The 72,089-nt window shown below is 34.5% G+C and overlaps 1 protein-coding gene and 1 pseudogene across 1 annotated transcript; both read right to left on the bottom strand.

Moving 5' to 3' along the window:
• Positions 1–52,551: 52,551 nt before the first annotated feature.
• Positions 52,552–56,066, bottom strand: LOC149230954 (DNA polymerase delta catalytic subunit-like). The gene is made up of 8 exons (XM_089376172.1): positions 56,028–56,066; positions 54,179–54,250; positions 53,899–53,973; positions 53,663–53,752; positions 53,368–53,528; positions 53,026–53,099; positions 52,822–52,909; positions 52,552–52,639 (listed from the first exon to the last, which is right to left on the bottom strand). Exons 1-8 carry the CDS (start codon positions 56,064–56,066, stop codon positions 52,552–52,554), a joined length of 687 nt encoding a protein of 228 aa, XP_089232298.1.
• A 1,523-nt stretch (positions 56,067–57,589) lies between these two features.
• On the bottom strand, positions 57,590–62,743 carry LOC149230953 (DEAD-box ATP-dependent RNA helicase 20-like; annotated as a pseudogene).
• Between the last annotated feature and the right edge of the window lie 9,346 nt (positions 62,744–72,089).

Genomic DNA, 72,089 nt, shown 5'->3' with positions numbered 1-72,089 from the left:
TCTTGAATATGATAGAATCTGCAAGCCAAGATATTTGCACTCTTTAAAACAACATAAACAGTTCCATAATCCAGAAGATGCCAAACTTTGCAATGTCCTCCAGATCTTTGAGGCCTGGGTATTTGTAGGCCAAGAATTGTTGCAGAGAGTATATGAAAGAATAGACTCTGGGGATTTCGTAGGAGCATCCACAGACTGTTGGATGGTTGAAAGGATGTGGAACATGCTCACAGAAATCGTGAATTTGCTTCTAGTGATGGACCCAGATGATTTCCTTTGCCTTAAACACCAGTTGGCAATTAGCAGCACTAGTACGCTTGCAGGCGCATATTGCCTTCGGTCTGCCCCCCTTAGAGACCTTACAAATGCATGCAAGGAACTAAGGCATCTGGTGCCCAAAGTCATGGGTGTTGAGGCTGATCTAAAGGGTAGACCAAGGCTTGAGGAGGCACTTATGCATTTGTTTCATTCACATGGACTTCGCTCACATAACACTTCAGGTGCTTACCATGTTGCAACAATACATGTTCTGTTGGCCTTCTAGGCAATAGAAGCCGCGGTGAAAAGGTTTTTCTTCTCATATCAGCAGCTGGTAGTAACAACCATGGGTAGCATTGAAATGAAGGGTCCATCATATCTAGGTGCTTGTGATGCCCTGCGTCAGATATATTTTGAACCACCTTATTTCCCTAGTGTGGATGGTGCAAAGACATTTTTGGGTTACTATTGGCACTAAAAGTCTACAACTATGGTGGATGGTACACTGGAAGATCTACAGACAAATCAAGTGAAGTTTACAAGACAAAGAACAGTGCCTTCAGTTTTTCAATGTATTACCCCAAATTCATACATACACTTTTTACATTGACAGTTTTGAATACTATACATAGAATTATATTGGATATAGGATTAGACTCATTTTTGTTCATCCCCATCAGTAGGAGCAATCAATAGAACAGTGCTAGAAATTTGAACAATTTTTTTTTTTTCCCTCTCCAACATGGATAGGATACTAAGGATTCATAGTGTGCAATTCCTCCTTCGTTAAATACTGTAAAAGATTGTCCAAAATTAAAAAGGTAATTATTAAAATTATTAAATTTTACGAGTTGTTTCTTTTTTTAATTTTTTAATTCTTTACCTAAATTCTATGATGAGTTTAATGATATTTATATAATTCATTATATAAAAAGATTGTAAGAAAAAAATAAATTATATTAATAAAATTATAAAAAAAAACTATAAGTTTTATATGGAAAACATTGTAAAAAAAAATTGCATTTCCTGCATTTTCATGATAGCTATTATCAAGTTAGATAATAGGAATTACAAGGATTGAGAAATAATGCAAAATCATGATAATGTTATGGAATTCAATCAGAGAGATTTATTTCTAATAGACTATTACAAAAAAATTTGACATTGTTTTGGTTATGGTTAAATAAATTTCTATTCTAGAGATAAATATAGAGAAATTTTAACCGTAATTAAAAACTTGTTAACTTCAATATCAAGCCTTCCTACAATTATCTAAGGCTACCTAAACTTTAAATTTAATATGCTTCATAAAATTCAAGTTTCAATACCTCCGCCTATTAAACCCACAGCCACTTGAAATACTAAACTAATACATGCTTGCCTTCCCTTTTGTTAAGCCAAATTGAATTTGGTTGGTAAGCTATTGCCAATCTTTTTAGCTGTAGTTATAGCTTCAAATGGAATCCGAAGTAGATCCAGTTGTCCTTAAATGAAGTAATTGCTATTTTTTATTTTATTTTAAATATTTTGTTTTATTTGTTTATCGACAAATAAATAGCAATTTGTTTATGTTTACCAAATTGAATTTGGTTGGTAAGCTATTGCCAATCTTTTTAGCTGTAGTTATAGCTTCAAATGGAATCCGAAGTAGATCAAGTTGTCCTTAAACGAAGTAATTGCAATTTTTTATTTTATTTTAAATATTTTGTTTTATTTGTTTATCAACAAATAAATAGCAATTTGTTTATGTTTACCAAATTGCCACTTTAATAATAGTTTTCAAATTATGTATCATCGAAATATTCTCAATTTTCTATGAAAATTCGAGGGAATGTTCTATTTTAACTTCATAAAAAATGCCTTGTTTTCCGGCAATGATAGGAACATTATAATTAGGCATCTCTACCGTGTCTTCTTAGGAGTAAGACAAATTGTGTTTTCCAAACTATGTGAATATAGTTCATTAATTTAAAACGATGTTAATTTTATTTATTTTTTATATATTTGAATATATATAAGATGTACACTTTCAATTGTTTTTGTTATTGGGTTTTAGATAGTCTATTTTTTTAGTAATCAAATCTGAATTTGAATTTAATAGCTATAGTTTATGAATGTAAATTTCTAGATGCGCGAAATTTATTTATACTTTTAAAAACTCAATTTATATAATAAATTAGATTATTAAAATTAAATCAAAATATTAAATAGTTATATTGCATTGTTTGTCGAACACAGTTTGAGATAGATTAAGCTTACTGGACTGTAGATAGGGAAGGTAACAGAGAGGCTTGGATATTACTGAATTCACCTATTTTGCTAACTCTGTTCTTTCAGCGAATATACTGACGTAGCTCATCTGATTGTTTGGTAAATTGAAACTAGATTTGTGGATGCCACTTCATAAACGCAACAGTGGTATTGGAAAATATTTTGTCATCCTTCTAAATAAATACCTTTGCTTTTATATGGCACCTTTTAAAACGAGGATACTGAACGTCCCAGCAATGGAATTCGAACAAACATAAGACATCTTTCTTTTGTTTGTTTTAGTTGTAAATGCCACACTTGTTTTTAGCACTTGATATATATATATATATATATATATATATATATATATATATATATATATATATATATATATCTGTGTGTGTGTGTGTTGGGGGGCGTGTTTATATCTGTTTGATATAAGTCGTAAAGCTGTCATGTTAAGTGAAACACAAATTTAGTAAAAAAAAAATTATAAACAATATCTTAACCATATATCTCATCATCAACTAATCTAAATTATAAATTAACTATAATATCTAATCCCTCTTTTTATTTTCCAAGAGCCGCCCATCCCAGCTAAAGTATAATATTACTTCCAGTTTTTGAAAAGGAATGCTTGCTCGGTAAATGAGTTTAATGTGTAGGGTGTTTGAAAGAAAGTTGCAAATATGGTTGTAAGTGTTAATGTACACGGTTATAGTTGAGAGCAAAGGTAAAGCGCCCCAACTTTCATCCCAACCCAACTAAATTATAATATAGGTGCAGTTGCTGAAAAGGAGTACTGTCCTAAAAAATGAGTCCTCAAAAATGAGTTTAATGACCATGGTATTGGAGAGAAGGTAGTAGATATGCCTATAAGGGTTAATGTACATAGTTATAATTGTGGGTGAAGATAATAATTAATTAATTTTATGTTTTTGGGTAAAATTTAATGATTTTTGTTTTTTTATAAGATTGTAAGTTTTTTATTAAATTATATTCAAAAATTTTATAATGCAATTTTTTATCTCCGCACTTTTTGACTTAAAGAAAAACCAATAAAAATAACGCTTAAAGTAAAATCCATCTAGTAATCTTTTTATTTCTAGGGCTCTATTACACCAACATAGCTTAGGCTAGTGTCTTGGAGTAGGGAGTAATTAACTCTCCAAGACAGTAAAACAAATAAGTAGTTGTATCTTGCGGTAGGAGAGAAATCCAATTGTTACATCTATGCTCTGGGAAAGCTCCTCTTAAAGGAGAAGCACGAGATCATGTCCGAACCAGTGTGGGAATCAATCCTTCCTCATTGGGAACGATGCCAGATATTCACGTATTAAAAACGGTAAACCTCGGATTAACCATTGTCGAGGAGCTTGGGGTCACTTGTTGGTAAACTTTGGATTATGTCAAGGAGCCTTCAAGGGGATTGAGCTTGTTACTCTGCCCTTGCGTGCATATCGGATCGTAGACTGTTCCCCCAGGTATATTTGTTTCCGTTGGTAACCATAGTGACCATATTCTATAGGATTCTTCCTAAGGTGATGGTGGAGGGAAGATCCCACTGTACCTGGAACAGACGTCGGCTAGACTCACTTGGATTTTCTGGGGGGTTCTCTTCACTCGAGACGGTTTAGTGGAGAAAACGTGTGCCAGTTTATTCATTAAGCAGATTGCCGGGGTAACTGTTCCAACCGCCATTTCTGTATTGAACTCTGCGACGTTGGATTTCATCACCAACTAGTGTTTTCGGTACGGAAAGTTACTGTTTGCGTGTGGTTTGATCTCCTAGATTCTTTAGGCGTGTGATTCAAAATTGTTTGGTTATTTAGAGGCTTTAGGTGGTTTTCATTGAGATTTTTCTTTGTTTGCGTGTGAAGTAGTTTAAATATTTCATCGTGGCTGAATTACCGAGGCAGTCCTGTAGAATTCGAGGCCAACCTCCTGAGTTTTCACCAAGCCGGCCTGAAGGGCTACGAGCCCTTGTTACTCCTGGAGACAGTAGAGTTGGGTCACCTGAAGAAGGAGAGTCTTCATTGGTTGTACATCCTGATTATCAAGCTCTAGTAGCAGATTATAATCCACAATCTGTTTCTGTTTCCGAACTTACTGGTAGTATTTCATCTACTAGTGATTTAGGTGAGGAACCTGAAATATCTGAATCTGAAACTGAGTTTGCTGCTACTCCAACATCGGGGTTTGCCTCTCCAACTTCTAGTGGTCCTGGTTCACCCAAGGTAGAAAGAATAATTACCCAAGACAGTAAGATGATAGGTTCTTCCTCAAATGCCTCTGAAGAACCCATAATGATGATGTCCCATGTTAGGATTGCGACTCGATCGCAATACTATGGAAGTAAAAGTCCTGTTGGTGGTAAGGAAGCAGAATCTTCTCATTCGAACCCATCAACTTCAACTCCCGGTTCCGATCCACTACAGATCGAGAAACCTAACCCAGACTTAGTAATCAAACCACCCACCAAGGGTATACTTCAAAAGTCAGCTTTCAATCCACATGCGAGAGCGGCTCAGAACTATAACATTGTTGAAGATTTAGCTGTTTCACCTTCAGCAATGTCGGCATATGTGCCATCTTATGTGCCAGTGTTAGGTAGTTCCCTTTGACCCATTCCAGCTGAACGACTCATCACAAGTTGCCCCTAGACAATAACATGGTGGCCCCACCTCCAGAAAGAATTCATATGTCATACATGGTTAGTCTAAACTTGTCAGAGATATTTAAGCTTATTAATGACCCAATTTCTTATGATCTTACTTATCGTACAATGTCAGCTAAGATCCCCTGAATATTACTTAATCCCAAAGTGGTGTACGTGAAAAGTATAAAATATTTACTTAAAAATGAGACTTCCATGCTTAGTACGCTATGCATTGATCAAGAACACAATATTTACTCAAACTAAATTATTTTCAATGCATTTTGTACAGGTATTTTAAGAATGAATAAGTGGGGGAAGATTAACGAGTTGGAAGTTGAAGACCTGGAAGATATGATACAATTTTCAGCAGAAGACTTAACATGGACAGAGATTGGGGGGGACCAAGTTGCGATGATTCCATATTGTCGACTTGATGATTTCATAAGTGGAGAGGAATCAAATGAAAGTGCACCCACTCAATTTCTTCTTAAGACACATCGAAGTAGAGGAATAGAGGATATCACACACACCAATTACTCAACATACCTGGAGTACAGTGTGTGAGTCTCTATATGCTTTTTCAAGATACGTATAATTTTTTCAATATGCATAAATATTATATCTAATTTGTAGTAATTTTTTTACGTACAGTTATTGGTGTTCATATGGTCCACAGTCAACAAGGGGAACTAGGAGTGCATCATCAGACCCAAAGACAAACCGCAATGGACATGAAAGTATTAAAGTTGGTTGCCAATGTCACTTCTTTGTGCGACGACTTCAAATGAGACCAGATGATGTTGTAATAATATATACTGCATGTAGACATATTGATAAATCCAATGTTATTTGTCATGGGACAGATGCAATCGGTAGGTCCATGAGATTCAATTATGCACCACATTTAACTTGGCATATGCGATCTAGTGTCCAACATTTCGTTAAAAGAGGTTTTAATGTTACAATGATATGGGACAAGTTCATCTCTGATGTGAAGGATGGATCTGGTGAGTTATACACAGGGATATCTCGAGATACAGACATGACAAAAAAAGATATAAGTAACATTTACAATGATATCATAAGGCTAGAGTATGCTAAAGATAAAAGTGATCCAAAGAGTGTAGAGTGCTGGTATAAGGAAAACCCAGAGAGTTTTTTCTTCTACCAAAAACAAGATCTTGTTGAAAATATCCCTTTTATCATAGGCATACAAACAAAGTGGATGTGTTCAATGATGCTGAAATACTCTCACAATAATATTATCTCAATGGATTCAACTTTTAGTACAAATAAGTACGGGGTGAGTACATATTTATCCTAAATCCGATTCATTTATTTAACCTCACATTAATGCATGTATCTTATATAAATATAATTATGCACATTTTTTGTAATGCAGTATCAACTTTACACCTTAATGGTTTTCGACGAACATCACAATGGGGTTCCAATAGCTTGGGTGATATCATCACGCAATACTATAGCTGATCTTTCTAAATGGATGTTGGCCTCACTTGCAATTGGAAACAAAGAGCGACCAGATTGGCATGTTCTTGCCTTCATCACAGATGATGCTACTGCCGAAATTGAAGCATTGAGGTGATGTGTTTATTATTTTTACAAGAGGCATAAAAAATATTGTTAATGTATAATCTCTCTAAAAATTATGTTATTGCAGGTCTTCGATCAAGTGCAAAGTATTATTATGTGTGTGGCATGTTCGTCGTGCATGGTTGAAAAATGTTGGAAACAAGGTCCAAGGGAGGGAAAACCAAATAAGCATTTTTCGTGGTTTAGGAGAAATCATGCACATGTGTAAAGATGATGAATCTGTGAGAAAGAAAGTTGAAAGCTTATTTGAAGAATTCAGTGAACAAAAAAGATTTTTGGAATATTTTAGAAATACTTGGTTAGCCAACAACAAAATATGTAAGCTTCTTATTGGTGGTTTTAATGACTCTATTTTTCATGTCATATGTATACTTATTAATATATAACTAATAAATTTCTTTCTACAGATATGTGGGCAAAAGCATACAGAAATTTTCCACATTCAAATCAAGATACGAACAATGCCATTGAATCTTACCATCGGTATATCAAGGAAAGGTACCTATGTGAGAAGAACAATGCATGCCATAGAAGGGTTGATTGGTTAATCTATGTTTTTTTGACAAAGGTTGTATTATATTACAATCATATGCACCGTTTAAAAGAAGCTGGTTTTGTACGACCCAAAAAAATACAGGAACAATTGAATTCATCCAAGTGTAGAGCTAAGAAAATCCCAAATGAAGACTGTGTGCCTGATGAAAAGAGTAATGACTATTGGGTTCGTAGCCAAAATAAGGATACTCGTGACATTTGGTACAATGTCATATATAATGGTTCTAATCTACACTTCTGCAATTGCAATTGGGCCCTGAATGGAAATATCTGTAAACATGTATTGAAAGTTGAGATGTTAGTGAGTAGCACTATTTTGGGTGAAAATGTAGCACCTGGTGTCATTGATCCCAGGACAGAAAGGCCTAGAATTTTATTTGATTTGAATGAAACACATATATTGGGCCCAAAAATCCAAACGGAGCTTTCACCATGCTTTGATTCTCCTCCCAATCTGAATTATCATAATGAAACAAGCATTGATAATTTAGAGAATTTCTCATACAATGTTGAATCGACCAATGTATGACAAGATAGTGCATTCTCTGAACATGATGAGATGAAACATGTTAACTCATCAACCCTTGAGAAATTGAGATCCATAATACCTACAAATTTGGAACAGGCATATGCATTGAACAACTTGGTAGACAAAGCATGTCAAGAATACAACAAAATGTTTTTCAATACTATAACTCCATCCAAGATCACTACCAAGAGAAAACATAGTTTCTTGAGTCCAGTAAATAAAAAGAGGCGATGTGGTCGCAAGTCAAAATCAGGGACAGATAATCTACAATTTGAAAGGGTTGGACGAGTTCATGCAAAGAAAAAAAGAATGGATGAACAATTGGAGTCATCTTCTCAAAAACAAAGAAATGTGGACCGCGCGCCTGAGATAATGCAAGATTCTATTATACCCAATATTGGTATGGAAATTTCTGTATATGCATTGTTTTACGTTAAATGCGATATATTAGCATGTTCAACACATTTGCATGACTATATGAACTATTTTTATTGTTACAGCTGTGGGACCCACATCTCACAACATTCCAAATTGTCGGATTCGTTTACTTGATGAACATGCTATTGAAGAAAGATCTAGCATTGGGAACATTGTTTCAGCCATTAACACCCCAATATCCTCCCCAAGGGTGGTCCCCCCTATTGTTGAACCAATTAGGATGTATCATCGCCCACACCCACCACCTTTTTCCTCCATAAATTCTTCCATGCCTATAACCACCTCTGTAATACCTTCCCAATGCTCACTCCTACCCTCCAGTGATCCACCATTCTCATTTTTTCAATCGTCCACCCTTAACATTCCAATTTCCCCCCCTAGGTTAATCCCCCAGCCTACAGTGATTCCCACTATTGTACACCCGGTGGGGGTGTATCGTCGCCCACACCCACTACCTTTTCCCTATTTCACACCCACCATGCCTTTATCCAGCACCCCTGAACCATGCCTATATCCGTCACCAAGTGCTCCTCCATCTACCCAGGAAGGGCTGTCTTCTCCATTGCCTCAAATGCTCACGGTGAGAATGAGTATTTGATCAAAATATCGTCATGAATTAATGAAATTGATTATATGCCTTTCAATTTTTACAACTAATTGATTATTGTAATTTTTTGTAGAGATATCAATTTGGAAATCCACCTGGGAGTGCCAAGAGGGACGAGGGTGACTTATAGACCCATACTTTAGATCGATCATGATGTTGTTTTTCCATTATGTCATTTATGGGCATGAGATTCCATTATTTATGTTGGAAATGAAGTTCTATTTTCTAAAAAAGAAACATGTATAGTTGGACCTATTTTGAATAAAAATACATAAATTTATACTTGTGTTTATGACAACATCTTCATTGAATTTTAAATCCTTATGTGGATGCGATGTTATATTCTATCAATGTTACATTACTTTTGATGAATAGTTGTAACGGCTTTTGCTTTTATTATTTACAAATTATCAAGTTTATAAGTTAAGTTACTTTTATATTTATATCTTATTTGATGTTTAAAATGTAATCTTAAGACTTATACCTCGCACCTCAAGATTAATCTGTCTAAAAATACATATGCCTTTCAAACTTGATACTAGATTAAAAAAACAATAACCACACATTACAATCCAATATCACTTTAAAAATATTCTTACCAAGTCTCTTAACAAATATGTAACCGTAGATATTTTTATCATAAGCTACCATAAAATAACGACTCTTAAGTATAAACAAAATATATATCGAAAAAAAAAATGAAAGCTTAAATATATTTTCACATCCTCAACCCTAGAATATTCATTTATTTCTTTACATATGAATTATAGTTTATAGTTTATGTTCATATTCCATAGATTTTACATGTGAGAATCAACCCATTTAATAAAAATGTACTTGTTATTTAACCTCTTTAACCTTTATTGATTTTTTTTTTGTTTTATGGGGTTAAGGGTGTGATTGGAGAAGAGGGAATATTAAGATTACCAAAATAAAATTACAATTGAAATATTAAGGAAGTATAAAGTTAAAAGTTGTAAATTTAAATTTTGAAATGGTTAATATTCTAAAGTGAAATGTTGATTTTTAAGAGTGGAAATATCGATGGATAGAAGTATGTATTTGGAATCAAAAAATGTGAATTCCATTAATTTCAAACCTCCAAATTGCGAATTTTGATTTCTACAGCGTTAAGTGTCACATCCACCATGCCTTTATCCAGCACCCCTGAACCATGCCTATATCTGTCACCAAGTGCTCCGCCATCTACCCAGGAAGGGGTGTCTTCTCCATTGCCTCAAATACTCACGGTGAGAATGAGTATTTGATCAAAATATCATCATGAATTAATGAAATTGATTATATGCCTTTCAATTTTTACAACTAATTGATTATTGTAATTTTTTGCAGAGATATCAATTTGGAAATCCACCTGGGAGTGCCAAGAGGGACGAGGGTGACTTATAGACCCATACTTTAGATCGATCATGATGTTGTTTTTCCATTATGTCATTTATGGGCATGAGATTCCATTATTTATGTTGGAAATGAAGTTCTATTTTGTAAAAAAGAAACATGTATAGTTGGACCTATTTTGAATAAAAATACATAAATTTATACTTGTGTTTATGACAACATCTTCATTGAATTTTAAATCCTTATGTGGATGCGATGTTATATTCTATCAATGTTACATTACTTTTGATGAATAGTTGTAACAGATTTTTCTTTTATTATTTACAAATTATCAAGTTTATAAGTTAAGTTACTTTTATATTTATATCTTATTTGATGTTTAAAATGTAATCTTAAGACTTATACCTCGCACCTCAAGATTAATCTGTCTAAAAATACATATGCCTTTCAAACTTGATACTAGATAAAAAAAACAATAACCACACATTATAATCCAATATCACTTTAAAAATATTCTTACCAAGTCTCTTAACAAATATGTAACCGTAAAATATTCATATATTTCTTTACATATGAATTATAGTTTATAGTTTATGTTCATATTCCATAGATTTTACATGTGAGAATCAACCCATTTAATAAACATGTACTTGTTATTTAACCTCTTTAACCTTTATTGATTTTTTTTGTTTTATGGGGTTAAGGGTGTGATTGGAGAAGAGGGAATATTAAGATTACCAAAATAAAACTACAATTGAAATAGTAAGGAAGTACAGAGTTATGGAATCTGTGCATATACGGAAGATATGCGCATGTCTTTCGTATATGCCCAATTTCCGTATATGCCCAGTTTCCGTATATGCGCAATTTCTGTATATGGAAACTGTGCATATACGGAAGATATGCGCACATCTTCCGTATATGCACAGTTTCCATATACAGAAATTGTGCATATACGGAAACTGGGCATATACGGAAATTGGGCATATACGGAAGACATGCGCATATCTTCCGTATATGCACAGATTCCATATACAGAAATTGCGCATATACGGAAACTGGGCATATACGGAAGATGTGCGCATATACTGAAGCTGTGCATATACGAAAATTGGGCATATAAGGAAACTGGGCATATACGGAAGACATGCGCATGTCTTCCGTATATGCACAGTTTCAGTATATGCGCACATCTTCCGTATATGCCCAGTTTCCGCATATGCGCAATTTCTGTATATGGAATCTGTGCATATATGGAAGATATGCGCATGTCTTCCGTATATGCCCAGTTTCCGTATATGCGCAATTTTTGTATATGGAAACTGTGCATATACGGAAGATGTGCGCATATCTTCCGTATATGCACAGTTTCCATATACAAAAATTGCGCATATACAGAAACTGGGCATATACGGAAGACATGCGCATATCTTCCGTATATGCACATTTTCCATATACGAAAATTGCGCATATACGGAAACTGGGCATATACGAAAGATGTGCGCATATACTGAAACTGTGCATATACGGAAGATATGCGCATATACAGAAACTGGGCATATACGGAAGACATGCGCATGTCTTCCGTATATGCACAGTTTCAGTATATGCGCACATCTTCCGTATATGCCCAGTTTCCGTATATGCACAATTTCTGTATATGGAATCTGTGCATATATGGAAGATATGCACATGTCTTCCGTATATGCCCAATTTCCGTATATGCGCAATTTCTGTATATGGAATCTGTGTATATACAGAAGATATGCGCATGTCTTCCGTATATGCCCAATTTCCGTATATGCGCACATCTTCCGTATATGCACAGTTTCCATATATGCGCAATTTCTGTATATAGAAATTGTACATGTCTTCGTTTATGTATCTGCGCATATACGGAAACTGTGCATATACAAAAGATGTGCGCATATCTTCCGTATATGCACAGTTTCCATATACAAAAATTGCGCATATACGGAAACTGGGCATATACGGAAATTGGGCATATATGGAAGACATGCGCATATCTTCCGTATATGCACAGATTCCATATACAGAAATTGTGCATATACGGAAACTGGGCATATACGGAAGATGTGCACATATACTGAAACTGTGCATATACAGAAGATATGCGCATATACGGAAACTGGGCATATACGGAAGACATGCGCATGTCTTCCATATATGCCCAGTTTCCGTATATGCGCACATCTTCCGTATATGCCCAGTTTCCATATATGCGCAATTTTTGTATATGGAATCTATGCACAGTTTCCGTATATGCGCAATTTTTGTATATGGAATCTATGCACAGTTTCCGTATATGCGCAGATACATAAACGAAGATATGTACAATTTCCATATACAAAAATTGCGCATATACTGAAACTGTGCATATACGGAAGATGTGCGCATATACGGAAATTGGGCATATACGGAAACTGGGCATATACGGAGATTGGACATATACGGAAGACATGCGCATATCTTCCGTATATGCACAGATTCCATATACAGAAATTGCGCATATACGGAAACTGGGCATATACGGAAGATGTGCGCATATACGGAAACTGGGCATATACGGAAGACATGCGCATGTCTTCCGTATATGCCCAGTTTCTGTATATGCCCAATTTCCGTATATGCGTATATCTTCCGTATATGCATAGTTTCAGTATATGCGCAATTTCTGTATATGGAAATTGTACATATCTTCGTTTATGTATCTGCGCATATATGGAAACTGTGCATATACGGAAGATGTGTACATATACGGAAATTGGGCATATACAGAAGATGTGCCCAATTTCCGTATATGCACAATTTCTGTATATGGAATCTGTGCAGATACGGCAGATATGCGCATGTCTTCCGTATATGCCCAATTTCCGTATATGCGCATATCTTCCGTATATGCACAGTTTCAGTATATGCACAATTTCTGTATATGGAAATTGTACATATCTTCGTTTATGTATTTGCGCATATATGGAAACTGTGCATATACGGAAGATGTGCGCATATACGGAAATTGGGCATATACGGAAGATGTGCCCAATTTCCGTATATGCACAATTTCTGTATATGGAATCTGTGCATATACGGAAGATATGTGCATGTCTTCCGTATATGCCCAATTTCCGTATATGCGAATATCTTCTGTATATGCCCAATTTCCGTATATGCGCATATCTTCTGTATATGCATTGTTTCAGTATATGCGCAGTTTCTGTATATGGAAATTGTACATATCTTCGTTTATGTATCTGCGCATATACGGAAACTGTGCATATACGGAAGATGTGCGCATATCTTCCGTATATGCACAGTTTCCGTATATGCACAATTCCTGTATACGGAATCTACGCATCTGCGATGCAGATACATGAACGACGTACATATACGAAAGATATGCACACACAGGAACGTTAGGGATATACGGAAGACATGCGCATATCTTCCGTATATGCCCAATTTCCGTATATGCACACATCTTCCGTATATGCAAGTAGAAATCATTGAGGAAAGCCATGAATCGGATTGATTGAGATTTTTCAACTTGAACATTCTCTATAAGAAAATTTATCTTCTTTGTTACAACTATATTTTGCATTTATGTGGGATGGAATTACTATCATATGATTCCTAGTATGTGCATTGAGCAATATTTACTCTTATCACCATATTAAGCATCTTCAATATAATATGACACTGAGTTATTTGTCCTCACAACAGATGGTCATTTTAAAACCTCTTATCCATTAAAGTTAAGTGCAATTGGTCATACACAAACAAAATATGAAAAAAGTAGGAAAAGGAACCCATATAGCATGAGCTACTCTTTTTCCCTCAAGATTTAGAGGCAAGGATCTATTAGGAGAGTGATGTATAAAAGTAAGTTTATGATTAGATATTTTGTATATCGATTCATATTTTCAATAATAATATTTATTTTTAATCATTTGATATTTCTTATAAATAAATTTTTATTACATAAGACCTCAAATAGATCATTGCCATGTTTAGTATTTTAATTAGTGTAATAAATCCTCGCTACCCATTAAATTAATTTGGAGTACAAGTTATGGATTTAGTATCCCTCTTTCATCTAAATCGATAGGGTGTTCCCGTTAACTCGTATCATCCTTCTATTAGTAAAAATAAAATATAATTACACATTTAAATACCATTTTGAACATGGATTTGTCCACTTTTTTAAGACTTTTAAGTCATTCCTACTTGTGGAGCAAGTTCTTCAAACCATTTTTTTTTTCTTTCTTATATTTTTTATTATTAGTATTTGGTGTAGTGGTATTTCTCACATGTGATACACTTCTTCTTATTGGTGTTATTTAATGACAACAATGTTGGTGAAGTCTAGTTGTGTCATCTACTCTCATAATCATGTTACAGTTATTAATGGTAAACAAAAATGCATCCACACCTTATCAAAAAATAATTATTTGACATAATGCATTAAAAGTATATTTTTATACATAATGGACTAAAAGTATTTTTTTTACATGGTATCATCATGATAATTTCATTGAAGTGATCCACAACTAAGATAAGATAGTCATTATCCCTATTAGTGGTCAACAAACATCCAAATAAATATATTAAAATTAATTCCCATGGTTTTCTCATTAATAAAACTCCAAGAAATTTTCGCAATTTTTAAATTATTGAATTAAATGTTATTCAGAGAAAACAATATTTGAAAAACGTGGTTACCATTTGTGTCATCTATGAAAATAAGAAATATATTTATAATATGGTATTCTTCTCCACCCCAAAGTTTCCTAATATTTTATTTGTTTGAAATTTCTTCTCCAAGAATGTAAATTTAACATGTAACTTGTAAATGAGAAAAAAAATCTAATCGATCATGGCTAGGGATGATATATTTTTCCAAATTTACCAGAAAGTGCGTTGATCTCCATCCATATGAAGTGGTTCCTTGTGGAGGTAAATTAGCCATGAGAAACAAGCATGTACTTCATAGGTAATCAAACTTGGATACAAAGGAAAATCACACACTACTTTAACCACCCATGCTAGACCCCATTGACCATGTTTGATATTTTTGAGAATGGTGTTCCTCATGCAATAGAGGTAATATGTGAAATCTTGAAGTAGCACAAACAGAATTCAACTTTAACAAAATGTTATTTTTTTTCTAGGTTGTCTTATAGTTATTCATGTTTTGTTTTTATCATAAAATTCCATAGAATTTGTATATGCATATAAAGTATAGACGCACTTAAGCTTATTTGAAAACATTTAAACCAAAGTGTTAAATTGCAAAACCATCATCAATCCAATTGCTAGTCACCATGATAGGAGATCAATGTCATTATTTGTGCTTTCTTTTTGGTAATTAATCATGATGTTTAATTTATACTAACAAATAAGTGATTGACTTCACGTAACATTCATCATAATGCTATTCTATGTTTGTGGAATTTCAAGGTGCTTATTATCATTGTGAACAATAGTTTATTTCTTGAGTAAATATTGTAGTGAATGTTCACTACTTAAACCAATATATACATATGTTGGTGATGGATCTTGAGCATTTAATTAGTACCACCCATATGGCATGTTTATAGGAATCCATCTCAATCTCAAATGCTAAATGAATATCATGTGAGATGAGAATCATGGTAGTCTTATGAAATGACACATTTGGAAGAGCACCTCCTTGATAGAGGTCAATGTGGTTCTCCAACTTATAGGGTAGATGACTTTGCCTACGTTTCCCTATGATAGAGTTTAGAAATAAATCAAGCCAATAATAAGAAAAAGAAGTCTCATTCAAAATAAATTTAAATGTGCATTGTAAAAGCTGTTATATGGGGTGTTAAAAAAGTAGGAAAAAGAAAAAAAGGAAAAAGATATGAATAAAAATTAAAATTCATTTGGATAAACATTTTTGGAATAATAATTAGCGCCATGTAACATTTCATTAGATTGAAATGCATTTGTTTTGGAGATAGAAACCATATAAAATTCAAAACACTCAACCATTTAAAGTAATTCACTAACCACTTAACTAGCTTAGGGATACCAAATTTCCATATGTATCTTATTTATTATAATACATTACATTCTTTTATAAAAAATAACAAATGTTTCATGCAATACTCAATGTAAACTAGCTAATATACCATTTACTTATAAAATAACCCATTTACTTATAAAATTTATTTTAAAATTCAAAATAAAAATAAAATAATACCTACATAAATATGAATAGAAAATATGAATAAATGTGCATTGTAAAACCTGTTATATGGGGTGTTAAAAAAGTAGGAAAAAGAAAAAAAGGAAAAAGATATGAATAAAAATTAAAATTCATTTGGATAAACATTTTTGGAATAATAATTAGCACCATGTAACATTTCATTAGCTTGAAATGCATTTGTTTTGGAGATAGAAACCATATAAAATTCAAAACACTCAACCATTTAAAGTAATTCACTAACCACTTAACTAGCTTAGGGATACCAAATTTCCATATGTATCTTATTTATTATAATACATTACATTCTTTTATAAAAAATAAAAAATGTTTCATGCAATACTCAATGTAAACTAGCTAATATACCATTTACTTATAAAATAACCCATTTACTTATAAAATTTATTTTAAAATTCAAAATAAAAATAAAATAATACCTATATAAATATGAATAAAAAATATGAATAAATGTGCATTGTAAAACCTGTTATATGGGGTGTTAAAAAAGTAGGAAAAAGAAAAAAAGGAAAAAGATATGAATAAAAATTAAAATTCATTTGGATAAACATTTTTGGAATAATAATTAGCACCATGTAACATTTCATTAGCTTGAAATGCATTTGTTTTGGAGATAGAAACCATATAAAATTCAAAACACTCAACTATTTAAAGTAATTCACTAACCACTTAACTAGCTTAGGGATACCAAATTTCCATATGTATCTTATTTATTATAATACATTACATTCTTTTATAAAAAATAATAAATGTTTCATGCAATAATCAATGTGAACATTACTTGAATCATAAATATTTTGATAATAATCGATTTATGTGATAAATATTTTTATATAAATAATGAAATTTTTTTTAAATAGAAATTTATTTTTAAATACATTTTCTTAAAATATTTCCAAAATAACCCATTTACTTATAAAATTTATTTTAAAATTCAAAATAAAAATAAAATAATACCTATATAAATATGAATGAAAAATATACATTTCACAATACTGGCCACAATTACAAAAGAATAACTTGAATGAGAAAAAATAACTTGAACCCGAATTAAAAAGATGATGATCAACTCTCACAATAATATTTTAAAATCACTTTATTAAAATCGTTTACAAAATAAAAAATATTAAAATTGTGCTGGGTTCATATCACTCGTTTACCGAAAGCTAAATCTTTTTCGGGAATTTAACAACAATGTTGACAACTCTGTCAAATGGAGTGAATGAAATATCAAATAAATCTATCTAAGAAGCAAATTCAATGACAAAGGTTGGTCAAACAAATCCACATATTAAGAAAATTCAATGACAAGCTTGTTCGCCAGAGTATATTTCCAAATATTCAACATTGATTTCAAAGATTTGATAGCGAGGATATTTCTTTCACCAATTGCAAGGCTGATCTTGCTATATCAAGTAAATACATATATTATGTAAATTCAATTACAAGGTTGTTCTCTCGAGTATATTTGCAGAAATTTAACATTTATTTCTAAGATTCGAGCTTGTAACTTCCTCCAATCACAACTTGCTGGAATGTTTAGCCTTCAAAGTAGCGAACCTAGTGGGTTTAGTGAGAGAAATGCTAGTTGAGCATATATGCTCTATGTATTGTTTGCGTGACTTGAACCCACGTGCTTTCAAGTCCTTCGGCATGATTTTGGTCCTTTTAACCATAGCATCAACATTTATCTTTTTTGTTTTCTGTGGAAATTAAAACATTATCAATAAATATCAAAATCCACATAGATATAATGAAAATATGCGGACCATGTAACTAATATGAAAAGACAATGCATTGACTAGCTATCAACAAATATCAAAATCTATATAGATATAATGAGAATATGGGGAACATGTAACGAATATGAAAAGAAAATGCATTAACTAGTCATAAAAAAATATGTCAATGTTATTATGAGCTAAGATATGTAGTATATAACTTACCTCTCTTAATTTATCTTGAAGTCTAGGTGAATTCCGCAATGGTTGAGGAGAATGTGATTTTTGCTGAGTATCATGTCCACCATCATACATGTGCAAAGGTGTTTTAGGAGATGTATATTCATTACTCTGAACATTAGATTATACATAGATATAAGTATGACTCAAATATAATTAAATGTAAAAATATGCTAAATTTATAAGAGTATAAATAAATATAATCTTACCTTGCATTGTGACATTGGACGTGAAGATGGTTCTAGCATTTGAACCATTTCATTTCCATTCTTCTTAAGACTTCGACAAGGGGTTTTCATTGATTGTGATGGTTCCAAAGGGAACACCTGCACCATAAATAAGAAATAACACACACACACATAATCAAAACAAATCAAGGATAACGATATATAATACAAAACATCCATTTCTCATCCCATCATTATGGTAAAACATAACAATTTATATATTAATGTTTTTAGTGGAATAGGTTATATGGATTAAAAACTTACTGGCCCAATAACCCCTTGAAAACCTTGAAATCTAGGTGAGCGCCGTAATAGTTGGTGGCTTGAACTTGGGGAATTTTGTTGATTAGGCTATGCATATCAATAACAATGAGAAATTAGTATACAATTATAATAAATATAAATATTATTTAATGTTAAAATGTATAAAAAATTAATATATGCAAAAAAATGGACTCAACTGTGTTGTCATTGTTCTGATTAGTTTCATCAAAGTTTAATATATAGTTGTGCCCATCTAATCCTTCTTCCCCCACATCATCAGGAACCTCAGTCCTTACTTTCTCTTTTAAAGCAATGTCTATGCGCTTCATTGTCTCCATACGTCTACGAGGTAGACTTTGATCCCAACGTTGAATTTTTTCACAAATCCTTTGCTTTGAAGTATCATTAAGCTGATCAAATGTAACAACTGACTGTGAAAACAAGTTTCAATGAATTTAGTCCACAACAATAAATTAATATTAATAAAAAACATATACAGATAAATACTAATAAATACTTACAGCTGAAAGAATTTCTTCATTGACAATATTAATAAAAAAGCATATACAAATAAATACTAATAAATACTTACAGCTGAAAGAATTTCTTCATTGACAAATCTTTTATATGCTTGTTGTCGTGCACGACATAGCCTTGCATCTAAATCATATTGTATTTTGGCATTTTGCCTTTTTACTGCACTTGTAGATTTGACCGCCCATGTAGCATTTGCATCTCTTACTCGACCTCTTTGACGTGGAGGAATTGGTGGGAGATTGTGGTTGGTAGCCCGATGATGATTAAGGCCAGATAGCTTAGATCGACTCAAGTTCCCCGCACAACCACCAACAAGACAAGTGAACAATTGCTTGGTGCCTTTGATAGTTACCTCCCATTCATGTCTATTTTCCTCCATTTTCTTACTTCCTTATAAATGAATATGTAAACAATAGTGTTGTTAAAAACATCATAAAAACACTTTAAAATAAAAATCAATATTCATATCTATTTTTTTGTGGTTACCATAACTATCAACTTTTATAAAATATAGGCCAAAATATTTACAGCATATCTACTACCTTCCCTCCAATACCCTTATAGGCATATCTACTACATTAACCCTTATAGGCATATCTACTACCTTCCCTCCAATACCATGGTCATTAAACTCATTTTTGAGGACTCATTTTTTAGGACAGTACTCCTTTTCAGCAACTGCACCTATATTATAATTTAGTTGGGTTGGGATGAAAGTTGGGGCGCTTTACCTTTGGTCTCAACTATAACCGTGTACATTAACACTTACAACCATATTTGCAACTTTCTTTCAAACACCCTGCACATTAAACTGATTTACCGAGCAAGCATTCCTTTTCAGAAACTGGAAGTAATATTATACTTTCGCTGGGATGGGCAGCTCTTGGAAAATAAAAAAAGAGGGATTAGATATTAAGGTTAATTTATAATTTAGATTAGTTGATGATGAGATATATGGTTAAGATATGGTTTATAATTTTTTTTTTACTAAATTTGTGTTTCACTTAACATGACAGCTTTACGAATTAGATACAACACTCAAAATTCTCATAAAGACACAAATAAGAAACTGAAAACATAAATATATACCCATAAAGACATAAATAATAAACAGATAATATTAAAACATAAATTTATACATATTGTTGTGGCATTTTGAACATAACTTGAGTCTTCGAAATCAATAAAGGCATAACAAACTCTCGTATCCTGTCTTTGGATCTGATGATGCACTCCTAATTATCCTTGTTGACTGTGGACCATATGAACACCAATAACTGTACGTAAAAAAATTACTACAAATTAGATATAATATTTATGCATGTTGAAAAAATTATACGTATCTTGAAAAAGCATATAGAGACTCACACACTGTACTCCAGGTATGTTGAGTAATTGGTGTGTGTGATATCCTCTATTCTTCTATTTCGATGTTTCTTAAGAAGAAATTGAGTGGGTGGACAGAAAACATATCTATTTGTTGCAACTCAACTTTTTCTGTAGATGATAAAAACTTAACACATAAATTCTCTTGCGGTTGCCGAGCCTCGCTTATAAGCCTTATGACTTCTCCCTCGCCCAATTTAGTGACACTCTTAAAATTTTCGCATCCTTGGGCTCTCCAAGTAGAATTCTATCGGGGATGTCCAGTTAAGAGAACTATGGCCAACAATTTAATTAAGAACAACCTCAACCTAGCATGGCGGTGTTAATGCCATTATGACTACACAGAGATCCGGAAATAATCCCAACACCAGAAAAGAATCAATAGAAGGGTATAATCAGTTCATATCGGAACTGAGTTAATCTAATGAAAACAATGCAAAACATGGCCTATATCGATGTGAGAGACAAACTACCTGCTGTGATATATGTAAGCCGTGGAATTTTCTCTAATCTAGCAGAAGGACATGGTGCATCGATCTTCAAATCGATAAAATTAGAGGTGATAGGAGGGCCCTCTATTGAATGGCCATGCCATATTGCATTTTCTATGTTTTTAGTCTCGTCTTATGAAGAAGATTTTTGATACGGTAATAAATTCTGTAAGTTTTGTTTCTTTATATTCGGTGGCCCTTTTTAGACTGGTTACAGGAATAGTTCTGAACATTGTGTATGTGGATGGGAAGCTTAGTATATCTTTTTATTTTCGCAAATATGGGAGAGATATGGATAACATGTACTAGTTTTTATTTTCTAATATAAAGTTAATATTTTTCTCTTTATGGAAGAATAAAATTGTGAATTTAAATTATCTAAATAATTTTTCTAGTGTATAAATAGATTCAGTGTTTTATTAAAAGACAATTGAGATACCTAATTTATGCAAATTATATCACTGAAACATGAAATGTTAAGAACTATCAAATTTGAAAATTAAGATTTTAAGAAGTCCCAAATTTCCATGAGAATAATTACCCTAAAGAAGACAAAAAAAACATCCGATAATTAAAATTACATGAACTTTTTTTTTTTTGAGATAATTAAATAACACTGAAATATTTCCAAGATTTCATGGATAAAATTGAAGTAAAACCATTATTCTCATTTTTACCCCTAAATAAATATGAAATCTACCTTCAAAATAAAAATATAAACATGACACATAATGTGAACAAATTTTATTTTTGAAGAATAATGGGCAAACTGAAAATAATGGGGAACTGAACTGATTTGATAACAGTTACGACAGGTTTTTCCGCGTTCTCATTTCAGATTCATTTAACAAAAAATTTAACTCGGAAATTGCAACTTAGGCCTCTGTCAAATGACTACTGGCATCCATAATGAAGACCTGTAAAGATTACCCTCAAAACGCTAATTTGAATAGCAGACTGCAGTCAACTCCAATAGTGATGGCAATCTATAAATGGAAATAAACTAAGGGGATTTCAATGAGGTGTCTTCAAGAAATCAAATCAGTTGCTGGAACAAGAGGAGATGATCGTGGCTATAGCCTTGGGATGAGCGAAGGTGAATAAAATTTATCATTATTTTTAAATTTTTTTTTAAGTAAATAAATGTTGTTTTACGAAGACAAATTTGCCAAAACTTCAAGAAAGCTTTCAAACAGGGAGCGAGAATTGCAAAAATCCCATTAAAATTTAAAATATGACGTAATATCAATCAAACCCCCGAGATGAAAGAGCAACCCTGGATTTAAAAAATAAAAAAAAAGGAATAAGATTTGGTCAAAGAATTAGCCCTGCCCCCAGAAAATGATCCGGAATTTGAGTTCGAAGTTTGCAGTATTTTTTTTTTCTCGGAACTTCGACTTTTTCAATTCCATGCACGGTTTTCACTTGTGTTCAAAGAATTTAACCCTCCTTCCAGAAGAGATTACGAATTTAGTATTTATCAGACACCCTCATAAAACTTTCACAATCTCACACCCGACAAAACCAAATTCTGAAGTACAGAAGTGTAACAGTACTAGCATGAGAGGGCTTTGCATTGCGGTAGAGCGTTACCGGTTTCGAAGGGCTGCAGGGGCTGCTCCTGTTCGATGGTTGCAGGGTCTGAATTGCCAGGATTAGTCCAGAAGCCGATAGCGAAGGGCTGCAGGGGCTGCGCCTGTTCGATGGTTGCAGGGTCTGAATTGCCAGGATTAGTCCAGAAGCCGATAGCGTATTGAGTCCGGTTGGTGTATGGAGGATGGATCCCGGCAGAGTTTATGAGCTTTAATGCGTGGGTTGGTAAACTATGGAGGATGCATCCCGGCAGAGTTTATGAGCATTAATGCGTGGGTTGGTGAACCTCATTAAAACATCAAACCGGAGGCGGGCAGGAACACCGGCGCTGGGGGCGGGCAGGAACGGCCATCGCCGGAACTGGGTGAGGAGAGATGGATGCATGGATGCATGCCCATGATCAATGGTCCCGGTGACGTCAAGCTCCTGTCAGGTCAGTGTAAGGACGGAGCATTAACTTTTCTATAGGGTCTGAAATAGGAGTTGCCGTAGGTTAAGACAGGTATTATAGATTTTGACAGGTTGAATTTGAAAAGCGACGTCATTTTGATAGGTTATCTATTTCTAACACACGTGAAACTTGACGGGAGAAAATTTCTAATTACAGTCAAATACGTTCTGGGACGCCAAATACGTCCAGTAAGATGTCAAATTCCAGGCCTGCACGAAACTAAAAGCTCTCCAAGGCCGCTTCTGCGGCAGCGTGGTCCATCCCTCTCTAGCCCCATCGGCATGCTAAACAGGGCCACGAAACTCAAAGAGCCCACCGTCATGGCCACCACTATAATAAAAACATGAATCTTGCCCTCGCCCGTACTTCTTTTAAAAACCGTGTTTAACATGATTCCGAAAGTGGAGTGAGTGGAAAACACCTAGGACAGATGTCAAGCAAGTGGAGTTGGACAGATGTCAAAGCCTCGTAAAAAAGTAAACTAAGTGCGCAGGTAAAGAGATTAAAAACAGTAATATTGGTTTAATTATAAAATTTAAACACGGCATTGGAAAAGGCCAAAAGAAAGATGGAAAGAAAGAGTATGCATTTTTTTTTGTTCTTTATGAAAAGTGGAAACAGAAAAACATTTTATTTTAAAATGTAAAGCCTTCAAACACAACAAGGCTGGCCACTATCTCTGAGCATAATTAATTTAGTGAAGGACTTGTCAAAAAATTATGAATATTTATTTTGAAACTTTACAGAAAAAATGCTAAATACATCAAGCAAATAAAAAAACAATCTATCCCATAAACTATCTTTAATTTAATAAAACTTAAAATAATATTTATTTTTTTCATTCATTCAAACTCAAAATTTTAAAAATTCGTTACTTTTAAAATTTAATAAACAATACAGCAGAAACTTAAATTCATTTCTTCATGGGTATAGACACTTAAATTTTGTTGTATGGGGTTGTTTTTCCTTCGTCAAAGGAGACCCCAGTTTTTTGTTTTGTTCATTATGAGTTTATCTATGCCTCCATCAGGGAGGAAGACTGTACAGGTTCTAAAAAACAGCAGAAACAGCTCCTAAATGTTGAGCAGATCAGCAAACAAATGAGCCAGCTGTATGGCTTAAGACCAAAATTGCATGTAAAACTTTTTATAGTCTCTTAATAAAAAGTTTTGATTTTTTCCTCGGAAAAAAAATAAACAATACCAAATTTAAAACGTTTAAAATTTAATAAGCGATTAGGTATTCGCTCAAATTGCGAGCTTTGCGGCCGACAGTAGAGAATGAGGAGAAAGCACAAAGTTGGCAACGGTGTCATCTAAGAAGTAGCATAAAAGTTGAAGTACACATTTATCAAGTCATTAAATAAATCCACGATTGTTCTGCGGGGACAGAATTTGGGACGATCCAACTTGACGAGCAAATTGCCGTCACGGGGAGGTTTGACTTTTGACCATCGGGTCAGATATGGTAAAAAATCCGACTAAATTGTCATTTTTCTTTGTTCACAATTAGAATGGGTAATGAAGTCAAAACCTGTAATGGAGTTGTTAAAATTAGGGATGGAATTTGACCTTTAGTTTTTTAAAATTTATGAAAAGGCAATATTTTATTTTGAAATTGTAAAAAAAAAAAAGTGCGAAAACTATCTAATTTAATGAATAATTTTATTTTTAAATTTATATTTAATTAAAATTGATATATTATTATCACACTATATTATTATATATTAAAATAAATTTGTTACAATATATATCAACTATTTATTAATATAATTATTAATATATATAAATTAAATGTAATTATGTTAGTATATAAAATGTTAGAAAAAACCGGCCTGGAGTATGCCGTAAAACTGCTTCTGCTTGGCTAAGAGCTCGTCTTCCTCGAACGTAAGGAAACAGGTTAACGGCCCAAGACCCAGAGGCATCTGGCAGGAGTGAAAGCCTGCTCCCTTACGGACCACCAGCGGGTTATTACAGGTGGCGTGGTTTTCCTTGATAACAGTGATGAGTCAAACCGACATTCGCGGATAGCAGCCAGAGATGGCTGTCCTCACTGTTGGTTTGACACCTGAGTTTGATAGGTTTTTCCACCTTCGGAAAAAAAAAAAAAAACTGTTAAAAAAAAAAACTTATATTTAAAAATAAATAAACTCACCCTTTAAAAAACGGACTTTTGAAACACATAAAATCAATTGCATGGTGTAAATTATAATATTCAAGTTATAATTAATTCAAACTTTAAATTCTAAGAATTCGTTACCAAATTTAAGACATTTAAAATTTAAGAAATGATTAGGGAATTGCTCAAAATAATAGTTTAAATGAAATTGCGAGCATTACGGCCTAGATAGTCGGGAATGACGAGAAAGCACAAAGTCACGGAGCTCTGCACTGTTCGACGATTTTTCTATGATATATATTCGCGGTGCTTCAGTGGAAGCGTCTTTGTGTCGTACAGCGTGGAGCTGCTGCAGTCCAGCGGGAGCGATGGACAGCTGACTGGTGCTCGAGTTCTGTTTAATGATAATACATGATCACAAACAAATTTAAAATACTTCAATTATCATCACATAAGAACATCACATTTTTCCTAGAAATCTGGGATTGTGGCTCCCAGTGTTGTGGAAGAATTGAACTGCTATATCTCGTTAGTTCTCATCGTTTTTAGTTGACAGCTAGATAAATTCTACCCACCCAAACAATTCACCTCCTGGCATTAGTTATAAGATACTGCATTAGCTATCTCACACACCAATGCCATTAGTGTATAGTCTTTTAAAACAAACATTGAGTTTTTCGAAATCAGTGTATAGTCTTTTAAATGAAACATTGAGTCTTTGGAAAGCATTTAAATTCTACATTCCTTCTCCAAATTATAAATTGCCACTCAGCTTTGCCCACTGAGTACATTAATTCCAACAAACTATCATATCTTTCAGATTTAATCCAAAAACGGAACATATATACATCATTGTGACTTTGGATGTTGGCCCTTGTTGGGAATTTTTTTTGTTTAGGATGTTGGCCCTTGTTGGGAATTTCTTTTGTTTAATTCCAAAACAAAAAAGGAACAGAGAACAATGCTCTGTTTTAACCACAGGATCAAAAATTTGTTTGCAAAGAGAGTTTTTCACACACATAATTTTTTTTGTATTAATTAATAAACTGTCTGATACAAAAGGATCTTCCTCTTAACAGAGGGATTACACCAGGAACGCTTCAAATGCAGTTCCAACAACCTTCACTGTCTCTCATAAAATTTTACACTGCTGTGTGTAACATTTCTTACATTTACTGCTGTAAAAAAAATATCTTACATATGCTGCTGCATTTTTCACATTTGTTATCTCAACGAATAAAAAAAAAAAACATTTTAACTCCCACTGCTGCGCATTCCCTTTTTCAACAAACAACAACACAATTTTTTTTTCTTCTTCACACTACTGCGTGCTCTTTGCATTACATTTCATATTAACCAAAAAAAATACATTAGCACTGCTGCGCATTGCCTTTCGTTTTTTCAACGAACAATCCTTACATTCACAAACTGCTGTGTGTGTTTCACCTGTGCACTGCTATATGTGCTTCCCCTTGCATTTCATTACAACAACACAAACATTACAATACTATTACCTATTTCCATACTCCCAACAATAATAAAAAAACATTAAAATTAAAAGTTTTACCTAAATTTACCAACTGCCATAAAATTAATTAATTACATTGCTGAAAAAAAAAAAAGATCTGGTAGTCAAAAATGAAACTTTCACTTCATGTAAGCTCCATGTGCAGCCCTGTATGTAGCTTTGGTTTCAATCGATGGTGGAAAACCTTGATTACAATCGAACGAATATCGCTTGGTCAAGCCAAACGAACATTACGCTCCGATGAAAACCGCTTTGGCAAAACTGCTAGCCACGTGTCAAGCGATGGATATTATCGCTTCCCTTTGAAGGAAAACCACCGCTTGGTGAAAAGCGGTGCGATGGGAAGTACTGACGGTTTTCAAAAAGTTTATAGTCGTTGTTTTAATAGTGCTGCACGATAGTTGAAATTACAATTTCAACACTCCCCTTTAATTTCAACTGCTGGGTTATCAATCATACCCAGACATTTCCTCAAAAACTCAAAACTTTTCTGTCCCAATGGCTTGGTCAGAATGTCTGCAACCTGCTCCTGAGTTCTGTAGTGGACTAAAACAATTTCACCATTGTTCACCAATTCCCTGATGTAGTGAAACTTTGTGTTAATGTGCTTCGTTCTCTTGTGAAACACAACATTTTTGGATAATGCAATAGCTAAGCTATTGTCACAAAAAATCACAATTCCTTTTGTCTTCTCTTGGCATAAGCTCCTTAACATCCTTCTCATCCAAACTGCTTGACATGTTGCTACTGTAGCTACCACATATTCTGCTTCTGCTGTAGACAATGCTACAATAGGTTGTTTTTTAGAAGCCCATGAAATGGCTCCTGAACCCATGTGAAAAACAAAACCATATGTGCTTTTCCGATCATCTACACTTCTAGCCCAATCACTATCAGTGTATTCAACTAAATCTGAACATTCTGAAGTAGTATATAAAATGCCAAACCTTTTAGTACCTTTAATATACCTCAGAATCCTTTTTGTTGCCTACCAATGTGCTTCTTTTGGCCTCTCCATGAATTTGGAAATTAAACTAACAGCATACATTATATCCGGCCTAGTTGCAGTCAAATACATGAGGCTGCCAACTATGCTCTTGTACAAACTAGGATCAAAATCCTTGCTGCTGTCCTCTTTGCTGAGTTTTAATCCCATCACTGTGGGAGTGATTGCTGCCTTGCTCTCCTACATGTTAAATCTTTCCAACACTTCATTAACATATTTCGCCTCTGAGATAAAAATCCCATTTTCATTTTGTTCTACTTCTATTCCTAAGAAGTATCTCAGCAAACCCATATCAGCCATTTCAAATTCTTCCTTCATGACTGTTTTGAAATTTTCAAAAAGATAAACATCATTGCCTGTAAAAATAACATCATCAACATATAACACAACAATTAGTAATTTACCATCATTTTCTTTGATGTAGAGGGTCGGTTCTCCCTCACACTTTTCAAATCCATTTTCCAGTAGATAGGAATCTATCCTACCTTTCTTTTCATATCGTAGAGGTTGTTCAATGTAAACCTTTTCCATTAACACTCCATTTAGGAATGCTGACTTCACGTCTATTTGGTAAACTTTCCACTTGTTTTGTGCTACTATGGACAACACTGCTCTCACTGTTTCCATTCTTGCAACCAGTGCAAAAGTTTCCTCATAGTCTCTCCCATACAGCTGCTTGTAACCTTTGACAAACAGTCTTGCCTTCTGTCTTTCTATTTTGCTTTCAGCATTACTCTTGGTCTTGTAGACCCATTTAACTCCAATGACTTTTTTTTCCTTTTGGTAGTTCAACTAAATCCCATGTCTTGTTTCTTTCTATGGCATTGATCTCCTCATCCATAGCTTCTATCCATTTCTTATCCTTAATTGCATCTTCGAAATGAACAGGGTCATCAATATGACAATATAAAGCGAACAAAGAGTTCATACCTTCATTTGCTGCCTCTTGTTCATAAATGTCACTTAATTTCTGAACTTCTTACCTCTTTCATTTGGTGTACAAGAGCTTGAAGAAGCGCTTTAATTTTCTCCTTGCGGTTTGCTTGGAGAAGCACTTTCATTTCTCCTGAAGGGTGTCCCTTGCTGTCCTTGTGTTGGTGCTGCTGTTTGGGCATGTATTTCAACCATCTCCTCATCATCTTCATCATGAGACATAGAGTTTTTAACATTCACTGTTTTCTCTATGCTTCCATCCCAAGCTTCCTCCTCAATGAACTGAACATCTCTACTCACAATAAGCTTCTTGGTGGATGAGTTGTACAACCTGTAAGCGTTGGATTCCTCACTGTATCCAATGAAAATGCATTTCTCCCCTTTGCTGTCCAACTTCTTCCTTAGCTAATTTGGAATGTGTGCATAAGCCACACATCCAAAAACTTTCATGTGGGTGACTCCTTGCTTTGTCCCACTCCATGCTTCTTCCGGCACTCTATTCATGACTACTTTTGTAGGGCATCTATTTAAAATGTACACTGCACAGTGTACATCTTCAGCCCAATAATCATTTGGCAAATGCTTTGCCTTTAACATACTCCTCGCCATATCCATGATTGTCCTGTTCTTCCTTTCAACAACTTCATTTTGCTACGGGGTGTACCTAGCTGTAAACTGCTTATGAATTCCATTTTCTCTATAAAACCGTAGAAATTCTTTGGAGATATACTCACCTCCTCTATTAGTTCTCAGAACTTTGATATGCAGCCCGCTTTGGTTTTCCACAAGTGCCTTGAAATTGCAAAATCTTTCAAACACTTCACTTTTGTTCTTAAGGAAATAAACCCAAGTTTTTCTTGTAAAATCATCAATGAATGTTAATATATAGTGGCTGCCTACAAGTGATGGAATTTGCATCAGTCCACATAAATCTGAGTGGACAATCTCTAAGGGTGCTTTTTCCCTTATGCTTTTCCTAGATGGAAAACTTTCTCTGTGTTGTTTCCCCAAGATACAACCTTCACAAAGGCTGTCTGGTTTCTCTATCAATGGTAATGCTCTTACCATTCCTTTTCTATTCAACAAGTTAAGACCTCCAAAGTTGAGATGTCTAAATCTCAAGTGCCACAACCAATTTTCATCCTTTGGTTCACTTTGGAAAGCCTCTTGAGTCACTGTTGCTATTACTTCTTTATTTTTCAAATCTGCCTTCATCCTGAGAGGGAACATCCTCTTCCTTGTCATCTTCACTTTAGCAATACATTGTTTGCTGGGTGCTCTATCCATGATGGTGCATACATCATTCACAAAGAAAACATTGTACCCCTTTTGAACAAGCTATCCAATACTTAAGAGATTACATTTCATTCCAGGAACATAATAAACATCTGCTATGGTTTTCTTTTCACCTTTCTTTGTTAAGACATTTACCTCTCCTTTTCCCATAATAGAAACTTTATTATCATTCCCTAGTGTGACTTGTGACTTCACACTTTGATCTAACATAGAAAACAGGGCTGTCATATGGTTACTGCAACTGGAGTCTAGAAACCATACATCTTCACTCTTTTCTTCAGCCATATTACAAGCCAAAAACAAATTATTTTGGCTGATATTTTCTCTAGTGAAATTTGCACTAGTTCTATTACTCATATCATGCTGCTTTTTCCTACATTCATTTGCATAATGCCCATTTTTTTACAATAATGACATTGGACATTGGATTTATCATACCTTTGTCCTTGAACATGATGTTGTCCACTTTGTTGACTGCTGCCTTGACCTTGGCTCTGATTTGGATTGCTGCCTCTTCCTTGAGCATTTGCTGGACTGTTTTTTCCACCTCTATTTTGGCTTCTGCCCCTTCCTCTCTTATTTCCTCTTCCTTGACCTCTTCCTCTTCCAAAGGACATCTGGGTCTTGAAGGCATGCTCTAGAGATGAGTTTTCATTTCTACTCAATCTCTTCTCATGTGTTATCAGTGATGCATGTAGTTCATCAACTGAGAAGTTTGTGAGATCCTTTGTTTCTTCTATGGTGGTGACAATCACATCAAACCTTGAGGGTAGGATCCTCAATAGTTTCTCCACAATCCTCCTTTCTTCAAGAATTTCTCCATGAGACCTTATCTGTGTGACCAGACCAATCACATGTGTGAAGAATGAGTCAATATTATCTGACTCCTTCATGCAAAGATTTTCAAAATCTCTCCTCAGCAACTACAGTTTTGTTGTCTTCACTTTCTCCATGCCTTGATAGGCTGTCTTGAGAGTTTTCCATGCTTCTTTGGATGTCTTAGCTGCTGCTATCCTTGGAAACACACTCTCATGCACTGCTTGATACAAAAATAAGAGGGATTTAGAATCCTTCTTCTTATAGCTCTTCAACAGATCTTTCTTTGCCTGAGTTAATCTATTAAACTCATTTTCATCTGCTGGTTCTTCAAAACCATCCTCAACAAATTCCCATAATTCTTGGGAAGCAAGCAAAGCTTTCATGGTTATTGCCCAATAGTCATAGTTTTTCCCATTAAACTGTGGGAGCTGAGTATTAAAGATACACATGCTAGTGCTGGCTCCAACCATTCTTGCACTCTTAACTATGCTTCGAAATACTTGACTGTGTTTTTAAAATCACTAACTGTCTTCAATAGCAACACAAAAAACTAGCTTGAGAAATACCGTGGATTTTTTCTTGACTGAGTCTTCACTCTGCTGGAGAAGTTGCTGCAGTAAGAAATCCTTCCTTCAGCTTCTTTGACACCTTCAAAGAGTGTGGACAAGCTCTGATACCACTGCTGGGAATTTTCTGTTTAATTCCAAAACAAAAAAGGAACAGAGAACATTGCTCTGTTTTAACCACATGATCAAAAATTTGTTTGCTGAAGAAGAACATAGTTTTTCACACACAAAAAAAACTTTGTATTAATTAATAAACTTTCTGATACAAAAGGATCTTCCTCTTAACAGATGGATTACACCAGGAATGCTTCAAATGCAGTGCCAAAAACCTTCACTGTCTCTCATAAAATTTTACACTGCTGTGTGTAACATTTCTTACATTTAATGCTGTAAAAAAAATCTCTTACATATGTTGCTGCATTTTTCACATTCGTTATCTCAACGAATCAAAACAAAACATTTTAACTCCCGCTGCTGTGCATTTCATTTTTCAACGAACAACAACACAATTTTTTTTCTTCTTCACACTACTACGTGCTCTTTGCATTACATTTCATATTAACCAAAAAAAATACATTAGCGCTGCTGTGCATTGCCTTTTGTTTTCTCAACGAACAATCCTTACATTCACATACTGTTGTGTGTGTTTCACCTGCGTGCTGCTATATGTGCTTCCCCTTGCATTTTATTACAACGACACAAAGCATTACAATACTATTACCTATTTCCATACTCCCGACAATAATAAAAAAACATTAAAATTAAAAGTTTTACCTATATTTACCAACCGCTGTAAAATTCATTAATCACATTGCTGAAAAAAAATATCTGACAGTAAAAAATGAAACTTTCGCTTCACGTAAACTCCATCTGCAGCCCTATACGCAGCTTTGGTTTCAATCGACGGTGGACAGCCTTGATTACAATCGAACGGATATCGCTCGGTCAAGCCAAACGAACATTACGCTCCGATGAAAACCACTTTGGTAAAACTGCCAGCCACGTGTCAAGCGATGGATATTATTGCTGTCGGAGGAAAACCGCCGCTTGGTGAAAAGCGGTGCGATGGGAAGTACTGGCAGTTTTCAAAAAGTTTATGGTCGTTGTTTTAATAGTGCCACACGACAGTTGAAATTACAATTTCAACAACCTCCTTAGGCAACAATTGGCTCATAGACTTTTCTTTTGGTCATGCTTTTCATACTTATACCACGCACATAGATTTTAACACACACCATACATATATATACCACAACATTCACCTGGTCACAATGTGGATCCCGAATTTCTCGACACCATACATATATATACCACAACATTCACCTTGCTACAATGTGGATGCCGAATTTCTCGCTTCAAGTTTCTTGTTGTATCATACATTTTCATAAATATGCAAGCAGCAAACAAGTTATTTTTCTGATCTCTGTTGGATCTCCATGAACAACATAAAAAGATCAAAGGTTAAGAACAAGAGCATTACATCACCACCACATGGTTCATGTTAAAATATACACTCTTAGCCACACTTTTTATTATTATAACATCTAAAAAAAATACTTCTAAATTTAAGGGGTAAAGTATCATCCATGAGTTTCATTTTTTTTTAAATCAATATTCAATAAAATTACAATTTTTTTCCTTAAAGAAAAACAATATTTAGTAGAAATAAAGTTCTTTTGTTTTCAATTATTAAAATAATATCAATAAGTTAGTTAAACATTTTTTTTTTTAATTTACTTAAAAGTTTAAGGAAAGTTAATATTCAATAAAACTCCATAATCATTCTTTAGTGTTTAAATATTAGAAAAAATATAGTATTAGCAATTGCATCTAAAAGCTCAAAGATACAAGGAACGAATAAAAGATTTTGGAAAATGAGGAAATTTTTGAAGACAAAATGGATTAGTTTTCGCACTCTTGATTTTACTCAATTCAATACAACAGAGGACAATTTCAAAGAGCTAAACAAAAAATTGAATCTACAGCATGGTGGTGTCTTCTTGCCCATCACCAAGATTGTGGTCGGCGTGACTATGCCATACAACTCAGAGGACAAATTCAAAGAGCTAAACAAAAACTGAATCTATAGGACGGTGTTGTCTTCTTGCCCGACACCAAGATTGTGGTCCGTGTGACTATGCCATACAACTCAGAGGACAAATTCAAAGAGCTAAAACAAGATTGTGGTTGGCGTGACTATGCCATACAACTCAGAGGACAACTTCAAAGAGCTAAACAAAATATTGAATCTATAGCACGGTGTTGTCTTCTTGCCCGGAACCAAGATTGTGGTTTGTGTGACTACCATATCAAGGGACTTCACAGATTGTGGTCTGCGTGACTACCATATCAAGGGACTTCAAAGATTGTGGTCTGTATGACTACCATATCAAGGGACTTCAATATCGGTCTGCGTGACTACCATATCAAGGGACTTCAATATCTGCCCTCAATCTTGTGGAGAAAAATTGTAACTTTTGTTTGTTTAAAATGCATTTTTAAATTTTTTGAACACCTAAATTCTGCAAATTGTATAACTTGAACTTTTAATTTTAACACATATCTACAAATTTCAATATTTTTTTTCAAAAATTATGCCCTAAAAACTCAAAAACTTAGAATAATTAAACTATTGTTTTCTTCCACAACCATGAGTTGTTGTGGACAATGATGCTCGTTGAAATGACAACTCATGTCCATGATGAGTATTGGGAAAGTACGAAGTGGTTGTTTGCATTTTACATTTAACTATGTGCCAAGGCACTAATCAATGTTCCTTCTACAAATGACAACACATGCCCACGCTATCAGTATTAGGCAAGTGAATTATGGCCCGTGACTATTAGTTCTGCCAGGTATGACCCTTTTAGGCAATAATATTGAGGTTAAGAGAAAAATAGGAGAAGTTGGCTTTTTTTGTGTGGCTAAAATTCACCCAGTGAAGATAATGCTTGAAGTCTACTCATATTGTTGAAAAATAACTCTGGCTTGAACTGGTACCATCCTTCGCATGGATCTATTTCTTATTTCCTATTGTTTCCACTTTTATTCAGGTTACTGTAATAGAGTGCAAGTTCAATTTCTCCTAACTCACATGTAACCAATATCCATAACACTTGCATCATCTTTCACTATCTAGAAAACTATAATAGGTAACTTTTCCTATTAAATGAAGATAAATTGAAAATAAATTTACCTCCCTTCCAATTCAAAACAAAGGTGCAATGGACTAATGGGAACGGCAAGCCCATGGTGATAACTATAGTTCAATATGCATGCAAATGTGTACTTAACAACAATGCAATAATGACCACACTCAAGCACCAATAGTAAATAATTTTCATATAGATCTATAAAGTGAACAACTTTCCACGATAAGTTAGATGTAATCCAAATCTAGATTTGTTTAAATAAAAGGAAAATCTCATCGAAGTGACTACAAGATCCTGACACTGTAAATTAAAATTAGCCAGATGTTGTACACAAATTCAAGGAAGCTAGTGAGTAGCACTTCGTGGTTACCAAAAATAGAAATAGTAAAAATAGAGAACAATTAAGAGAGGACTTCAATTGTTATTACCATTTCAACTGTGTATAAGACAGGTTCCAAAAACATTGCAAGTTGTTAAAGGTCAAAAATTCAAAACATGTTGTAGATGCTTAGCATATTTCATAATAAAAAAAATAGAATTCATGCCACTAATTCTTGGCCCTCCAAATTAAATTTGTGAGCATTGCAAGTTGTTAAAAGTCAAGAAGTCAAAACATGTTGCAGATGCTTAGTGTATTTCATAAAAAAAAAAATTAGAAAATAAATTAATCCTACCACTAATTCTTGGCCCTCCAAACTAAAATTGTTCACAAGGCGTAAGACACAGAACATTATTTCTATAGACTCCAATTGGAAAAGCCCAAATCCTTTTGGGGTGTCATTTGTTGGATCATGTGCTTACTTCCAACTCTTGATTCGTCCACAAATATGTGACATAAAATAACAATAAATAAATAGTTACCACTACATTATAGTGTCAAATAATGTAAATTCAAAGACCAAATGCAAATTTCCCATAGATAAAATCAACATAACCCATCTCAAGGAGAGAGTAAAAATTCATTACCCACTGTTGGTAATATATTTTGAGCATAAACTATTGTTTGTGGTTTCTTAGTGGGAGATACAACTGACATGGCACCCTTTGAAGCACGATATGAACGAGTCTCCAGAGGAAACTTCAGAACTAGGGGAAGTGCATGAACTCCTGGAATTGTAGGTCATGGAAGAGGCATCACACCCATAGTTCCCGGTGGGCGTGGAGGAAAAACATGATGCACCATAAGAGGGTAGGGAGCTAAATATCGGGGCATACCTTATGCAACACTAAGAATTGGAAAGCAAACTACAATATGCAAAGCAAACAATCCACTATGCAACTTAATTTCCCATAATTAAATACATTTAAAATAATACCTTAATACCCAATCAATCAATATTCACTAAAAGCATACTTCTCAAATCAATATAATATCAAGAACAAACAATCCACTCTACAACTTAATTTCCCATAGTTAAATACATTTAAATTAATACCTTAATACCCAATAAATCAATAATCACTAAAACACATTTCAAATTAATAGTTAAAGTTATTTCAAAAGGAATAACTATACAAATTAATCTTGCATAATTCATCTTTTACAAAGATTAAAGAAATTAATTACATTTAAAATATTTTTGGGCATGGAAACTTAATGAGAAATTCAACACATTTAAAATGTTTATAGGAAGGTGATAACAGAGAAACACCTATAAACTTAATTAAAAATATTACCATGAGATATTTATAGTTTGATTATTAATTTATTTATATTTTTGAAAACAGAAATTGAAAAGCATATTGCTATATATAATTAATATATTTGAATTATAAAATTATTAATGATTAACAATTACTTTATTTGAATTATAAAACTATTTATTATAAACAAATATTGGTTATGAATTCAATATGACTATATAAAAGTTAAATTTAGTAAATAAAAAAACAATATTTTTCTTAATTATTAAACCAAATTTAATTAATAGTATATTAATAATCAATTTATAAAATTAAAAATAATAATATTGAAGAATGTAATTCAGATTTTAAAAATATTAATTAATAATATATATTAATAATCAAAATAATTAATTTATGAAATTATTTAGATGATAAAAATAATATAAAATTATAAAAATAATAATGGAAAAGTGTAATTAGATTTAAAAAATAAAAAAAATCATTTTTTTAAGTATTAATAATTCGTTTTGATATGAATTAATTTATAAAATTATTTAAATTATAAAAATAATAATATTGAAAAATGCAATTTAAATTAAAAAAATAAAATTATTTTTTAAGTATTAATAATTTTATGTATATTTTTTTGGAATAAGATTTTTGAAAATGTAATTTAATTATCAATAATTATTTTTTTTTTCTCGGTAAAAGCTAATTCTATTAAAAAAGTAAAAATATGTACATAGAGGTTACAATTCGAGAGGAGGCCTCAGCCAATCCTCAACTGTAAAAGCATGGATTTTGCAATAGATTCTTTCAATCAAAAATACATAGAGGTCCTGCAGACAAGATGTAGCATGCTTATGGATTTCTAGACCTACATTAACAACCCGAAGCAAAAAATCTCCGATATTGACAAAATCAAATGACAGAGTAAACCAGTCATCAACTTTTAACTTCCTATCCAGGGCCGTAAGAGCAAAAAGACAAAAAATAAGAGCAGGATGGCCACCCGGCCAGAAATTACTGATCTGAACCGGCATGATTCGGGGACGGTGGCGCTTCCTCCCTTTCCGGACTGGGGGATGCTACCCAGGTGACATAGCCTTCTTCATCCAGGACTGGCTCACCGTTGGGATGGGTGACCAGGTGCAGGAATCCAGAGTGTCTGCGAAAGGGACTACAAGGAGGAGCATTAACCTGAGCTGGAGTTGAGTTCGGACTCTGATGCTGAGCGCCTTCCTGAACTGGATTCATAGGCCGAGTTTGTTCAGGAGCATCATGCTGACGGTCAGGATCATCGTGCTGACGGTCCGCGCGATAAACCCGCCCGGATAAATCCCCAAGCAGTATGCCTTCATCTTGAGAAGGTTCATTCTCAGAGGGAACAGAGCTGGAGGGACTACCTTCTACTTCAGCAACCGAAATAGTGAAATTGACAGTAATAATAGGCTTGTTGACCTCACTCTGAAAAGAAAAACTAGAAGTCTGAAACGAACTATTCGGACGAGCCCTCTCAGAATCAAGCGACAGAGGAGATGGCGGAATTGAAGAAATAGGATTGACTATCGGGGGTGCAGGATGAGCACGACCCCCCCTATTACCATAGTTGCTACCCCGCCGAGGAATGCCACGCCTTCGCATTTTGCAAGCGGGCGCAGAAAAAGGCTGTAGGCAAATGGAGTGCCAATGAACCAGAACAGAGGGAGCTCTGTGAACCTTCCGACTTCTCCCGCTCCAAACACAAATGACTATGCTCCAAGGCAGACCCGGCATGGTGTTAAAGATCGCTGGAACATAAATGCTATGACTCGGTTGCAGAACCCTGAGCCCATGCGCCATCCTGGTTGCCATGCTTGGGTTTAACTCTAACCAATTTCGAGAGAGCTCCATACTAAATGCTACCACCTTGAGCCTATAAATCATAACTGCCTCCTGTACCAAACAGAACGCCCTGCTGCCAGCGATGAAGCCAGCAGTCGGTTCAGTACGGCAAGTCATTGTAACCTGGAGGAAGCACCCGCATCCGGGTGTAATTATCAATAATTATTAAGTAAATAACAAGATTTAATTTCTATGAAATATTGGCCAATATTATTAGTAATATTTAAAAATCAAAAGATAAAACTTATCTTCAAAATATATATATATATAAATAAATATTTTGATTTTTATGATATTTATTTATATATATCAATTATTTATATTTTTATGATTATGTTAAGTAATAACCATTTCTGACTCAGGATAATTAATAAATTCATTGGTGCTGAAAAGTATTGTGTTTATTAAGCAATTAATATATAAACCTATTAAATACTGATTACAATATTGGAGCAAATGTCTCACAAGATTTTATAGAATAATACTAATGAGTTGCAATGCATGGCAAATCATTGTCGAATTATTGATCGGTATTAAACAAAAATGATCACATTATTTTACTTAAAAAAAACCCTCCCCTCACACGTTCTCTTCCTATAGGCTTGTAAGAATTATACTAAAATATTATTATTAGTCTGATTAATGAGTTCATTCTTGCCTGATAGTAATGTACACACGTGAGAGATCTATATTCCAATTGGCATATGGCCATATTAGACACTGATTAAATAATCATCAAAACCACTCAGTGTCCCTACAGAATCTTGTGATATAATCATCGTAGACCCTTTCACTGATCTTAAATGGAAATGACGAGTGGTGGAAATTTCTGTCCCTCATAGTAGTGCTGGAGACTTGGTCCAACCTCAAAATTACCTCTACCGAAAAGGTTTTAATGATATCACTCCAAGTTTGAGGCCTGGAGGCCTAAGGGAGACGAGGATGAGAAGATATTAAAATTTTGAAATGTTATCAAAGATTTTTCTAGAGGATTAATAAATAAATTATCATAGCAACATGCAATGTTTGGGCTGATTGTTGCATGAGGCACATTATTTACCATTTTAGCATGGATTCATGTTGTATCATATTGGTCTTAGTAATTTTAGTAGAGAAGCAAGTGCCAAGGAAGTTAACTGATTTTGATTTTGAGCTAACAATGTTCAAATTTCAAATGTAATTCCAGTATACACTACCCTTAGTCTATGTCACGTGCCCCTTTTACTCTGTTGGTTTCCTTTCCTCTAGTGGTTACTCTGCCTATTTTGTCTCCTTCGACACCTACGTCTAAGGCTTCAATACTAATGGCAGTAGCAAAAAGAACCACAACACCTGTGCCCACTCTTTGCTACTAGGTTTTTATTTTGAATGGTCAAGCATCAGGCATAGACCATCTAAAGCATATGGAAATCTTTGGAAGTTTCTCCATATCTTATCTATTTTAAATGCCTCTAAACTTATGTATACGATATCATCTAAAGAACATGGAAACCATGGGTCTTTTCTCCATATCTCAGTGATTTTAAAATGCCTTTAACCTTATGTATATGATACTGGTGACATTTGGTTACAAAATTGATGTATATGATACCTGCGAAATTTGGTTATAGAATTGATGTATATGATACTCCCACTTGTATGTTCAATATTTCATTTGTTGAATAATAGTGTGATTAAGGCTCATAACCTCTTTCCTTGTTTAGGTGCTCTACTGACCTATCGCGACATTATAAGATTAAATTTTATATGCCTTATGTATATATTGAAAATTATCAACATTATTTGGATGGAGAATTATTATGAGTTATGATATTACTACCTTTGGATGGATGTTGTGAATTCACCTTACAATAATGATATTCATGAAATATTTTGATTTGTAATCACACATTTGAATTTTAGTTGATTTGATAAAAGATGATGATGATATTATTAGTATTATCTTGTAACTTTATACATGTGTTGAAAATTGTCAACTTTTTTTTTTTTATATGGAAAATCACTATGTATGATGATATTACTATTTTTGGATGGATATTGTGAATTTTCCTTGGAATAATGATATCCGCTATAGGTATTGATTTGCTATTCATATATCTATATTGAAAATCGTCAATGAATTTTTTATGGAGAGTTATTATATATGATGATACTACTATTTTTTGGATGGATGTTTTCAATTTCCCTTAAATTTGTTTAAAAAAATGTTATCAATTTGAATTATGATATATTGTTTAATGATATTTAGAAAATATAATATATTTCACTATGTAATTGAAATCAGTAAAATGAACAAAAAAAGGGGTCATAAATATAAAGAAAAGTACACTTTAAACAAGCAAACAAATGTGGATGTAGCCATGGATGCAAAATTAGGAGTAGAATTGGATGTTAAAGTACGTATTAAAACAAGATGCAAACAAAGACACAAAAAGGGTTTTAAACAAGAAGTAAAAAAAGTTGCATCATTAGAAACAAAGAAGGGAAGACAATAGGGCATAAAAAATGATACCAAACTAGGCACAAACAAGGACACAAAAATGGACAACAAACTAGATGCAAAAAATGAGAGACAACTAGGTGTAAAATTGGATGAAAAAGGGGATACCAAGTTTTCTACTAAAAAGAAGCAAAAAATGATACAGATTTAGATGCCAAATGGATGCAAAGATTAGTGTAAAATGGTAATGCAAAATTGGGAGCAAAAATGGAAGAAAAGAAGGATGTAAGAAACGACACAAAAGAAGATGCAAAATTGGGCTAAAAGAAGGTGAAACCAAGGACGTCATATTGGATTCCAAAAATTATGCATAATTGGATGCAAATTCAGAGTCAAACCTAGGCACAAAATGAAATGCAAATGTGGATACAAAATGAGGTAGAAAAAATGATGCAAATTTGGATGCAATATTAGACACCATAAAAGATGAAAATTTGAATGCAAAAGTGGATATAAAAATAGTGTGGAATTGGACACAGAAGTAGACACAAAAAAATGGTGCAATAATGGGAAAAAAATGCGTGCAAAATTTGGTGCTAAATCATATTCAACATATGATGGAAAATTGGATGCAAAAATAGGCACAAAAATTCAAAACCAATTACAAAAGTAGCTAAAAAATTAGAAGCAAAAACTAGCATAAGACTAGATGCAAAAACTAGCGTAAGACTAGATGCAAAAAGTGGCACAAATTGGATGCACAAAAAGGTGCTAAATCAGATGCAAAATATTGTGTAAAAATCGATGCAAATTATGGTGCAAAATTGGAGGCAAAGAATGTCACAAAACAAGAAGAAAAACTAATGAAAAAATAGATGCAAAAAATGGCACAAAACTAGAAGCAAAACGTATCGTAAAACCAGATGCAAACCCTAGTGCAAAATTGGTTGTAAAAATGAATGCAAAATATGGCACAAAAAAGGACACTTTAAAAATGTACAATAGTGGCATATTTAGTATGAAACTTATCACCCAATTGGAAAACAAAATGCACTAAAATTTGATGTTAAATCTAACGCAAATTATCTGTTTTGTTGTAGTGTGGTGGCTCAATAATACCACATATTAGATGATTCTCCACTCAATTTATAATCGAGTTTTAGATGATTTTTAAATGTTATTTGATGTTTTTGTTGTGAATAAGCATTCAATAATATGTTTATAACACCTGTAATATCATCCATTCTTATTGCTTTTGTTTGGTTTAGGATATGCCTCCAACAATTTGCATAACTTATTTACAACATTAAGTAATCTTAAAAATATATGAAATGAAATTTTCATCGTTTCGTTTGTATTATTTTTTTCCACCCAGAAGTCCTGGTTCGATTACATTGCTGCTAGACTAACAATAGCCTGATGAGAGAAATTATATCATGTATTTGTATTATGTTTTGCCACACAGATGTGGTGGGTTTGATTCTATTTCTAGTAGGCTAATCGTGGATGGAGGAGAGAAATTATATTATGTATAATCTTATGTATCCATATAAAATTAAAAAAAATATTAACAGAAACTTTTGACCCAAGTGATACGTCTAACTTTCACTCTATTATGTTCTATTTCAAACGTACGAAGCAAGGTTATAACACCTTTACTTGAGGAAAGGTTGAGATTTACGAATTTGTTGCAAAGAAATATTAGAGCATCGAAAAAATGTTTTATAGAATAAGAATAGATAATTGAAAATTTAATGGAAAAAATATATATATCTTAGAGAAATCTAGTAGCCCACTTGACACGTAACTACATGTAAACCTCTAGGGAGCTACAATCTATTCTCCTTCCCGTAGCCTGAGTCACAACAAGGTGATTTGAACCCGGGTCTCTCGAGTTTCACCGATTTCATGTATCTCAAATTACCAATTGATATAATCGTCTCAATAAAAAATTGTCATTAGATAAAAGTGACGCCCTTTGTCTATCAAAACCGGAACGAGGTCCTATAATACGAGATCCATAATTTGTCAACATCATATTAGGTGTGAATATATGGTGGACATCAGCCAAATACACATCGAATCCTTGGGCAAACTTATAGCACATGAAATATGAAAATAAGTTGGAAGAAAAATACCTTATTCGACTGCCATCAACTTCTCAAAGTTGTCTAATTTGGAACCTAGAAAGCCACAACTTCTATCTCCCCTTAAGCCAAGACAATGCTTAGTGATCATGGGGATCCAAGTTGATCATTTCTAGTTAGAGGATGACAACACAAGAATTCAAAAATGGAAGAAACCAACACCATTGAGGGGAGATGGAAGGTTGGAATATTCACAAAATATATGGCACAAAATTAGTAGCATAATTATCGAAAAGAAATTAGACTAAGACATCCTGTGATGGGGCTACAAAAACACATGAGATTTTACATTAAAATATGCTTACCACCTAACTTTATAAGCATCAAAAGATGACCTAGACCATTTTGGAAGGAGTTATGGTCCTTAGGCTTATGGCCGAAGGTATCCACTTTCGTCTAGATTCTAGAAAAGTGCAGAATCCTCATCTCTGAGAACTTGATCAAAAGAGGATTTACCGGACCCTCATGGTGTTATATGTGCAAAAATAAATAGGAATCCATGCATCACTTATTTAACACCTATGAGATTGTATATATCCTTTGGGAGAAATTTGTGCTTGGTTTTAGAAAAAATAATATAGTTTGAATAGATGTTGTTCAATCTCTCAAGACATGGGGCAAAAACCCATTCCAATTCCAGGTTCTGAATAAACTCTGTGGCTTGAATCCAAGCCTCTTGGTATGAGAAATGTGGAAGAAACATAATCAACGAATATTTAATGACCAACAAAAAAATCAAGAAGGTATTTCGCTGCTCTTCCATAGACTTATTGACGAGACCATGTTTCTTTGTAGTTGGTAAGAAAAGGATTTCCAAGGGTCCCTCAAGAAAAAACCATTCTTGCATGGGGGCAATTCAATCAATCCCATATAACAACAACAATTACTTGCTTGAGATCCAAAGACACGAGTTTAGTTGTTTTGGCACATCCTCAAGAGGCCCATTACAAATTTAACTTTGACAAAGCTTCAAAAGTTAACCCAAGGGAGGTGCGAATAGGAGGAGCCATAAGAAATTGTAACAGTGACATCACCAGAGTCTATAGAGGTAACATAGGGTACAAAAGCAAGAATTCATCTAAGCTAGAAGCCTTAATCCAAAGAATTCTCATTTCTCAGAACAAAGGTTTCCATCCAATTATTGCTGAAGGTCATTCTTAGTTAACAGTCCAAGCTACAAAAGAGCTCCACTATGGATCTCCTCGATCAAAGTCCTCCACCATTTGGCACCTGGTTCAAAGCATGCAACAACTATCTCAAATTATCTCCTAGTAAGAAGCAATAATTTTATCACATGTTATGCACAATGAAAATTATGTAGTGATCTTCCTAGCTAATAAAGGGGTAGAAGAGAAAGCTCCATGCATTGAAATGAGCCTAAAATCCCCCTAAATTGCGACCTTTTCCTACTAATTCTCATTCCTAGCAAAGAGATGTCTCAACACCCTAAATTTGGGTGCTCTATTGATATACAACAATAATGATTACTCTTATGCGATCTCCCTCTATCACATTTATGGTTTGGGAGTGGAAACACTCGTCGTATTGCTTTCTCCTTAGCTACATCCATTTCATGCGATGGGGTGGATGGATATCAAGAACCTCACATCCAATTCTGACTTGGAATGTGGAGCTCCACATTAATCCTCAAGTGGTTATTCATTCTCACATTTGCAAATATCTATAGGTAGTTCATTCTAACATTTTTTGAGTTGAGAAGGGAATGAAGGTTGGAGGTGATGGAAGGGGAAATTCTTATCCGATAGACATGATTCATGAATGTGGTCACTCCAACAGAGTATGGTGAGGAAGATATCATTAGCCTCCTCCTCTATGGCATGGTAAAGGAGAAATCCAGTTCGATGAGGACCTCCAATAGTGCATGAGGAAAATGGTTACAGTAATGGAATAAGAAGAGATATAAAAGATAAGAGACAGTCATTGGGTGGTTAGAAATTTTCTTAGTTGGAACTTGAGGGACTAGGAATAATTTCTTTGTGGTTTAGAGGCCCGATTCACTGATTCAAATTTCGATTTGGTTCAATATCGGTCGGATCTGCATGTTTTAGTTGGTTATTTGGGAATTTAGTTCCCTCCACCAACCCCACTTCACGCTTCCTCCAATTCCCTATACAACTCAGAACTCTCTTCTCCGAGTTCCCCAGATTCAATATTTCAAGGTGCAAAGCCACCCAGTCTTGAGAAGTTTGGGTCTTAGCAAACAAGGGAGAGGTAATAAGGAAAACTAAGCTCATCAGGTAATGAGGCAAAGGAGCAGGCCATTGATAGTAAGGAATTATCGATAAACAATATGAAGGAATAGAAACAGCAACAAGATTCCAACATCAACATTGGAGGGTTTCTCATTGAAAGGAAAAGGCCACTATGGCTATCAAAAGGTCAGGTTGATTCCTTCAAGTAATTTGTAGCATGACCTGGATCACTATCAATCTCCATAAAAGGCCTTCTCAGTCTCTATTATTATGTCATATTTTTTTGCATGGTCGTTTGTGCTTGAAAGGTAGAGGAGCTTAAACACAAATTAAAACACACAAAACACATGAGTTGTGGCTCTTCTATTAATCAAACAAAAACTTGATTATTACAATGAACCGGGTGAAGGGTATTTAAACCTTTTCAACTAGCAACCCACCTAAAATAACTTGACATGCAGGCACACACTCAGTTCAACTATCACTTAAATTGACTTGACTCAACGCTCAGTTAACTAATTCTCTAATTTTAGCCAACTCCTAATGCGAGAGTAATTATCTTATTTTAACACTCCCCCTTAATTACGACCACTAAACTAAGACACGACCAATGACAACTCAAACATGCCTACTGGTCTATATCTCAGTTAGAATTACAACACCCAAGTTTCGTTTGTGAAACTCAAACACATATTTTTCTACTGGCTTGGTAAATATATCGGCCAATTAATCACTCAATTTACAAGGATTCAAGTGAACTTCTCCATTGGTCACAAGTTCTCTAATAAAGTGATATCTAGTATCAATATGCTTTCTCTTTTGATGAAACACACTATTCTTGGATAGTGCAATCGTTGAGGTGTTATCATAATATATTGTTGTTGATCCTTGTTTCTTCTGCTTGAGTCCATCAAATACTCTTCTTAACCATACTGCTTGACATGTTGCTGCTACATATTTTACTTCTGCTAATGAAAGTGTGACAATAGGCTACTCTTAGATGCCCATGAAATCACACCTAAACCAAGATGGAATACATAACTAGAAGTGCTCTTCCTATCATCTAAACTACTTGCAAAATCAATATATGTATATCCAATCAAGTCATTCTTTTCTATGCTTGTATACATTATGCCACAATCTCTAGTTCCTTCTATCTATCTCATAATTATTTTTCCCACACTCCAATAGGTGTCTTTTGGAATCTCCATAAATCTAGAAATCAAACTTACTCCTTGCATAATATTCGGTCTCGTAGCTGTGAGATACATGAGGCTGCCAACCAATATTTCGAATAGAGTTGGATAGACATCTGATCCTTCATCATCCTTGCTCAACTTTGTACTTGTTGCAACTGGTGTAGGGAAAAATTTGCAATTTTCCATCTTAAATATTTTTAGCAAATCTCTAGCATATTTATTTTGACAAATAAAAATTCATTTTTCAGATTTCTCAACTTCTATGCCAAGAACATATTTCATGAGACCAAAATCTGTGATCTCAAATTCTTTCATCATGGCTGCTTTAAATTCATCTAACTCAAAATCACATGTATAAATCATGTCGTCAACATATAAGAAATCTATCAAAATATGTCCATGCTCATTTACCTTTATGTACAAGGTAGGCTCAATGCTACTTTTGCAAAATCCATTCTTGATCATGTAGCTATCAATTCTGCTATACCAAGCTCTAGGCGTTTTCTTGAGTTCATAAAGCGCGTTTTTCAACCTGTGAAATTTATCTTCTTTACCTTCAACTTCATATCTTTTAGGCTACTACACATATATTTCTTCTTCTAGAACCCCATTCAAGAAGGTTGATTTCACATCCATCTAATATACTTTCCACTTGTTCTGAGCTACTACGACTAGAACTACTCTTACAACATCCAATCTGGCTACCATAGTAAATGTTTCTCCAAAATCTATTCCCAGTTGATGCGAGAATACTTTTGCTACACGTCTTGCTTTAAATATGTCAATTTCACCTTTCTCATTCAACTTTGTCTTGTACACCCACTTCACACCAATGAGAATTTTTTCCTTTGGAAAATCAACCAAATCACATGTATCGTTCTTTTCAATAACTTTAGTTTCTTCAGCCATGGCTTGCGCCCAATTTTCATCTCTGATAGCTTCTTCAAACGAAGAAGGTTGAAAAGAGAAGAAAGAAAAAATTGAACTAACATCCAAATCATCATAAATATCTTTCAGACTTCTCATCTTTCTCTTACTATTGCTTGATTCATCACCTAATATTGCTGGGAGAATCTCGATCTGTTGATCTACTTGAAGATCATGCTGCTCAAAAAATCTTGGAGTCCTTGTTGGTGTGTCTCTGTTTGGTGTCTTCACTTGTGATTCTTGCTGCTCCTTTTCTGCTACATCATCTTCATCCACCAGTGGCACTTTTGCATCAACTATTTTGTCTACAATCCCATTCCATGACTCTTGCTATTTGAACACAATATCTCTCCTAATTATGGTCTTCTTAGCTTTTGATTGCTCACTATAACCAGTAAATATGCATTTTTCGCTTTTATCATCCAATTTTCCTCTTCTCTCCTTAGGAACATGTGCATAAGCTACACATCTAAACACTCTGAGATGAGGTATGCTACAAGAAATGCCTGGCCATGCTTGTTCTGGTACTCTATTCATCACACTCTTTGTAGGAGATATGTTGATCACATAAATAGCACATGCAACTGCTTTTGCCCAATACTCATCAGACAAGTTTATTCCCTTCAAAATGCTTCTTTCCATATTCATAATTGTCTTATTCTTTCTCTTTTCTACACCATTTTTCTGCGATTTGTACCTGGTTGTAAACTGTCTTATGATTCCATGATGTTTGCAGTAATCATGGAATGCCTTTGAATCATATTCTCCACCATGATCTCACCTCAATACCTTTATCTATTGATCACTTTGGTTCTCTGCTAAGGCTTTGAATTCTTAGAACTTTGCAAAGTTTCAGACTTCTTTTTCAAGAAGTAAACATAAGTCTTTCTACTATAATCATCAATGAAAGTGAGGAAGTAACAACTTCCACCAATCAACTGTGTCTTCATAGGTCCACACAAGTCTATATGGACTAGCTCAAGAGGTTGTTTTGCTTTGTATGCAACTCCCTTTGGAAAACTTTCATGGCATTTCTTCCCAAAATGCGACACTAACAAGTACTAGCAGGTTCTTGATGGGAGGTAATCCTCTGACCATTTGTTTCTGCTGCAAAAACTTTAAATCAGAAAAGTGCAAGTGACCAAACCGAAAGTTCCATAACCAATCATCATTAGAACATGCAACTGTAAAAGAACTAACCTGATCACTGTAATTCATAATTATAGGAAAGAGTATGCTCCTCATCATCCGCACCTTTTCTATCAGTTGCTTGCTTGGGATCTTGTCATATATAACATAGTCTTGTCCTTGAAATATAACTTTGTATCCCTTCTATGTCAATTGACCAACACTTCTTAAATTATGTTTAAGACCAGGAACATAATATACCTATGAGATTGTCTTCGACTTCCCCTACTTGGTCAAAATGTTGACCACTCCTTTTCCATCTACATCCACAGTTTTTTCAGTCCCCAACTTTACCTTTGTCTTCACAGATTGATCCAAATTTTCAACCAAATTTTTATTGCCTATCATGTGGTTACTGCAACCACTGTTTAATAGCCACACATTATCAGAAGGTTCATGCATGGTATGACAAGCTAGGAACATGGAGGCAGTACTCTCCATAGTGACATTTTCTCTCTAGTTCTCTTGATCAACTAACCTCTTCCTGTAATCACGGGAATAATGACTAAATTTATTGCAATAATAACATGTCACCTTTAATTATTGCAGAAGCTTCTGCAGTTTCTTCCACTTTCTTTTACATGCTCTTCTCGTCCATCTCTCTGACCACCATGTCTTCCGCCTCATCCTTTGCTTCTCAATCTACTTCTGCCTCAACCTCTGTCTCTTGAAAGTGGTTTCTAAATTTTAATCTTTATTTGTGTCTATCCTTGCCTCATGAGATAGAAGTGGTCCCATCAACTCATCAATTATCAATGATGCCAAATCCCTAGCTTCTTCAATCACTGCTACCACAACATCAAATTTGGTAGACAAAGACTAGGACCTTCTCAACCATTGTTTGATCTTTAATTTCCTCACAATAAATTTTTAATTGATTTACAACAGTCATGACTTGATTCATGAAAAAATTGATGTCTTCTTTCTCCTTCATATGCACACTTTCAAAATCTCTCCTAGTATTATGCAACTTAACAATATTGACTTTGGCCATACCATTATAGCTTGTCGTCAAGGTATTCCATGCTTCCTTTGCTGAAGACGTGATCATAATATTCTAGAGCACTGCTCGGTCCACTCTCTGCTAGATAAGCTACAATGCTTGTGCATTCTTCTTCTTGTCTCTCTTCCATTTTTCCCTCTCCACATTAGTGAGAGCTTGTTCTTCTGCTTCATCCTTAGGTTTTGAAAACCCAAACTAGACATAATCTCAAATATCATGAACATGCAAAATGGTTGTCATCTTAATGACCCACACAGCATAATCCTTCCCTGTAAACGGTGGGAACTAGGGCTCGAAATTTGAGAAAGCCGTCATTTTCAAAAATCCCCTTTCAAAATAAAACCTTTCCCTTCAAATAATAATATCTCTTTTTAAGCTTTGCTAATTTTAAATAAAACTGATTATTTTTTAAATATAAAAATTCTTTTAAAAAAATTCTTTACTTCGAACTTTTTTTCTTATTTTAATAATATATCTCTTTTTCGAAAATCCTTTTTACCATACCTTTATATAGCTTTAAAAAACAAATTTAGTTAATCCTTCACGTGAACCTCTAATTTCTGGTTGTATGAACCTTATCGTTATATGAAACTTTAATTCATACTTTTTAAAATATGTTCTTCAATCCATTAACGTGTGGCTTGTTATGATGCGTTGTGTGTTAACTCTATCCACGATATGATAGCTCACGTTAGAGCTCTAACGCTTCCAAACTTCAAGAAACCCGCCTGTTGTTAGAAACAACGCAGTAAGTTTATTTCTTGTAACATGGTCTTTTCTCACACCTGTATGCGTTATAACGCTGTGTGTATAACCTACAAGTTATAGCGCTATGTGTACAAATTACAAGGTGCGTTATAGTATTAATTAAGTGAAAAAATATATTTCTCTCCTCTCAGTGTGACGAATGTTAGAATGTTAATCTGTTTTCCGTGGTTCTTTGTAATCTTGTTCTGATACCAATTTGTTGGAAAAATATAGGAGATTAAGCATAAATTAACACACACAAAACACACGAGTTGTGGCTCTATTATTGATCACACAAAAATTCGATTATTACAATGAACCCGTACTACTACATGTAGGGGGGTTTTAAGACAATATTTGAGTCAATTGTCTTAACTTAAGACAAAATGAAACTTGTGTAGTGTCTTAAATATTGTCTCTAAGCAGGTGTCTCAAAATATAATGTCTCAAAAATTTGTCTCTATAAAGACAATATAGAACACATATTATTATTGTCTCTATAAAGACAATTTGATTTGTCTCTCTAGAGACAATATAAAAAGTTATTTAAAAAAAATAAATGTCCATAATTCAAACTATTGTCTCTCTAGAGACAATGAAAAAAATTATTTAAAAAAAAATAAATGTCCATAATTCAAACTATTGTCTCTCTAGAGACAATATAAAAAATTATTTAAAAAAAAATAAATGTCCATAATTCAAACTATTGTCTCTCTAGAGACAATATAAAAAATTATTTAAAAAAAATAAATGTCCATAATTCAAACTATTGTCTCTCTAAAGACAATAAAAAAAATTATTTAAAAAAAATAAATCTGCTCAAACTATTGTCTCGGATTTTCTCCTGGCAAAAATTAGTTAAAAAAAGATAAATCTGCTCAAACTATTGTCTCGGATTTGCTCCTGCCAAAAATTATTTAAAAAAAGATAAATCTGCTCAAAATACTTCATGAGAAGCATAATACTTCAGCAATAAAATACCATCGAACCGAGATAAGTTATGGAAGTAAACAGTGTTAATATTCCTTCTCTTAGCAACCAAACCTAAGTGCATTAGAAATTGTGACATGTTATGACTTCTTTCTTCAAATTCAGGCATGATAAAGGCAGAATCCTCACTGCAAAAGATTTGAGTTGCATAATCAGGCATGGCTGCAATATCATCACCAGGGTATACAATTAAGTAACCGACTGCGTAAGGGACATGAACATCATTGACGAGAACAGTCTCCGTATCGGCAACAATGAAAGGTTTCATGTCCTTACGCCTAGCTGGGAGTGCCGTTACATAATTGGGATATTGAGGTTTCCTAACCATAGATTTCACTGCTTGTGGTTCTCCACCCACTATGACGGAATTAATTAATTCCCTAAGTTCGGAATTAATTTCATCCTCGCTAAGAGTGACCTCCTTTTCCTGCATCCCTAAAATCTACAAGTGAAGGAATAACCCTGAGATAACTTCCTTTTCATAATCCTCGGCAGCTTTCATTACCACTTTCATGATCATGTTAAAGACATCCATGTTTGGAACAACATTCCCATGAGAATCATTTAAAGAAATAGCTGTTTTAGTGACGGTAAATGAAAGATCCCCTGTAGGGACTTTAATCACATAACCAATGGTAAATTTCCCATATGCAAAACCGGTATTATAAGCATACTTAATCAACAGTCGCATGACAACCAATGAAATAACTTCAAAGTCAGCGCATCGCATATATGGTGATCTAAACTTGAGTTCCACTATCCTCAATCCATCATATGCATCCTTGCAGTGTTCACTCTCAAAGATATTGTTTAAATGTAGAAGATACTCTTCGAATAATAAAAATGTAAAATTTGTCATGGTATTTCCAGTCATTTTAGTAGTGAACACTTTAGTTGCAATGCTCCTGCCAATCTATCTGTGTATCCATCTCTATCTACCTATCCATCCATCCATCCATTCAACTATATGCATGTCTGGATATACATATGTAAGCCTGCAGATCTATGTTTTATAGTGTGTGCTCTCCTAAAATTTGGGATATGCGTGCACATTGCATTTATAGGGTGTGCCTTGGGAAGTATGTATCTATTTTGACTTTTTCTCCATCTCATTTGCAAGGAGAAAAGATATATCGAACTAGTTAACATTAAATAACAAGGACTTGACAATTACTGTACAATAAATAAACCATGCTCATCCTGATTCAGGGACCAAATAAATTCCCTGGTCCATTAAATCAGAGAAACATACACCAGAGAAAATTCAGGAAAACAAAAATATTCGATAATACAAAAAATTACAAGCTACACAGGTAGCATCCTCAAAACTGCCAGCGCTCTAGTTGCACCTCTGCTTCAGTTAGGTCTTTCTGAGCTTTCTTCCTACGATAAAATATTGGGCAGTCACGACTGCAATAAGGATAGGACATCAATGTAAGTATAAAAGAGATAGTAATTGTAAAAATAAAAATAAAAACATCCTATTAATTAAAAACAAATGCATGATCACACAAATGTTACAAAATACATCCATAATGTAAATTTAAATCAAGATATGAAAATGTAATACTTGAAATATAGCATTCAAAAACCTTGTGCAAAGAACATCTTGGTGCAGAGAGCCTTGGCACTGCTGACATTGTGTCCATAGTTTACCAAAGAGCATTTCTAATTCCCTCACTGAAATTGATCAAATATTAGTGTCATATGATAGAAAATCTAGGTGAGAAAATTAGACACAGGGCCTACTTTAAATTCTCCAAATAAAGAGTAATGGTATTAGAATACCAGCTTACCATTTGCAACTGTTTTTTGATACAATTCTGCTTCTCTTCCTTTGCAATGTGAACAAAGTGTCTGATCTTCTTCATTGCAATGGCAACATGAAATCAGGTAACATCATGAATTTCAGTATGAAGCAACCTAACCAAACATTCTTATTATAAGAAAGCTAGACAACTTCTTACAAGGAGAGAGGGCATGGAATCATGCAACCTCGTAGATTTTTCCACATCAAAAAGATGAACCCTAGTAGCTTTCTAAAGCGCCAAACTGAAATAATAGTTACTCTCAATTGTGCACTACTATAAGCAAGGAAACCACATGCAGGACACCCTCTACTTGTATTAACTAAATACCTGATAGGTGTTTTACAACCAATACAACTGAGTTGTTTCTTGGCAAATTTCATAATTCCACTATTTGAAGGAGTTGATATGGAAACTGCTCGTGTGTGACTACCATGAAGAAGCTCCTTGCTTGCATTCTTCAAAATGGGCTCAAGTATTCTCAACAGCGGCTACAGAGCAAAAACAGGCACTAATCAAAAACACTTAGTTGGAAATAATTACTATCTATCAAGATATATTTGAAACACTGGTGAAATTTTCAAAAAGAGCATAAACTGCAAGTGATGATGCTTTGCTCTTTCACCTTGCTCAGTTGATTCTCTAGATAATATTGTGGATCAATAGGGATGTTATTCTCCAGTATGTAAATTGGATCCTCAGATTTCTCATATGCCTGAGCCCAAGTAAACACATTAGTCATTATATCTATAATCCCTTTGTAAATTATGCCTCAAATAAAACATAACAAAATAATTAAAATAACCATTTTTTAGTGCAATATCGAGACTTATGCTGAGCACAGAAGGGGTTAATTATTACCTTGGCACCTTTTGCAGCCTTTATGATGACATATGGAACACGATCACCCATAGTTGGAGCAGTTGCAGCATCCCTCTGTAAACGAGGGGCAACTTGGCTTTAAAACACGACATCAATTTAAAAAATCCAACAATGGACTCATTGTCAATCAAAAGCAAAATATTACAAGAGTCTTTAGATGCACTACAGTGATAAAAATAGAGAGATAGGATTTAAATGGAACCAGAAGGCATTGCACCATTCATTATACTTGTTCTGAGAAGTTATTTCCAGTATTTACCTTCCGCATGCGCTCATCTAGTTCCACGTGTGCTGCCTTGACTGCATAGTCATCTCCAGTCTTTGTCAGACCCTGACTCAACAAAGAGATTGTTAGCACAGGCAAACAACAATGCCCTTAAGAATATGATGATAGCCTTGATAAAGGATATGACTTGCAAACATATGTTTCTGCCACAGCTAAACAGTAATCAATTTTTCTGAGGATGAGATTAAAAATGCAGATATATTATATATTGTCATGTTTTGATTCTCTTCAATTGTATAAGAGCCTCCCTTGACACTTCTTCCTCCCATTGCTAGCAGTAAATATTGACTGAATCCCTTCCAAGTACAGAATGTAGGGAGACATTTTGATGACGTAGGTGATTGCTGTACGGGGGATCTGTTAGATATCACTGAACTAGTGAAACATTGTGTGAAAATATCACCAACCCCCACCCCTGGATTTGTCATCAACTATTTTCTACAAATCAACAAATGTAAAATTGATTCTCCAAAAGTTAATTTATCCAAGCAGATTGTTTGTGTACTTAAAAGGCACATTGTATCCAAAAAACGTGAAAGAAGAGAAGCATACCCGGCACCAAATCTAGCAACTTCACCTGCATCAATAGTTACAAAGACGTTAGTTTATGATATGTCATTTTATGAAGTCCATGTTTGGACAATTTTGATGTCTAATTGCAATTTGCCACAAAGTCATGAAACCTGTCTAATTTAAGTAGAAACAGAGTAAAAATTGGTAATTTGAACCAGATTTGGTATTGAAATAGATTGTTGAGAATCATTTTAAGTAAACTCACCATAGAATTGAATAAAAGCAGATGGAATAAAAAAGGGGATCACCATCAGAGCAATCCACATAAGGCTCTTCAAGGGCCACCATCCTGAATGCCACGAGTCACGACATTCATGCAACTTCGTAGTTCCAACTGTTGTAAGAAACATAGCCAAATAAAATATTTGAGGTGATGTTAAGGTAAAAAGTTCAGACTCAAGAGGCCTATCGCTATGGTCCAATACTGTTGGGGAAAATAACGTGCTCGACATCACACGAAGTGCCCGAGACGCATGTGCCACTTATAGTCAAATGGCATCGATACGCGGATATGATTTTATGTAAGTTATGTTGCCATGGTTATGCATTTGAAAATTGCCAAGGCCACTTGCATGTTAAAGCCCCCATAAATAATCTGGTTTGTAACCAATGGGTTGTTAGTTCTGCATGAAAATTCAGACCTTGATACTGATCCAGATTTACCTTCTATGAAAGACATGATGCCACTTCAAACTTAAAAAGCTCATGACAAGAAATTAGAATCTGGTATCCAACGTGTTTAAAAGCCAAACAACTTGTAAGGCATATAAATTCTAAAATTGGATACAAAGCAGCCCAGGCTTACTCGAAGCACACCTTCTGTACCTAAGCAGTCATGACCTCCTTGACAGCCTTTCAAATCTGTAAAAACGAAGACCTCAAATTCATATATATGTAATGAAGAAAACGACATACAATGTAAATTAGGTTCATTTTCCAAAGCCAAATGTAATTACATGTATATCAAAAGAATGATAATCTAAATGGATGCGGATAAGTTAAAGAGCTATTTGAAAAATTCACAATTTTATGAGAATTCAAGTAAAGTTAAAAGTTGTAAAATCATGTGAAATGTCCCGAAGTAGGTATATAGTATATATTTCTAACACATGAAACCAGGAATATGTAATAAGTGACTTGCTCGGAATGTAAATCTCCTCTTCCCCCTATCAAATTTTCTCCATTTCAAAAGTAACAAATGGTCAAACAAATTTGGTCATAAACATGCAGAAGGATTCATTGTTCTCACCTTAGTTATCACCAAAAGTGACAAATCCATTATGTTCATTAACAAGTCAAAAATAGTGTTCTTGACATACTGCACTGCACCAGGTATGTCATGACCAATGAGTATTTTGTGAAGGCACTCTGTAACCAAGTTCTTCACCAGTAGGCAATTGTCCCTTCGCACTGTTTCAATGCCTGTTGATATGGAATATTTAAAAGATCAGGAATATTTAATAATTAAGAAGGCATCAAATAAATTATTTTTCTAAGAGCATTTTGAGCCTTCACAAACACTAAGGCCTGTCTTTGAAACAAAAACACTGATTAGATGCCAAAGATGCACCAAACAGATGCAGATAAGCCACCAAAAAGCATAACTGATCATCTTGTCCTGTGCGTATTTACAAAGATCTCATGGAAGTGGAATGTCAAAAGAAGATTAGTTTTAAAAAGAAAGGTGATATTAAAACATCCATCCCTACAAAAACATCATTAACAACTCTAGAGGCTTCATGGATATTTAAAATTCTTGACACTATACCTTTCTAAATGTACCACTAATATAATTTGAGGCTTCCCTCCCTAGTGTCATGGCCTCTTCTATATTTGGTACACCCAACTGTATCATAATTGAATCTGTATCTCCATATACAACCTAGATTCAAATATAGAAATATAATATCAAGCTTTACAGTAGAAATATTGGTTAGGATCAGATCACCCATTATGATTTCAAGAACTTGGACTATCACCAATACAACAAGTGTACTTCCTGTCATTACTGATCCAGTTCAAAGGTTACAAATTCCTTTAGTTGCTAAATAATAGCCTACCTCAGCATTGTATTGTTAACCACCAACTATTGTGAACCTTTCTTCAACTAGCCTCTTTGTATGCTCTATCATTTGACGGCTTGACAGGTGGAAAAAATGAGATGATTAATGATATGAAATTTTAAAACAATACGTAAATTTGATATTGTCTAATGGAACAGAGAATGTGTCAAAAGATCAAACTGGACTTGTAATCAAAATATAATAAGAGGACCTAAGCATATCATCTTAGTTGTACAAGTACACATGAATAATTAATGCAATTCAAGAACTCGATCTTATTTGTACAAGATTGTCAATTACAGTTCATACCCAAAACATTAGGCCAGGAGGAAGAAAAGAATTACATGGATATAATTGATGCCCAAAAATAATCAATGTGAATGGCTAATACATGCATATATAGAATAAGAGAGGACTGCAAGCATCTCTATCTTGTAAGTAAAAGAAGCACCAATAATGATCACCAGATGGAAAATAGGTCATCTCTCTCTATTACTAAGAAGAAAAATGTTATATTTGGCAATAGATGTAGTATATTCTATCCTTGCACCCAACATAAGAATATACCTGATGCATAAATGAACTCTTAGACTACAGGCCTCATTTAATAGTATTGGCTTTCTATGTTTCCCAAGTAGATCCAATTGGGTGATATAGGTATGGCCCTAATGAAATGTCCATATGCAAGACAAAAGCATAGAACAATAACCATGAAATAAGAAACCATGCTTCAATAATGCAATTCCTATTACACAGTCCAAGAAAGGCTTGCCATCTGACAGTAGACTACAACAAAACCTGCCACGTACGGGAGAAAGGTCACATGCTGCAAAAGCCAATCAGGTTGCACTAGAAAGCCAACTCCATAAATTTGGACCAGAGCAATGGCGGCGGCAACGAGGTTCCCTGCCATAAAACATAGGAGTTGTATTCAACCGCTGCCAAGCTACAATCCATGCTTGGGAATAACCACTAGCAGCCCAGAATCCTCAACTTGAAAAAATCAACCCCCTAAATTTCAATCAATGCATTATTTCTACACCCCTCCACCCAACTTGTAATGATCAACCCACTGAAAATATCAAATAATTTCAGTTCTAATCCCCAATAACATGTCAATTCAGCTCCTGGAGATAAAGGCAAGAAGTTTGGAATCTACATAGCTGATCCTATAATCAACCTCCCCTATTCTAAAAAATAAAGAGATGAACCGTGAATAGGCAATAAAAAACAACCTTGTAAACAATCTGGTGTACAAAAAGTGAACTTTCGATTCTTTAATACATCAATTTCCACATACCTAAGCCTCGTGCAGCAACATCGGTAGCAGTCATAATAGGGCTCTTTCCAGCCTTAAATTCTGATAAGACCCAGTCTCTCTCATCTTGGCTTTTATCTCCATGAATTGATAGTGCTAGCCATCCATCCATATGAAGTTTCCTAGTAACTTGGTCACAACCTTTTTTAGTTTCCAAAAAGATAAGCAAGCGGCTACCATCCATGATCTCCTCTAAGAGATGTATTAACCTGAAAGAGAAATGTCTTAATTCATGGGTGCATTTGCACAGCTAAAAGGAAAAACGATAGTCAGTATATACTATAAACTGCACCTAGGAAGGATAAACTGCACCTTGTATACTTCTCATGTTCAGAAACAATCTCCACAATTTGCTCAATAGCATGGTTTGCCTTGAGTTCTTGTGAGCCAATTATTACCTAGAAAGACATAAAAATTCATACAACTTTAGCAGAAATTGGAAAACCTCCAATAGACTCCAATAATAATAAATTTGCAAACATAACAGAGACCATCACTTTCCACCCAAGAAAAGCAGAGCTCAGTTTTATTACATGCAGACTTGTAGAAAAGAAACCACCTTGTATAGATTATGCAGAGATTGCCTAGCAAGAAGCTCGACTTCCTTTGGCCAAGTTGCACTCCAGTATAATGTCTACCGATCTGGCCGAATCTGCATACCAGGGAAGATTTAGAATTGGTTACAACGGACACCAAATAGCTCTGATGTGAAAGGGGAGAAATAGTGCAGGAAGATAGGTTAATTAAACATTTTCCAGCAGATAAACATGGATTACAGAAAGATCTGCAAAAGTTGGTCCATACCGCAGGGAAAAGTTCTAAGTAACTAATAATTCACTGCCATCACCAAAAATGTACTCTTCATTAAGGAACCGATATAAAGTCCATACATACACGTGCATGTGTGTGCTGTTCAATGTTACAATTGTCTCGAAACCATGGATGTGAACTTACATTTCTAGACACTACTTGTATTAATGAATTCTACTGTGAATAATCAAAATCAAAATGATACATTGCTGCTCCCAAAACAAATATTCAAAACCCACAGTTCAGGTTTCAATACCAAACTTCTTCCTTAGCCACGAAAGGACAAAATTGAGAGCACCAGAGAAAATAATAATAATAATAATAACAACGAAAGAAACAAAATATAACCCAACAAAAAAAAAAAATCAGCTTTTTATGGTCTTTTATAATGCATTCTTAACTACTAATGAAAACAACTTTGATATCTGAGTCAATAAGTAATGGAAATCAATATTAAAGCCACAAAACAGGTCATATTGAAAAGTTTACAAGTGTGCAATTTATCCTGTGTAACTAAGCCTATAGTATATATTAAATGGCAACGATACATACTTGAGAAACAATTTTTTTTATCTATGGTTCAAAACCCATGTCTAGCATATGATTAGCTTCATCTAACACAAGATATGTCACTCTTCGCAAGTTTGTATTTTGTGACTCCAACATATCGATTAACCGACCCAAAGTTGCAATGACAATCTCAACCCCTAAATCCAAACAAGGGAAGAATAAAATTAGCAATTCAGAGTGACATCCAAAGGTTTGAGAACATATAAACAGTGAAGGCAATGAAACAATAAAACATAAACGATCGAGATCTGTGAATACATAAAAGGCTTAGAGTGATGCTACAAAGTAACCTACCTTTTGAAAGATCTCGTACTTGTGGACATTTGGGAGCACCTCCATACATACATGTATTCTTGATTTTTGACGATGCCCCAAATTTAGTTGCCTCTTGCTGGATCTGGACACCAAACTCACGTGTAGGTGCTAACACCAAGACAATAGGCCCATCTCCTGGAGCTGATATATGACAACAAGCGACAACATTTAATATGTAGCCGTGTATGGTCAGTATGGAGGAAAAAGACATTTCCCTCCCATCAAGAGATCATACTTAAAAAAAAAAGTTACATCACAGTAAAAGGGCCAAGGAGGAGATAAGGCTCTAGATAGTTTAAAGCTAAAAGACGCAATAACAAACCTAAATAAGGTTGAGTATTAACATGAACAATAGTAGGTAAAAGATATGCCAGTGTCTTCCCAGAGCTTGTCTCAGAAATACCAATTAAATCCCACCCTTTCAAAGCCATAGGCCATCCTTGAGCTTGAATAGGTGTTGGCTCCATAAAGCCTGCCTTTACAACCTCTTCAAGAACATACTCTAACAAAAAAAAATACCTGCAATTCAAAAATTAGCATAATTTTTCTTACATTCCGGAAATGTCTTAAAACCACAATTTTGATAATCAGTAAAATCTGACACCCAAAATAGATATAGAAAGGCCTGAGCTTTGACTGTTGCTCAACGATCCTATTTTACACATTTCAAATTTTTAGGTTGGATAGAAATCATAAAATATAGGGCAACCAAGTCCAATTCAAGAAGGCCAAAAGACAAATTTCTAAATTATCCTGCATTCATGTACAATTCAACATAGCATTCAAGAAATCATCAATCATCAATACACAGACATGTTAACATGTGAGGGGTACTTTTAACTAAGATAACAATAAGAGAAACTCCTCCAAATACCAAATACATTTATACATTCAAATCACATGCCTTCAATAATGATTATATGATTTCTTTATATACCTATTTAAACAGTTCACATATGGCCCATTACTTATTAAGCCAACCATATTACATAATTATTTACACATAACATAGGCATTTAACCCCATAAATACTACCCTTTGGAATCATATCATATACATTTAACCCCTTATATTCCCTTGGTTCATATCATAAATACATCCTTAAAAAGCTTTGAAATATGAAAACAATCATAGTGAGAAAGGATCTTAAAAAAATATTACAAAGAATAGGAAATTGGCACATTAATATCATACAATAAAGTATCTACAGATTTTGCAAAAAGGTCCCTTCTCAGGGATGGGCAACAGAGTCTCGCTGGAGAATACAAGGTCAAAGCATAGAAGCACTACAAGTACCCTTTTTATCATGTCAATCTTCAATAGCAATCCCTCATAGAAATTCAGGAACGTGGGAATTAGAAGGAAAGTAGTGATGTGCTACAATTTAAATTCAGCAAAGACAGACACACAGCCAAGGAATGTTACACGTCCTCTAACTTTGCACTTGTGCTAAGGAAAATCCCTACTTAGAATTCATGGTAGAATTAATCTAGATTACCATCCTATCATTGCCTATTATTTAGAGAGGAAACTGGAGCAAAGTAGAAGAATAATTTAACCTTCCGGCACAAACGCTTAGCTAACAAGGATGGTTGAAAATTTCTCCTCTTGGACAGGAGAGCAAGAGAGTAGTTGGATGACGTGATGTAAAAAATTAATCTCAGAAACAATCAAACAAGAAAACTTCACACACAAAAAATCCACATGCAAGGAAGTTTGAACAATTTAATCCCATCACAAAGAAAAAGGTGCACAATAGAAGCCAAGACTAAGTTTATACTAAAAAATTTAGGGATGAAGTGCGGATGAAGCTTATAATCAAAATCGCTTCAAGGAGTCCAGGTCCCAAAAATACTAAGTTCTTGCAAAACCTCTAAAATTAGAGGCTAAATGTATTGTTAGATTAAAGTTACGGGAGGCAACCTTCCATAGCTTCAATAGCATATCCCCAAGGAAATTTGTTGGGAACCAATTTTCCACCAAGTTTTTGGTATGGGAGTGCAAGAGCAGAGAGACACATATGGAGGGGCATGTCGAACCATTCTCAAGGAAATTTGAGGGGACTGGGACATAGAAGTTCCTAGCATAGGGTCTCATTTCTAAAAATATAAAAAAATAACAATAATAATGATAAAACCCTAACAATAACAATAGATCTCATGCAAATTCATCATTGAGAAATCCAATGAAAACACCCAATACTGAAAACCCACAATCTTGAAAACTGTTAAGGGCACTAAATTGATATGAAATTCTACTTTCTTCAAGTCCAATGAGGTTGGAACCACTGTCAAATATCTTAAAGTCCAATGAGGCTTGAACCACTCTCAAATATCCTAAAACAATGAGTGGTAATATTTAAAAATTTAAATAAAAAAAGTTAGATATAAGAGAATGTAATGTTATAATGTCAAGTAAAGATATAAGGTAGAGAATGTGTATAATTACCGAAGTCACAAATTCCTCAAAACTCTAAACCCTATCTCTATTCTGTCTTAAAAAGTTGTTAGACAAAATCTTTGTTGTTAGACAAAATCTTTGGTGAATTCTTAAAAAATTGTTAGACATAAAATCATTTCTTTGGGGAATGGGTGTTAGTTTTGCACCCAGGCATTCCTTTTTGGGTGGTGGGGGAATGGCTGGAAAATGAATTATGATGAAGAGACAAATATTAATAATACCTGGAAAACCTGCGTCATGAAAACTTTTGACGGGCTTGGGAACGTCCCGGCCATCGACTGTAATTTCACGTCTCTTGCGATATTCCCTGACCTCGTCTTCAGTCATAGAGGCGATGTCCTCTACCTCCTCGTAGAAATTCTTCTTAAAGGGTGCCAGGTTCTCAAAATCCTTCTTCGACAGTGAAATTAAGGGACAAATAATATACATGTCGCAGCAGGTTGAGATTTATGGGACAGAAACCTTGCACACAGAGGTAATATATTAAATTAATGCATGCATGTTGTGGGGAATATCTTAAATTAATGCATGCAAGTTGTGGTGATTTGCATGAGAGATTCAATGCATATCATATTATTCGAAATCGAGGAACAAAAAAATTATGCATTATATTGAATGCTTTTTAATTATGTGCATTAGGTAGTGCATGTAGTTATACTTGCATGTTTAGAACTAAATTCATGAAGCATCTACATATTTCCATTGAACACTCACAATCTGGTGCATGAAAAAAGGTAGGTGTATTTACTTGTGCATGTCTTAAATCAAATGCATGACAAGACTTATGCAGTTCATTTGGATATTTTAATCCAGTGAAATAATATAGTACGCTTTGCCATGAATTAAGAGGGTAAATTAACAAATTGGCATACCAGTTCAAAATTAACAAAGGTGAAGACTTTGCCTTCACGAATTTAATTTATATAGTTAAATGCATGCAAACAGTGGAAATTTTACAGTAAAGTTAAGTAAATCAATAGATGTATGACATACAATCTTGCAAGAAGACAGAAGCTGGAACTGTGCATTTACGTTGTGCTAATACTTTTCATGCCTTCAGACCACGTAGATTAACTATAGAAAATTTAATGAATGACAACTGATTTCTAGGATAAGATCATATATACTATGCTGAAGCAAACATTTTAGCAGACTTCAAATATTAAACGAAGGTCAATCATTAAGGAGGTCTACAAGAACTGCTCCATAAAGGGTATACAAAATAGGTATAAATGCAAAATACTAAACCAGAAAAATCCGCTTGAGTAGTACAACAAAGTGTCAATATGATTAACTAAAAATGTATGTATACATATATACTTCGATAAACACTCATGTATAGAACTAGATACATCAAGATAACCATTCAGGGTTTCAATAATAGAACCATAAAACATTTTAAGAACAGAGCTTTGCAATACATATGAATACCAATAGACCCAAAATAGGGGATAACTTAAGAATTTGTTCGTTAACATATGGCCGCTAAATCGTGAGCCTACAACTTGGCTTTACAAAACACAAAACTCTATGAGATGTCCAAATAGAGTCTTATAAACTATGTGCATAGTTAAATAAGCATGAACATAACAATTATCTCATCTTGCTTAGGTTGATACCCCCAAACGAAGTCCAACTTAGACTAAATAGAAAAGATAAGTATTCGAATCAAACATTGGAGGGTACCCTGAGGTATTCCTTAGAAAATTTATACAGTCACAGTGATAACAACCCTCATGACCACCATACTGTAAGGCCTTCCATATAGGGAAAAACTTAGTAGAACAATAATGGAGAAATTGTAATGTCAAGAATCAAACTCCATGGAGTGGAGGAGGTCGAAACCAGTAAGGAACCAACCTGGAAGCATACAAGCGACAATTAGTGCAGAGCGAGCCAGTTGCGACAAATATCTTCCGGTCCAAACTCCAGTATAAAGCATACCTGTGAGGACCAAACAAACACGTATCAATTAACTTTTGACTCATTCAAGTAAGAAATTTCCAGCAAACTAGACTATGGCATGCAAATAATAAATCCCAAAACCCTTACCTGGATAAACTTACTGAGGTCTGTTGCTGACGACCCACCTGGATTCAAGGAAAGAATTCACTAGTTAGATTCGAAGAAAATAAGGGAAATAGACTAAAACAATCTTAAACCAGGAGAAGCTTAGCCAATAAACTAACCTGGGTGTTGGAAGCGGAAATCTTAAGCGTAGTGGAGTCGTTGGGCAAAATGATGCCCTGGGTCACTACAACACCTCTACAAGAAATAAAACGAACCGAAATTTAATCTTGAGAGTGAAAGATACGAGATTTCAGGGGAAAATTGAGTAAAAAAGATAATTTCGAAAAAAATTACCTGAACCCAGGTCAAGTGAACGCACAGCCGAACACCAACCCTTCATTGTCCCCATGTCGTCGCTCAGAGTTCTCTCGTAAGTGGTGGGAAATGGTAATGAACCTGTGACTGTCAAACACTCTGGTGAACCAGGGCTATGCCCGAGCAATGGAGTAGGAAAACAATTTTGAAATGGTGAAATTAACCTCAAATTAGACCCTGGAAAGGGACAAGTTTATGAATGTGCGTTTGGAAATGTGAAGGAACAATAGCTATGTCAAAATTGGAAGAGGGCGAGGAAAATGGGCAGAAAAGAGAACTTAGGAGGTCAGGAATAGGATAGGGTTAACCCTAATACATTAGAGTTGTTGGTATGGAGCCAAGGATACACAACCATTGATTTACCCTCGAAACCGTAACCATGAAGATTCGTGCCATCACATACCTCCTCACATGGGATTGGGTGACGAGTAGGTGGATTATTGGGTCTGTGCTATCCATTGCACAACTATCAAGTGTAGGGTGTGCCAGAGGAAGCAAGTAGGTTGCCACCTCACATGAAACCGTAAACAAATTAAGTTCATCACCCTCCATGTGTACAATGGTGTGTAGACCTTGTCATATGGCATTAAATGGCCAAGTATACAACTAGTAGATTAAATCACGAGTCAAGTTGGTGAAAATAATTATAATAATATTGAGGTATGTAATATATGGATTAAGTAGGTGAGTTGAGTTTCATGAAAATAATACAAATATGATTTATAATGGTATGTTGAAAAAAAAGGACACATATGGAGTAGAAATATTGATTTTTAGTACATTACTCGATGCATTATTATTAGTTAGACCAAAAAAAAAACACTCAGATGCTGGAGAGTGATGTCAAGGTTTGTTACAAAAGTATAGTGTTTGTAAAGTTGATTGCTACCAAATTAAGTGGATATTGTGTTAAATAATTGGAGAATATAGAAATATGCTATTATATAGATGACATTAAAAATATTGTTATATTTTAATTTTAAATTTTTATGGTGCAATAAAGAGATGGAAAATAAAAGTTAAGATAATATTTAAGAAGGTAGTTAATTCTTAATTCTAACTAGTAAAAACAAGAAAATCAACATGTATAAAACATTTATGAACTTTTATAAGCTCCACAATGAAGTTGGGCATTGAACTATTCCCAAAATATATTGTGATGCTAGAATTTATTATATTTGTCACACTAATAGGGTTGAAGATGAAAGTAACTTTCTAAAAATATAGTGTGATGCTATAATTTATCATCTATGTGACACTAAGAGGTTTGAAGATCAAAGGCACTTGTGATGCTAGAATTTATCATCTTTGTGACACTAAGAAGGTTGAAGATGAAAGTCACTTTCTCAAAATATAGTGTGATGCTAGAATTTATCATCTTTGTGACACTAAGAGGGTTGAAGATGAAAGGAACTTTTTCCTAGAGTACCATGACTACACCCAAATTAGAACTCGATTTCAAAATATTTGTTACAACACTAACCTTCTAAGCTCCTAATTCATCAAAACTATGGTAATCTTGAAATGCTTTTCCTAATGCATTTTGAACAAGAAATAATATTCTAAAATAATCTAGGTTATCTCTTTTATTTTTAAGGTCACGTAGATAAATTATGATCTTAATGGATGTTAATCATAATCATCATCATAACAAGAGTATAATTTACTTCTTGAAGGAGTTCATTAATTGGAAATTACAAGTGACATGGGATGAAATCAATAAGAAGATAATAATGTAACATATCAAGAATGATTCGATAGATATTGATGGGCTGAAAGATAAGTAAAAAATAGTTCTAACTAAAGTAACCCATTAAAGGTTGGCACTACAAAGCAAATTACATCTCACAACAAATAAGACAAGGAAATTATGCAACTTGAAGGGATCAACCCTATGGCACGATGTTGACATGATTTCAGGTTAATAATGCACTATGCAAGTGAGAAACCTATCACTATATACAGATCTACCAACCATTTCCTCTCCTACTTTTTATACTTATACATTTTACTCGCCTCCTCTTTCTTTGAACCATTGTCCCGGATATGGAGCCTCTTTTGGATTCAAAACGCCAATAGTTTCAAAGACCATTATGGAAAGTCTGAGCTCTTTATCTGCAAAATCACACCACATAGACCTAAAATATACTAACCTAACCTATATATATATATATATATATATATATATATATATATATATATATATATATATATATATATATATATATAAGTTTAAATCACTTGCCTCAGAGGTATATAAAGAATTGGTGCATAAAAAGTGCCAAAGATATGTCTTTTAATCCCATATTGGTCATCAACAACAACTAATACAGATGTTAGATATTAATATGAATCTTTTTTAATAATTTAAATGAAAAAAATAGTATTCATAAAGGTTTTTGGGTGTCACAAGGTTGAAAAATGGTGGTATAAGGCCCAAAAAAGGCTTCAACTTTGATACTCTTCTTGCATGGTGCCAAAATGGCCATCCTAGAGAATCGACCGATGTCCAAAAACACACAAACATTACCATGCTTGGTGGAGGGGAAATATAACATTTAATCCATAGTGACTAAATCCTAAGGCTTTCCTAGGCTATATAAAGGAGTGTACAACCCCTACTTCTTGATGGTTGGTTTACAATGACATAGGCAGTGCATGATCTAATATACCAATGGACAACCTATTGAAGATTTGGCTAGTAGAAATATTTTTGAATTACTACTATTGCAGGTTTCTCTCGTTTTATTATTGTTGATATGAAGCATAAGAAACCAAAAATGTTTTTTAGGGTCACTTGTCACCGGTGGCTTAAGTGATGTGTTTTTGTTACACCTTCCAAGAAATTTCATACTAACAAATGGAAACTTTGTTGGTCTAATAATTTAGTTTCTGCGTGACTGAAGTTTGAGTAAATTTCAAGGTTTTCTACAACTATTTATAGCCTCTCAATTTCTAGTTATAGTTTTCTTTCTTTTTTTGTCAAATTTTCAGATTCTGATGATTTTCTGGTTCTTTTTGTATGTCATAGGTACGATCCGAGTAGAAGACAACAAAATCTATGCAAGATCTATTGATCGAGAGTCCCAGGAGAAAAATACACTTTTCAACATGATATCTACATTCCAGAGCACACTTTTTGGCCCATTATCTGTGTTTTCCATTATTTCCAGGTTAGTACGTAGCTTTTGGATTTTTTCCAAGAATTTTTCAGAATTTTTTCAGACTTGTTGAGAGTGTTGTGTGTGTACTAGGAAGGTTTCTTAACTCTATTTCAGTATCCTGTAGGCCTATATTCCCTTAGTTTTTCTCTTTGAGGAAGGAAAAATCCCCTAGGGGAGTACACCTCCACCATTTTAAGAATATATTGGCTACATGAGGAGTCTATGGTTTCATCATTTTCAACCACTAATTTTCAGAGTCTAATCCATTACTTTACATGACTTGTGGATAGGTTTATTTCACCTTTTATCCCTTTAGAGTTTGGGTTTTTCCTTTCCCCCTCAAGATCCCCTTCAATATCCTAGGTTTTGGAGCTTCATACCTATCCTTTGCAACATTTGTCACCTCTGATTTGTTTTTTGTGTCTACACCATTTATAGCAGATTAGTGCCTCTAGATCTCAATACCTTTAACATTAGGTCTTTTAGGCATTTTATGTGTCTTTGAGTAGCTTGTTTTACTTCTCTTCCTTAGCTTCTTGAGAGCCTTTTTGGGTGGGGTTTTGTGTACTTGATTGGAAGCTTATTTTCCTGTCCTTTTCATCATTATTTACAGTCTTTCAGCACTTTATTTTTAACAACACATGGCATCATAAAACATTCTTAATTAACTCATCCACTTGACACATCATTTTCACACACTCAGGCACTAAACGAGCATGAGATTGGTTAACACCGCCAAGACAAGACTTGAAACACCACACCTTAATAATTTAACATACATATATTAAGCCCACTTGGGCACTAGGGCCAAAGAATCTATGTAGTTTAGGTGTAGGATCAGTGGGATAGGCTTCCAATAACACCCATCGATCACTTACATTGAGACATAGAATTTGACATATTAGGGAGCTTAAAATCCTTCACATTCCCATGGTCCAAAGTCGAAGTGCATCAAAAAACCAATTCAAAGGGGGTTAGGCTAGGTCATTGTGTGAGCGGTTCTCCTCAGGGATACCCAACCCTTGGCAGGGAATCCCATGTGATGGCTGATCACCAAGAAGCTCAAGACTCGACCACCTCTATGGGATGAAGGTACCCATAGTGACCAATCTTATGAAAAATCCCTATAGGACTAGTTGTGGGAACCAGTTGGTTCTCTACCTTACCTTTCTCTAGACAGCTCTGCTTGTGGGTATCATAATCCATCAAGTAAGAAGTTCTTTGGAAGGCCATCTGAAACAATAAATTTAGGATTGTTTGACGATTTAGACCACCTATAGGCTAGAGGTGTTTTTCTTTGATAGGACGTGCTTGCTTGTACTAGAGTAGCATCATTAATATAGTTGGTTTACACTTGGCACCACTGCACTAGGTGTTTTCCTGCTATTTTTTGCTATTTTTCTCCTATCATCACTATTTGTCCTTAAGGTCATCATTGTGCCCCCTAGGCATTTGTCACAGAGAATTTGAGGCCTTCACCCTTAGTTTCTATTAGGACATATTACTCCTCCTCATCAAGTTAAAGTACATCTTCTAAGTCCTCCATTGAGTCCTCATTTTGACTCTAGTTCTACTGATTCTTCCAATTCTTCCTTTCATTCCGCATCTTCTCAATGTTGTACCATCACCATGTCAAGCACCAATGCGCGTGTGGGAAACCAAGGTGGTAACCCAAGTACTTACTAGGGTAACCCCATGAGTGTAACCTTCACTAATATGGGCACTCCTACTACATTGCCTCCTTTTATGGCTAGTTTGAGTCTCCCTAATTCAGCCAGCTCATCAACGACCCCTTCTTCATGACCCAAATTGGCCAGTTATGCCTACCAAGATTCATTCCGACATCCCCAATTTTGAAGGTAATCCTAGAGAAGATCCCACAAATCATGTTCACTCATTCTATATGTGGTGTTCATCCAATTCTATCATATAAGACTCCATTTGTCTTCGCCTTTTCTACTGCACTCTTACTGGAGCTACAGCTAAGTGGTATGTCGATCAAACCAGATCCACTCATTCCACTTTTGTGACTCTTGCCAAAGATTTTATAGCCTATTTCAAGTTACCTTTCTGTTATGACACTAGTACCAAGATTTTCACTTCTTTTCGTCAAACTTTTTCCACTGGCCTATCTGATCATGTTCAAGAATGACATAGAAGGAGGAGCATATGTAAAGCTCCTGAATTCTAAGAATATGTCTATATGGATTGGTACCTTAAATCTCTTTTGGCCCACATTGCTGAAGAAGTCAATTCTCACTTCCCTTAATCTGAGGAATATTCAAACCTTTTCTATAAAGAAATAAGTTTTTTTTCTTTAGAAAACATACAGTTTGAGGTTAAAAAACTTGTAAAGGGAAAATTTAAGAACATCAAAAGCTACCAAAAAAAAATCTTAAAAATTTCTTTGCATGTCCTTTTTTATTTAACAATCAAGCAAGACTTCCCTAAACCCTGGACTTAAAGCTTTATTGTACCTATTTTTAAAAGTGGGGATTGTAGAAATTAATGTGCAAATTCTAACTGCTCATGAAATTTTCTAAATCACAAGACTAGAAGCTACTCTACTGATCTGTAGAAGTAAATTCACAATCGAGAACTCATATCATCAACATGCATCAAGATTCAACACACATACACAGAGATTTATCTAAGGAAAAGCAATTTTCCCTGAGAGACAAACAGTTCCCCATCTCCTTTCCATACTTCCAACCCAAGGAAGTAGTGCATGAGGCCCATGTCCTTCATCTCAAACTCTCTTGCAGGGTCCTCCTTTCAAGATTTGATGAGCCGCTCATCATCAGTAAGGATCAATTCATTGACATATAGCACAATAATCAATAATTTACCTTCTACCACAATGTGATAAAGGTTTGCATCTGCTTCAATTTTGGTGAAGCCCAAACTAGTGAGATAGTTATCGATCCTAGTATACCAAGCACGGGGTGCTTTTTTGAGTCCATACAATGCTCACTTGAGTCTGCACACATGCGACTCTCTATTGAAGGTCTCAAACCCCTTCGATTGCTCAATATACACCTCCTCCTCAATAACTCCATTAAGGAATGTTATCTTCACATCAATTTGGTGGATCTTCCACCTCATCTATGCTAACAGTGCTAGAATTGACTTGATGGATGAGTACCTTGCTACTGGAGCAAAGGCCTCCTCATAGTCAATTCCCTCCACCCGAGAGAACCCCTTGGCCACAAATCAGGCCTTGTGTTTCTCTATGCTCCCATCTTCTGCATGCTTTATCTTATAAAGCCATCTCGAACCAACCACTGATGTGTTTGTTGGTCTTTGGACCAATTCCAAAACACTGTTTCTGACAATGGAATCATATTTCTCTACCATAGCATCAACCCATATTGGTTATTGCACTGCTTCCTCGAATGAAGATGTTTATGTCTCAACTAGCTCACTCATCAAAGCCATGTACCTAGTGTACTGATCCTATGACCTCCTTTGCTTCCACTGTGATGTGGGTGCTCCTACATTCTCTCGAGAATCCTGCAATAATTTGTTAGCTTCCCTGGTCTGCTTCCTTCCTTCTCTGGATGTCTCCACTCTCTTCTCCTTTGCTTGTGGCTACTCCACAACTTCCTAAGGTTCTTCCTTTGGAGCCAAAAGCTCCTGATCAGGCTGCAATTGAAGCTCCCTCTTAGGAGAACACCTCATTGCCTTCTCCTCATCAAACTTCACATCTCTTGTGACCATTGTCATCTTGAGAGATGGAAAGTACACACGATAGTTGTGAGTTGTGTCTGTGTACCTATTGAAGGCTCGAAATTATCTGCCTCAACATTATAAGGGAGACCACCTAGCCGGGAACTTAAAGCAACTCATTTTCCATTGAGGCCACTTTGATGAATTCGCCTAAACCATTCCCAATGTCTCGCAAAGAGTCTTCGTCCCAATACTCCAGAGGGAGAGAATAAAGGCGCAACCACACCGGGGCCCAACTCAGATCTTCTTTGTCCGGGTTAAAGCGCTCGATCCATCCTCTTAGGTATAGCCTTGCTGTGTTGAAGAAATATGGTCCTCCATCCAATACCCTGTTTCGGTCTTCCAGACAATTGAAAATGGAAGTAAAGAAGCCCTTAGGCCCTAACTGCAGTGTTATGTGCCCTTTTAGCTTCCATTTGGCTGTGATCCAGCCGTGCAAAGCTTTCTCCGTTGGCCAAAGGCCTATGAACTTTCCTATCAAAGTATGATCCTACAAA

This window comes from Pinus tabuliformis, chromosome J (genome assembly GCF_031772625.1).
Source record: "Pinus tabuliformis cultivar Carrire ecotype Pingquan chromosome J, CPIR1, whole genome shotgun sequence".
NCBI lineage: Eukaryota > Viridiplantae > Streptophyta > Pinopsida > Pinales > Pinaceae > Pinus > Pinus tabuliformis.
This window is presented reverse-complemented; position numbering and strand designations above follow the sequence as displayed.

Coding starts and splice junctions, on each gene's coding strand:
- LOC149230954 (XM_089376172.1), bottom strand. CDS start 56,066: ATGAACATAATGGATTTGTCACTTTTGGTGATAACTAAG. Junction 53,974..54,178: donor TAGATGAGCGCATGCGGAAG/GTAAATACTGGA, acceptor CCTCGTTTACAG/AGGGATGCTGCAACTGCTCC. Junction 53,100..53,367: donor GGTTGTAAAACACCTATCAG/GTATTTAGTTAA, acceptor TTGCCATTGCAA/TGAAGAAGATCAGACACTTT.